This window comes from Gastrolobium bilobum, unplaced genomic scaffold (assembly GCF_033153095.1).
Source record: "Gastrolobium bilobum isolate Gb01-03AN ecotype WA unplaced genomic scaffold, APGP_CSIRO_Gbil_v1 utg2637, whole genome shotgun sequence".
Classification (NCBI taxonomy): Eukaryota; Viridiplantae; Streptophyta; class Magnoliopsida; order Fabales; family Fabaceae; genus Gastrolobium; species Gastrolobium bilobum.
The window spans coordinates 69940-139127 of record NW_026895153.1 but is presented as its reverse complement, the minus strand read 5'-3'; the positions used below and the strand labels follow the sequence as shown (position 1 = coordinate 139127).

General features: G+C 33.0%; 4 protein-coding genes and 1 non-coding gene across 6 annotated transcripts; 2 read left to right on the top strand and 3 right to left on the bottom strand.

Annotated features, from left to right (window-relative positions):
- The first annotated feature begins 3278 nt into the window (after positions 1-3278).
- Positions 3279-3384, top strand: LOC133296127 (small nucleolar RNA R71). Its single transcript, XR_009749458.1, has one exon. It is a non-coding gene; the product is annotated as a small nucleolar RNA R71 (small nucleolar RNA).
- A 7596-nt stretch (positions 3385-10980) lies between these two features.
- On the bottom strand, positions 10981-14068 carry LOC133296118 (B3 domain-containing transcription factor FUS3-like). The gene is made up of 7 exons (XM_061495070.1): positions 13808-14068; positions 13625-13747; positions 12245-12334; positions 12024-12124; positions 11812-11858; positions 11607-11683; positions 10981-11265 (listed from the first exon to the last, which is right to left on the bottom strand). Exons 1-7 carry the CDS (start codon positions 14066-14068, stop codon positions 10981-10983), a joined length of 984 nt encoding a protein of 327 aa, XP_061351054.1.
- A 13333-nt stretch (positions 14069-27401) lies between these two features.
- Positions 27402-34226, bottom strand: LOC133296034 (long chain base biosynthesis protein 2a-like). Its single transcript, XM_061494991.1, has 12 exons — positions 33953-34226; positions 33790-33855; positions 32765-32853; positions 32473-32618; positions 32262-32386; positions 32078-32171; positions 31464-31627; positions 30690-30851; positions 28669-28795; positions 28403-28569; positions 28215-28322; positions 27402-27936 (listed from the first exon to the last, which is right to left on the bottom strand). The coding sequence occupies exons 1-12, from the start codon at positions 34076-34078 to the stop codon at positions 27841-27843; spliced, it is 1470 nt and encodes a 489-aa protein (XP_061350975.1). The 5' UTR covers positions 34079-34226; the 3' UTR covers positions 27402-27840.
- Positions 34227-43047: 8821 nt separating this feature from the next.
- Positions 43048-43765, bottom strand: LOC133296062 (uncharacterized protein At2g29880-like). Its single transcript, XM_061495017.1, has 3 exons — positions 43608-43765; positions 43408-43468; positions 43048-43302 (listed from the first exon to the last, which is right to left on the bottom strand). Exons 1-3 carry the CDS (start codon positions 43763-43765, stop codon positions 43048-43050), a joined length of 474 nt encoding a protein of 157 aa, XP_061351001.1.
- A 1604-nt stretch (positions 43766-45369) lies between these two features.
- On the top strand, positions 45370-46935 carry LOC133296093 (uncharacterized). Of its 2 annotated transcripts, none has more exons than XM_061495052.1 (2): positions 45370-46091; positions 46576-46935. In XM_061495052.1, the coding sequence occupies exon 1, from the start codon at positions 45506-45508 to the stop codon at positions 46085-46087; it is 582 nt and encodes a 193-aa protein (XP_061351036.1). In that variant the 5' UTR covers positions 45370-45505; the 3' UTR covers positions 46088-46091; positions 46576-46935. The 2 variants fall into 2 exon arrangements, with proteins under 2 accessions (XP_061351036.1, XP_061351028.1); XM_061495044.1 differs by having other exon boundaries at positions 46644-46930.
- Positions 46936-69188: the final 22253 nt, after the last annotated feature.

Sequence of the window (69188 nt, the reverse complement as noted above, 5' to 3'; positions counted from 1 at the left end):
TTCAGATTAGATTCAGTCTTGAAATTTGTCTTTGACCCTTGTGATTTCTGGATTAAATCTTCATAAACTTTCTTTGCTTGCTGGTGTATGGTTCGAGAATAACTAACTTTTGAATTTCAAAAGTTCGGTTGTTCCTTTGTCCACGCTGTCATGCTGTAGCGCTTGCTATATCATTACTTCGTCAGCTTCTCTGCTACAGCATTCCTACGTCAATTTTTTCTGCAAAGACAAACATTCAACAAGTTATATTTTCTTACACAAAATCAAGGGATATTGTCTTATTTTCCATACTTAGTCATCTCAAAGCACTTAATCATAAATATACAATATTTAGCTCAATTATCATGCAAAGAGGTCAACTTATATGGATTTTATGCAACAAATTCATCATAAAAATACTAAATTAACTCTCATTTGGGAGAGTTATCACACTCCAAACTTGTAAAACGTTGCTCGTCCTCGACTAACAAAGAAGAAAATGATTAATTGGCCTGCATAAATTCAGTAGTATAATTGCAGCAATGACTATTATTGAGATGAGCAGTTCTGATGTAGCATTCCAACAACAATGTACACGTGAGAGTGTTGTGCCTTTTGTGAGGGGCTTTCTTTTCACTTGTGCTTTTGCACTTGCTTTAGCTCGGCTTCTTTCACCCTTATAGCCTTCAAGACTTACTCATATGGTAAGATTCAAATCCATCAAACCTTGAATCCTAAGTCCTCATCCGCAATAAACTCTTTCGGCTTGTCTTGCTTTCAAGTTCATTCTTTATGCTTCATGTTCAATCACTCCATTTGTTTTCTGCTTTGATCATATCAGCCTCCAATTCACGCCTCCATTGCTTTGCAAGTTCAAGTTGAAAAACATTTACTCTCACTCATCGTAACTATTGTTGTCCTGCTACAGCAAAAAAAATATAACAACATAGCTAAAGATGCACTTTGTTTCACCTTATTTATGCAACATTAATTTCTAACTTCTTGTTACTCTTTATTTTTCAACTCTTTTTCTTATTTTCATGCTGTAACATATACCTAACTTCTTTATTCACACAAACAGAAATTTAAATTTACCGACTTTAAAATCTACTGACTAGCAAACATGTTCTTCTTTTTCATTAACTTCTTAAGTGATGCAGCGATTACATATAGCAAAAAGAGAAGAAAAAGAAAAGAACAAGACAACATGGGTTTTTCTTCATTTTTAAATCAGAACCAAAGGAAGTTCTAATCATGGTCTTTGTCTTCTTCTTGCTCTAAGGGATTATCTTTCATATTTTCATCTTTTTGCTCAACCTCCTCTCTCATTTCTTCATCTTTGCCTTGATTTTTCCACTTTGGGTGCTTGGTGTCTCCATTGTTGCCACTCCAAACTCAGTTTGGTTGCCTCGGTTCAAAGTGATTAAGGTTTGGGGGACTCCAAACTCAAGCCTTTGTTGTGGCTTGAGTGTTTGGGGGACTTCAAACTCAAGCCTTTGTTGTGGCTTGAGTTCTTCTCTTTTGGGCATCAGTACCCTTTTCTCCCTGCAAAACATCTTAAATAAAAATAAAAAGAAACATGAATACTTACTTATCCTAATCCTAATAATTGAAAATACGAAAATTAAAAATTGCAAGAAATTAAAGTACTGAAATTAAATTTTAAAAACTTTCTAATTGAACTTTGGGCTGCCTCCCAAAAGCGCTTGTTTTATAGTCTTCAGCCTGACTTGGATTGATGATCAAGGTGGCTTGAAACAAAGAGCGAAGAACAACTTTGATTCTTCGATCCAACTCTTCTCGCATGTAGATTCCTTAAACTTGACCTTGGGCTTGCCTTCAACCTTTAATGATTGAGGATCATCGAGGTTTGTTATTCCATTTTTCGTATACTCAATGGTATGCACCTGATCTTCATCCATCTTTAAAACTAAATCACTTTTCCATATATCTACCATAACTTTTCGGGTATCAAAGAATGATTCCTCAAGAAATTGAGAAATAGTAGGGTCCTCCTCTAGGTCAAGCATCCCAAAATATACTTGGTGTGCAAATTTGCCTATCTTGACATTCATATTTTCAACAATGTCAATTGATGCTTTGTTGGAGCGATTAGGAAAATGTAGAGTCATCTTTACAGACCTTATGCTCCTTATTCCCATTTTCTCTAGCAGAGTCATAGGCATCAATTTCACATTAGCCTCAAGATCACTTAAGGTTTGCTCTTTTTGCATGTCATCTTGTTGCTTTTGTAGCCTTTGACGTAAAGGAGATGGTGGTATGATTGTCTTGCTGATGGTCTGACCCTGCTGTAGTTTTGCTATAGCAGTACTCTCAGTGCCAGCAATTTGAGGTTCTTCGGGTTGATCATAAATTTCCACCTCTTTTGCAACTTTATTTCTTTCATTCTGATTTAATGCCTTCTGCTTCTGCTCATAGTAGTTCTTTATAACTTTTGGTTCATCTACTGCTTTAGCACCTGCTATTGCTACAGCATTGACCTGTTCTTCTCCATTATTTATTCCGATGGCTTTGATATGCTCCTCTTCGTTTCTCGTAGGATACTTTGGGCTGCTAGGCAGTGTGTCATATTGTCTGATTTTGATTGCTTCTGCCAATTATCCCATCCGAGTTTCCAAGTTTTTGATAGATGCATTTTGGTTCTGGATAAGGGAATCACTTCTTGCCATAAAGCCTTTCAGCATGCTTTCCAGCGTATTTGATGTATCAACTTGTTGAATAGGCTGTTGCTGCTGCATAAATTCAGAAGGGTGTGAAATTATGTTTGAATATGTTGCTATAGCAGAGAATTCTTGTTGCTGCCCTTGTGAATATAAAAGAATTGAGTTATTCCCCCATTCTTGATTGTAGGCGTTTGAATATGGATTGTTCATGTTTTAGCTTCCTACAAAACAAACAGATTGAGGGTTTTTTGGACAGTTATCATAAACATGAGGACCATTACAAAAAACACATGATATAGCATTGGTTATGGTATGCACTTGCTGTGCTCTAGCATCAGCAGACAGGTTAATTAACTTGATTGTATCATTCAAAGATGAAATGTGTTCTGCCAATACTAATACATCATCATGCTCCAGCACTCCAGCAACCGTATTTGGTGTGTTCATTCTTTCTGTTGGCCACTGGTAGTTGCTAAATGCCATCCTCTCTATAATTTCATATGCTTCAATATATGTTTTTTTTCTAAAAGGGCTCCTCCAGATGATGCATCGACCATGCACTTTGTTGGTCCGTTAAGCCCATTATAGAATGTCTCCATTTGAATCCATTCAGGAATTCCATGATTTGGGCACTTCCTTAACAGATCTTTAAATTTCTCCCAAGCCTCATAAAATGACTCTTCTTGCAATTGCTTGAAGGTTGATATATCATTCCTGTATTGGGCTGCCTTCATGGGAGGAAAGAATTTCATCAATAATTTTTCAGCCATGTCCTCCCATCTTCGAATGGAATTAGGTTGTAGTGTGTTCAGCCATGCCTTAGCTCCATTGGTGAGAGAAAAGGGGAACAACTTCATCTTTAATGCGTTTGATGTAACTCCTTATATCTTGAAGCTATCTAATACCTCCATGAAATTTTTTATGTGAAGTGTTCACTAGGCATCCCACTAAATAGGCCAATTGTTTCCAGCATGTCAAACATGACTGGTTTCAATTCAAAATTTGCTGCTGCAATTTCTGGTTGAACAATTGGAGAACGAAGGTTTTTGAGTGCCAAGATTCTTTGTGCGCTGATTGATATCTCAGACTGAATTGGATCTTTATTGTTGGCTCTTGCTCCTACCATTCTTGCTACCATATCAGGTAATACTATAGCGTTGCTACGTCTTTGCTGTCTCCTTCGAGCTTGAAACGTCCTTTCAATTTCAAGGTTAAAGTTCACTTCTTGCTTTGTTGGAGAACTGCTCAAACGCTGCAATTAACACTTAAAAATAGAAAAGAAGAAAGGTGAAAGAAAAGAATTAGAAAAGAAAAGAAAATAAGAGATAGAAATAAGAGAGAATTTCTTCACTTAAATAAAAAGCTTTAAACAAATCATCCCCGGCAACGGCGCCAAAAACTTGTTGTGCAAATTGCAATCAATTAAATCAATCACACAAATACGCAAGTGCACGTGTCACAAGTAATAAAGGGATGTGCGAGTCCAAGTATCGTTCCCACGGAGATGATTTATAAAGCAATAATTATTTAAGTAAAGAAATTATAAAAAGATTGATTTTTATGGTGGGGTTTATAAAATAAAAGACAATTAAAAATAAGAAAACAGTAAACTAAATTAATAGGTATTAAGATGATGGATGAGATATAGGTCAGATTCAATTTTCTTGATACAGCAATACTGAAACGATGCTTTAACGATGCTATTTCAATGCTTAATTAGTAACCGAACACTAAAGTATGTTGGGGCTTATGACCAACCTAACATATATACCCAACAACTAATTCCCATATCTCTATGGCCAAAATAATCACTAAATTATTCAAGTTCAAGTTCTTGGCTATGTGGTGTGAATGATCTCTCTACCCACAACTTAATCAAGTTAAATTAACCTAATTAATCCACACAATTCAACAAGGGTCTGGATTTGGAAAACTCTCGGCCCCAACCTCCTCAATATCACATATGTATCTCTCGACATGCACACATGAATAAGATTAAGCAAACTCATTGAATAACTAATTAAACATTAACATAAACAAAGTTTAGGCATACATATCAATGTTACAGCATAGGTATTTTATCACCTAACCTATGGAACAATTTATCTCATAATGGAATTAAATAAAACAAAGAAAAGAAAGAAAGAACTCATTGGAAAACAGAAAAGAAGATGAAAACGAATGCTGTAGAAAAATGTCATCACTGCTTTGCTCCAGCACTGCTCCAACAGCTCTTCCTCCTCCAAGAACCTTACTTTCTCTCTCTAAAACGTGGGAGGGGTACTACATTCTTCCCCTCCATTCTTTCTTGCCTTTTTTACCTCTCCCTCGCTTGTTGAATCCGTGGGGGAACTCCACTTTAAATAGGAAAAGTGGTTGGATAATTGGGCTTTAGGGTTAGGAGTGAAAATCCATAAATCTTGCTGTTGCAGTCTTATCGTATCCCTAGATTCTTGGGCTGTTGGCACTTGTTGGATAAAATCTTGATCTTCTTGGAACCCTTGTGCCAATGTTGTTGTTGACCGAATATGAGCTGAGTTTGTTGTCCTTGTTCCTTGGGATTTTTGAATTTGTTGGCACTTATTTGGATAAGATCTTTATCTACTTGGATTTCTTGTGCCAATGTTGTTGACCGAACCAAGGTTGTTGTCCTTGTTCTTTGGGATTTTAAGATTAGATTCAATCTTTGAATTTGTCTTTGACCCTTGTGATTTCTGGATTAAATCTTCAGAAACTTCCTTTGCTTGCTGGTGTATGGTTGGAGAATAACTAACTTTTGAATTTCAAAAGTTCGGTTGTTCCTTTGTCCACGCTGTCATGCTGCAGCGCTTGCTATATCATTACTTCGTCAGCTTCTCTGCTATAGCATTCCTACGTAAATTTTTCCTGCAAAGACAAACACTCAACAAGTCATCTTTTCTTACACAAAATCAAGGGATATTGTCTTATTTTCCATACTTAGTCATCTCAAAGCACTTAATCATAAATATACAATATTTAGCTCAATTATCATGAAAAGAGGTCAACTTATATGAATTTTATGCAACAAATTCATCATAAAAATACTAAATTAACTCTCATTTGGGAGAGTTATCAACTGCACCGGTCTTGACGACACCAGATTGAAGTCTTCCATTTGAGCTCATGCATGATGCAAGTGCATATGCTATAGGAGCAGTTCTTGGTCAGCGTAAGGGTAAACTCTTACATGTTATTTACTATGCTAGCAAAGTTTTAAATGAGATACAAATTAATTATACCACAACTGAGAAAGAGATGCTAGTAGTAGTTAGTGCATTAGATAAGTTTAGGCCTTATTTGATAGGTTCTAAGGTTATTGTTTTTACTGATCATATCTCCTTGAAGTATTTGATGACTAAGCAGGGTGCGAAGCCACATTTGTTACATTGGATGCTTTTATTTAAGGAATTTGATCTGGAAATCCGAGATAAGAAAGGAGTAGAAAATCGTGTGGCTGATCATTTATATAGGATTCAAGACAAGGAACTACAAGATGGACCTGATATAGAAATCAAAGAGTCTTTCCCTGATTGAGAAGATCAAGGGGGATTCTGAGATGCCATAGCAGATAGCCTAGATGCATAGGTAGAAGAAAAAGAAGATTAGAGCTAGTTGTAGACCAATCGACCAGACTAACGCTTGCAAGTCTAATATCTACAACAATATCCGGCCAGATCAAATTAAGCCTCACATTCCCTCAGTCAATATCCTCCCAAACATCCCAGAGGAAACATTTATCATCATTTGATGATATGAAGTAGATTCAGGAAGAGGAGAATGCCCCACATTATCTCGTGAGGAAAACCCCCATACCTCGATGGATGTCTGAAGACATTTCTCCTCTTATCCCAATGTCTATAGCGCGTGGGAGGATAAAAGTGACTTCCAGAATGCCCATGATTCCTATATATTGTTGGGTTGTGGCGACGAAAGCTACCATAGTTAGGTGGTAGAGATGGATGCCTTGATGACCTACCCCTCTCACTCATACTCACAAATAACCCAACAAATAGTATGACTCCAGAAAGATAAAACCTTTTTGAAGCAACCATTCTCAAACCAAGATAGAGATAGCAAAAAAGGAATAAAACAAGAAAGTAAAGTAGAGAAGGCAATACCTAAGGAAGAAAGACAGAAGCTTTAACTCACAAACGCGACTTATGATCATGGAGTCACCTGTAGAAAGAAAGACGGAAGAATACTGGAAGGATAGATATTGAAAGTGCAAGGAACCTTCGGCGCTGAGGGAGCAAGAACTATAAAGAGAAAGTAGAATGAAATGTGGGAATCACAACATAAAAATGGAACCTTTGAAAACGGCAAATAAAAGTGTAACTTAAGGACTTCGAAGTTCAAGGGACGGGGGAAAGAAAAAGACTTAAAGAAAAAATCAAGACTAAAGGCAAACACATAAAGCGATGGGATAAATCAGTCAAAACATCTAAAGGCAAAAAAGACCTTTTATGGCTTACAATAAAGCTGCTATAACAGTCGAGCAAAACTCATCATTGCAGGCGTAACTCATGAACAAGTACAACCCAACCATCAAGCGCCACATGGCCATGAAACAAAAAATCACAACTATAAATAAGACATGAAAAGGCACTGCTAAATGCAGAAACACAAATGCAGGCCAGACTGTCATCCGACCGGATGAAGGACTTTAGCTAAAAGCAAGACATGACAAATTTTGTATCCATCATCAACATAAATATCACATCCCTCAACCAAAAAATTCTCCAGAAATCTTAGCACTCTGACTTCATAGACTACCAAGCTAGAGAGCTTCTATTTTGGTCCAGCTGGATGGACTTGCCCAGCCTGCAAATATAGTTGATTGGCAAGACCACCATCACTTTGCACGTGGAACACATGACTCCTTTGTACACGTGTCCCGTCACATTTCCCACAAATGCATGACCTTTTATACATCATGGGTCACACAACCTGACACCTAGTGGGGCTCATAGGGCTAGAAACGGTTATGACATCACAATTTACAAATTTGGAGCGAATCTCCAACTTCCTATATAATGGTACCTCAGCCCACTCACTATTCATCTTCTCCATTCGCTCTTTATTGTTGCTACTTTGTTGAGTTCTTAAAAAAAAAAACCCTTTGCACTCTCAGTTAGATTGAGGCCACTACGGCGACTCTTTAGAGATATGGTCTATACCACTACCTTTCTCGTTTTCGTCATATTAACATACTTCATCCTTCGAGGATACATATCTAGGTCTTCATACTCTGACTCAGAGTTCAGTTTGTATCCCGCAATAGGCAATGTATATTTGTGTATAGGTGCTCGAAGTAGTAGAGGTATGGACCAAAGCTCCACGAGAGACCGCATGTGCGATCTTAGGAGAGGTTGAGAAAGAGGGAATGTGTATACGCATGGTAGCTCTAGATTTTTGCATAGTAACATCTCATGGTGTTTTGCAAATGTCTCTTCAATGGGAGAAGATGGGTTTATATAGAAGAGAATCATATTCTAAAATGTTGTAAGAGAGAAAATGAGTCTGGCCTTTTTTGTCCACTTCACTACTGAGAGTGAAGAATGGATCCATTATCATGTACGACAAGTGTGTTGTGCAAGGAGTGAAAGATCTTCTAAGATGGAGTCTATGTGCTTACTATGAGAAGGTAAGAATGTGACCCCTTAATGGACCTTTGTAGGCTAGCCCATATATATTGAAATATGAAAAAGATAACCCGGAACATGTCCCTTTGCCTATGGAATATCTAAATCCTTGTCGCAATACTCTTGAACGACTATTGATCAAGGAAGTACTGTCCAACGTCATTCAAACTTTTCCTTGACGCAAACATATAGTACTAGCATTCCTTTTCCTAGACGCTTGCGTTATAGGAAACCAAGCAGCATTAATCATATAAAAATACGGTGTCTCTTTTCTCATATTGTAGGAGAATTCTTTCTCCTACTATAGACACAAGATGTGATGGGTCCCACCTCCCATTAAAAAATAAAAAATAAAAAGTTGTTGTACTTATTTCGATGTATCACTAGTAGGAGAAAGAGTTCTCCTATAACATGAGAATTCTTTTCCTCATAAAGGGTCCCTCTTTTCTCATGTTGTAGGAGAATTCTTTCTCTTACTATAGACATAAGATGTGATGGGTCCCACATCTCATTAAAAACAAATAAAAAAAATTGTTGCACACATTTCGATGTATCACTATTAGGAAAAAGAATTCTACTATGAGAATTCTTTTTTCCATATATATATATATATAGGAAAAACATTTCTCCGACAACTTGAGATAATTTTATCTCCGGCCACCCCAAAACTACGTCGTTTTATTTATTTATTTTCTTATATTAATTGATTCACCTTTGAATGGTTATGATTTTCTTTTTTTCTCTCTTCCTTCATTACCATTGATTCATCTTTGTACGGTTATGATTTAGTAGCCGGAGATAAAATTATCTTCGGCAGCTTAAGAAATGATAAGCCCTATATATATATAAGGGATAGTCTGAAATTATACAAAAAGAGACTTTGCATAAATAATTTATTTTAATTCGTGAATTTTTTTAAAAAATTATTACTAAAACTATTAATATTCAGTTTACTTCATTTATTTTATGTATTTAGAGTTGAGTGTTGTGACAACATTACATCAATTTAGAATCTGTTTAAGATTTTTACTATATTATAAAAATTATATCATTTTATATTTTGACAATTTATTAATATTTATAAGGGTTTATTGTCTCTCATATTTTAGGAGATAATTTTATCTCATACACATACATAAAAGTGTATACCTATGTTTTCTTTTTTTCACTATTATCTTCACATAGCCCCACATACTTTTATATGTATATAGGAGATAATTTTATCTTCTACAACATGAAAAACATCAAACCTATGTATATATAAGGAAAAACTATTTTTATGTTACAAGAGATTAATTTTTCTCCTACAGCCCTTCGATTACTGTGTGTGTGCGAAAAATATTTCTTCAGTCACCGGAGATAAAATTATCTCCAGTAAGCTCAAAACGATGTCGTTTTGAGATTAAAAAATTAAAAAATTATAATGATAAAGATTAATATAATCCTGCAAGATATTATAATTACAAAAACACCTTGATTTCTGCCCCCTAAACGATGTCGTTTTGGGCTCACCGAAGATTGCTTATCTCCATTAACTGGAGCAATCCTTTACCTTATATATATATATATATAGGGAAAAATATTTATCCTTTTAAATTACACAACTCATATCATTTTACTCTCACAAAGATGTGAGACCCACAACTTTACTTTTTTTGTCAACTCTCTGTCCTCCTTTATCTATCTCTTTCTCTCTCTTAAAATGACACAACTTTATATCCTTTAAAATGACACACATTTTTCTCATATATATATATGTGTGTGTGTGTGTGTGTGTGTGTGTGTGGTAAAATCATTTCTGCAGCCGCTTTACGTACAACAACGACAGGTGTATGGTTATGATTCTCCACATTTAATGCTTTCATCCTTTGTATGGTTATGATTCCTCGCATTTAATGTTTTCAAATATATATGGTAAGTATTTGATTGCTGCACATACAACAGCTGCAGAAATATAAACTCCTATATATATATATATATATATATATATATATTTCTCAAGTCATTTGAGATAACCTTATCGCTATCACAAAGTTATGTTATTTTGTTTATTTATTTCCTTATATAATTAATTGATTCATCTTTTAATTATTATGATTCTTTTTTCTCTCTCTACCCGTTAACACTATTGTAAATCTAACTGCACAAGTACTATGGCAATCAATAATTCATGCTAACAATTCCCTATTAACATGATTTACTTTCATATTATACTTTATGATTAATAATGAACATCCGAAATCATTTATGTAGATACATCATAGAATAATCCCACCTATTGGTGGATACTCTACTATTCTATTCAAATCCTCTCATGGTCATGAGAACAACTAGAACAATTCCCTCCTACATGATTTACTTGCATATTATGCTATATAATTTATAATGAGCATTCAAAATCATTGATTATATGTTGTCCAGCAAAAATTATAAGTAATACATCATAGAGCAGTCTCAGCCTGTTTCAAGAGAGAGGAACAAAAAACATGTCCGTTGGCTGTACTTTTATTCTACATATATCCTCTCATGGTCATGATAACAAAAAAAAAAAAAAAAACACACTTTATATATTTCTTTAGTTCTAAAATGAAGAAAACCACATTCAACAGCGCTCCTCTTGGTACCTATTGGTGTCCCCTTATGTAAGTGACAAATTAATAGAAGTCGTCAAGTGACAAATTCTCAACCGAGCCAAAGGTTTCAACTGGCCCAATCCTTGAAAAATTGGTCATTGATCCACCCAAAAAATCAAGTGGAGAGTCATTTGAGAAGTTTGTCTCATATATGAATGACATGCCCGTATCGTTCATTGCAGGATAGGTTACATTGAAGCAACCAGGTTTGTTCACCTCATAATCATTAAGGAAGATATCATTGATGGTATTACTAGTTTCTTCCATAAATTCATCCTGATCAGAAGCCTTCTTGGCCTGAATAACCTGCACGCACACAACGCATACAACAACAACAAAAAAAAAAAAAAACACGGTTAAAATGACTTGAACGGAAGAATTTAATGTTTTTGCTTTTGCGGTAGAAATATTTTTTCTATCACATTTACATAAAAATGAGTGAGTCCCACAATTTTTTTTTCCCCTTCTCTTTATAATGGGACCAACTCATTTTTATGTGAATGTGACAGAATATTTTATTCTGCAACAAAAGCATAAACATTTTCCCCGAAGCGGAATGTACCAAAACAAGAAAGGAGAGAGCTTAACCGAATTTCAAAATTAGAAAAGAAACTGTCCTACAAATTTAAGTTTTTGGCGACACATACATAATTATGGTTTTCACTATCCTGGTAAACCAAAATGGAATCTCCAAGGCGTAGGCCATGTGTGTTAACAAAGTCTCCTGAAAATATTCAGCAAAAGAATATGTTATTATATGCAAGATTTAACACTCCACATGAATTGGAGCAAAATTTTTTTTTTTTTTTTTTGTAAATAAGGAGCAAAATTTTTAGTAAATTAAGGAAATACCAGTATTTTCAAGTACATACATCCGACTGTTGTTATTAGGCCAAAACCTGCATTATTGAAATACAATATAATAACCTATAAACTTGAATTGTTAGTACCATTTAATCAAAATAACCTTAAATTGTATACCAATATCAACTTTTCTCATGTTAAAAGAATATAAGTCTTCAATTATATTTTGCAGCCAATGAAATAAATCATCCATAGCAGACCTGTACTTGAAACTCCATACATGAAGACCATCTAGATCATCCATGGTCATAAGAATTCCTTCCTTTGATTCAAGGGCAGGAAGGTAAGCTTCTGCTGCTTTCTGCAAGTTGTAATTAATTGCCTAATTATCACATCAAGTCGAGGAAATATTTTACACATGTGGTAATTAGCAAGTAATTAAGTCTTTAATAATGTAAAGAAGCATTGACAAAGAACAAACCTTTGGTAATATCATTCTCCTAAGGGAGCTAACGTCACTGTTTTTCAGCTCCTTTTGGAAAAGGAATCTCAACCTTTTAGGATCGATTTCCTATAAGCAAATAAATGAAATTGTAAGGACATTTATGTTATCAATCTCATTTAAAAATAACATTGAACTAAAACATTCACTTAAATGTCGCTAAAAGGTGGAGCAAATTATATAAAAAAAATATGTAAAATATACAAATTTTGGGTAACTAAGACAATACCACCACCATGTCCAGCATAAGGACATCTAAGTCAATAGTAATCGTGGTAAAGAGGGCAGAGTGCCCAAAGCATTGTCCAGCATGCCTTATGGCTGTCTTGAAATGCACAAATTCCCAAATGTGAAGCCCTCAATTTACCACTAATCATAAGTTTTGTTTTTAAATCTATTTGTTAAAGCTCACCGCCAAAGATATAGGGAACAAAAAGTAGGAATTTTCGACTTCCAAGGATGAGACATTAATTAATTAACATTAAAGGTAATACAATAAGAATAACCATGTAGTATATATTTGACAATTTTGCAATTAATCACCTAAATTTCACGCTTCTCTTGTAACTCATCCACACCCCATAAAAGTTGAACAAAACAGACAAGGTTATAAAGAATCTTAGAAATCAAAATATATTTCTCTGACTTGTGTTTAAGGACTTCGTTCAGTATGGAATTGATGACACTATGCCAAATCAGGAATATAGACGCAACATCGTGTTGGTTTGTTTAACCGCCCCTAAGTGTTTAACAACTTTATTTAGTATGCAATCAATTTTATTTTATTTTTCTCAAGAGATTTTCTTCTTATTTGTTCTTCATATTCTATGTTTCTTTTTAATTTTTTTTATTTTTGGTGGGGGGATTCAATAATAATAAAAAAAAATCTTCATAGCACTATTCCTATTCTATATGCATAAATCTTGTGCATTTCTGGACCTGTCTGCCACTCTTTTGCCCTTCATTCTCATTCTTCACATATCGTAGTTCCAAAAATTGGAGATCAAACAATTAAATTATACTATTTAAATATATCTCAACCATAAAGGTATATGTATTAAAAAAAGCCTTCCATTTAGCATCGGAAAAGATTTGCTTAAACCTGATTTAAATAAGTGTGAGAATCACGAGACAAAAAAAAAAAAAAAAAAACTCAAGCATCTAAAGAAAGTTTTCCAATGTGCAGTTTGCAAATCTTACTATAGGACAGATATATTGGAGAACTAAATAGATATATATTTATGAGATCGGAAATATTGTATATTAAAAAAAGGATATAGAATTCAGAATCAAGTTTATATATGAGATTTTCATTTGAAGGGGAAAAAAATTATTTAAAAAGAATTAAAGAGAACTCACACGTGCGGCTGGGAGAGATGGGGAAGGATTATAAGATGGAAGTGGGGAGAGTGGCACGTGCGTGGAGGTAGAAGGAGCAGGAGCTAGTGTAGTGTGCTTGGAAGGGAAATGGTTGACCTGCATCTGCATCTGCATCTCCTTCAAGGTGGGGTTGGTGGTTGTGGTTGCGGTGGCGGTGGTGGCTGCAGTGGTGGTGGTGGTGGTCCTTCTCTGCCTGGCCATCCTTTTCTTCCTGTGAACATTTCCAAAGGTGGCAACAGCAGCAGCAAGGCCAAGGTGGTTGTTATGATCATGGATCCGAGTCATCCGACCCGACCCATGAGTTATCTTGTTGTTGTCTCCTGTCACGGTGACAAAGCCAAGCTCAGCCCCAACACCTGCCATTAAACCACAGGCCTCGGTTTTCTGAAGCAGCTTCTCTCGCTGTCGCTGATCCATCATCATTAGCTTAGGGTTTTTTTCTTTCTTTTTTCTTTTTCTTTTCTTCTTTGAAACACACAGTGAGTGCTTTTGGTTTTCTGTGACTGTGGATGGTTCTCTTTCTCACAGTCTCAGTGTGTGTGCAGATATAGTATGGAACGACGCTCGGCAATCACGAAATGGGTGTGGGGTTTGGTGTTAAAGAGATCAATGGTGGACTCTCTTTCACTCTTCTTCTCACTCACAATCACACACCCCCTTTCTCTCTCTCTCTCTCTTTTTTTCCTTTGGATTTTTTCTATTTTTAGCAAGGGTTTTTTTTATGACATTTGTGCAAGCTGCATTCAGGCCTCTCCCTCCCTTTGATGGTAGCTTTTAATTACTTTTACCATAATATAAATTCTCTCTCTCTCTCTCTCTTTTTGCCAGATTTTTATCTGTAAATGGGTTATGGGTAATGGGTAACGGAGTTAGTCTCTCAATCAAGATGAGTTTGGTGGCAATGGGGTACCAAATGTGAGGACCGGATTCATGGTTGGTTTTGGATTTGGCTTTTTCCCCTGCTTGCTTATAATAATGTGTGTGTGTGGACACTGAGGAAAGAGAGAGAGAGAGAGAAAAGTGAGAGTTAGATAGCTAGCTGGGTGAGTTAGCAATGGTGAATGTGGCTGCGTATGAATAGGGAGTGCGTAAACCAGGGTTAAGGGACATGGGTTTGGCTCTTTGCGCATAGGGGTTGGTGCGGTGGTGGTGGTGGTTAGAGAGTGGCCAAGTATCAAGTGACGGATGGATGGTGAAACCAAATGAAACATGGAGCTTCAGAATGACCTCCAGGTGTTGCAAAAGTTCTGAAACACTTACAACACAAATCAATGGCGTTTTTCGCTTTGTATTGGACTCTCCTTCTTTCTTTCATCTTAACATAAAACGACACCAATCTTACTCTCTCTCACTCTCTCTCTTACTTACTTAACTTTAGGAAGAGGAGAGGAAGATGAGGAGGGTTCTTTGTATTTGAAAGTTTTTTTTCAAAACTTGAGTGCATGGGTTGGACAAAAAACAGCTAATGTTAATTTGAGTGTTGTTGCATGTTACACTCGTTCACAGAGACATGGCTATGTTTCATAAACTGTGACGTGGCGAGCTCTTGGTGATTTATAATCATTGGGATTTTTCTCATCAGGTGGACGGAATTTGAGTCACGTGGGTTTTCTTAATTTTTTTGCTGTGGGGTGCGGAGCAGAGCATCATTGCTGAATATATATAAATAGTTTGCTTCATCTCTGAGGTCATATGTGGATTCCCAAATTCAGCTTGCAACTCCACCTGGATACCATGCACAGGTGCTTTCAAAAGTCAATTAATGAGAGTATTAACTTCAACTAATTGCTTTATTAATACAGTTGTCCTTGACCAAAAAAAAAATATATATATATATATATATAATTACTCTTATGTAACATAAGAGTACTTTTATCTCTTATAAATTCTTTGAAAATCGTGACATTTTTTTTCTTCTTTTTTTTATAAATGACAGGTCTCATGTCTACAACATAAGATTAGATGAACATATATATATATTGTCCGTTACCAAACTACTAGTGCTACTGGAGCAAATTTCATTGATCGGTTTTACATGAAAACCAAAAATACAGATTCATTCAATTATTATTGAGAGAATTCTCCTTTGAATTACAAACACCATAAATTCAGCGAATTGGTGTGTAAGAAAATTTATTGTCAATAATCATGAAAGTGATGTGCACTGCATTATAAGTAAACATTGTAAAAGTACCGACACTCTCACAAATAAAAGATATCAAAGTGTTTAAATTGAGTACTCTTAACTGTAATATTTCATCTGTAATAGAGATTTATACAATTATTATTGAGAGAAATCTCCTTAAATTGAATTACGAACCCCTTAAATTCCACGAATTTGTGTGAAAAAAATTATTCTCAATAATCATTAAATGATACGTGCACAGGGTTATAAGTAAATATTGTAAAAATACTGACAGTCTCTCACAAATAAAAGATATCAAAGTGTTAAATTGAGTACTCTTGACTCTAATATGTACACCTGAGATTCATTCAATTATTATTGAAAGAAATCTCCTTTGAATTACAAAGACTTTAAGTTCCGCGAATTGTGTAAGAAACTTTATTCTCGATAATCATGAAATTGATATATGCATAGAGTATTGTAAAAGTATTGACACTCTCTCACAAATAAAAGATATCAAAGTGTTTGAATTGAGTACTTTTTGACTCTAATATTACACCTATAATAAAGGTTCATTCAATTATTATTGAGAGAAATCTCGTTTGAATTACGAACACCTTAAATTAAACGAATTTGTGTGTAAGAAAACTTATTCTCAATAATGATGAAAATGATATATGCACAGGGTTAAAATCAAATATTGTAAAAGTACTGACACACTCTCTCACAAATAAAATATATCAAAGTGTTTGAATTGAATCTCTTGACTCTATTATTACACCTGTAGTAGAGATTCATTCAATTATTATTGAGAGAAATCTCTTTTGAATTACGAACGAACCCCTTAAATTCCACGAATTTGTGTGTAAGAAAATTTATTCTCAATAATCATGAAAATGATATATACAATTGATGATAATCAAATATTGTAACAGTACCCTTGACTCTAATGTTACACCAGGTACTTGTAATTAAACCAGAAGTTTTAATTATTAATTAAGATGTCATTATTATTTTTAAAATTTATCATAAGTGCCATATTAATGACACTCTCACTTAAACCTCAGCAAGGTAAAATATTGCTTACAACTAAACTAATTATTTAACTTGCAATTTTCAAATAAGTTATTAGCTTTTAAGACAGACAAGTACTCTACTCATACAGTTACTGTTGACCACTGAATTTGATATATTTGTTATAGATGTATATTATTTATGCGTTTTTTAGAATCAAAACAATGTATTTACTTAGCTAATATATATTTCACCAGCAAGTAAAATTAATTAAAAAAATATTTTTTATAACTCTGAAAATACTTTTTAATTTGTCGAAAATTAATAAAAGATGGGCTGCGTTAAATATTTAGTCCTATATATTTTTCGGTATAAAATTCATTTTTAAAAAGTTTTATTATTTTAATCAGTTTCGTCATCTAAGTTAGAATTTATAAAATGTTAATCTATTACAATTTTAGAATCATATTACTGATACAATGTATGGGTTCTGTTAATAATTATTAGCTAATATTTGATCACATATTTAAAATATAAATATTTTTATATTTTTATTTTAAGTGAATAGGGCCAATAGGCTATGTGAGCTGCATAGGGGGTGTTAGGTCCGATTTCAGAAATGAAAAAAAAAAAAAAAAAGTTAATTAAGTTAGGTTCGAGTGAATAATGTGTGTGAAATTTTTTGAATTAATTTGGCCTAAACCAACTTAATTATATTCGAGTTGGATCCAGTCAAGTCATTAATTTTGGTCTATTGGTGAGAGATTTGGGTAGGTTGAATAATATTTTTTATTCAAAATAAAAACACTTTTTTAGTTTACAAATAATTGGCTCAACATTTAATAAAAAAAAAATTAAAAGTGAAAAAAAAGTGAAAATGATTTTTTTAAAAACCAAGATTTCTTATTTCAAAAAATATTTTTTTTACTTAAAGTGTTTTTTAATATATACAATGAATCTTATTTTTTTGAAAAAAAATCCTTCTAAAAAGTAATGTATAATTAAAAAAATCATCCAAACTTACCCTTGATATCCATAGTCCGTCCATACCGTTAAAAAAGAAAAATAAATCCATAAAAAGAGAGCACTAAAGTGAATCTCATATTTTAAGTAAAAATCAATAAATCCATAAAAAGAGAGCACTAAAGTGAATCTCATATTTTAAGTAAAAATCAATTATGGTATAAGTTATTGTGTCTATCTTTTTTTTATATTTATTTTGCATACTACTCTTCATACTATTACATCACAATCTCGCCCAATTCTTTTTCTCTCCCACCAAATTCATTGTGGTTAAGATTATGATTTAAAGAGAGAAGTATATAAAGTAGATTTTTTTTTTAAAAAGGTAGCATAATATCGTATTTCATTAATTATATATCAATTATTTTTGACTTAATGTACGCAACTTTAGTAGGATAAGTCTAAAAAAGCTCTCCACTCCGTAAAGGCTACCAACCTGTTTTATCTTATTACATTACATTTGTCAACACTTTAAAGTTTCACAAAGTATATTTTATTTTAGTAAGCATTTTTTCTTATGTTATTTTATAATTTAAAAAAAAATAAAAATTTGAATAAACCACAAATGTTCTCTATGGAGGCAATTATGTCGAGGCAGAAACATTTATATCATAGTGAAATTAGTTGTCCCAAAGAAAAATTTTCGTATTTAAAACGACTTAAATCAAAAATCTTGCTTAAGCTAGCGAAACTAAACATGTACCATTAAAAAAAAAAAACTCCTCTTATATTTCATAAAAGTACCTTCATTAAAATTTAAGTTGTACCTGAAATATTCATTCCTCCATGTTCTATTGAACCGGTTGCACAATCATCATGTGATATTTTGGATACGACATGATATGATCACAATTTTTTGAAAGCAGATGTTGGAGATTATATGTAACGTATATTGTTTGAATTCTTTGTAACCGTAGGTTTGAATTCTTTGTAACGTATATTGTTTGAATTCAATTCTTTGTAACCGTAGGTTTGAATTCTTTGTAACGTATATTGCTTGAATTCTTTGTAACCGTAGGACTGTTTAGATAGAGTATTTATTTGTTTTAGTCTGTTACGTTGTTACCATTTATTGTATGTTCGCCTATTTAAAGGCTACCAATGAATGAGATAAACACACAGTTGAAATATCAAGTTTATCTTGGTATCAGAGCAATCCTAATATACACGTTTCCGCATTCCCTTTCAGTGCGAAAGCTGGTTCATTTAACATGGCACCAGGTGGTGGCAGCAAGTCCAAAACAACTGATCCTAGTTCGCCATTTTACTTGGCTGGATCCGACAGTCCAGGTCTCTTGTTAACGACTGTCATGCTGCGTGGTGAGACCAACTATGACAACTGGGCCAAGCTCATGAAAAACGCATTGAAGGCGAAAAACAAATTGGGTTTTGTGACCGGTTCAGTCAAGAAACCAGGAGAGGATGATGCCGAAGAGTGGCGCGCCTGGGAGATGTGCAATTCGATGCTCAATGGTTGGATTCACAACACCATTGATGCAAAACTTCAACCATTCATCAAGTGCTTTGATGACGTCAAGGACTTATGGAATGACCTAGAGGAAAGGTATGCAGTGCAAAACTTTCCAAAACAGTATCAACTGAAATCCAGTTTAGCCAATATCAAGCAACATAGCCAATATCAGGCACTGTCCATGTTGCTGATGGTCATTCCAGCACAATTGTCTTTGCCGATGATAATTCTGGCACTGTTTAGAAGTTCCTCTTGAGGGGGAGCACTGTCCATATTGCTGATGGTCATTCCAGCACAATTGTCTTTGCCTGTGATAATTCCGGCACTGTTTAGAAGTTCCTCTTAAGGGGGAGCACCGTCCATGTTGCTGATGGTCATTCCAGCACAATTGGAGTAATGGTGTTTCGCTCTTCTGCAGAAGCAGAGTATAGATCAATGGCTGCAGCTACAGCAGAGATTGTGTGGCTCAAGTCGTTTCTGACCTCTCTTGGGGTCACTCACTCAAGTCCTATGGAATTGTTTTGTGATAACCAAGCTGCTTTACACATTGCAGCGAATCTGGTGTTTCACGAGCGTACCAAGCATATTGAGTTAGATTGCCACTTTGTACGTGAACATATTCTAGCCAAGCATATTACAACAGCTCATGTGCCTTCTCGTTCCCAACTTGCTGATTTGTTTACTAAAGCCTTGGGACAACGCGAGCTTCTTAGTTTTCATGTTGCTGATGGTCATTCCAGTCTTTCCTGTGATAATTCCGGCACTGTTTAGAAGTTCCTCTTGAGGGGAGCACTGTCCATGTTGTTGATGGTCATTCCAGCACAATTGTCTTTGCCTGTGATAATTCTGGCATTGTTTAGAAGTTCCTCCTAAGAGCGAAACATCGTTACTCCAATTGTGCTGGAATGACCATCAGCAACATGGACGGTGAACGCGAGCTTCTTAGTTTTCTTCCCAAGTTGGGCATCTCATCCTTACATACTCCAACTTGAGGGGGAGTGTTGGAGATTCTTTGTAACCGTAGGTTTGAATTCTTTGTAACCGTAGGTTTGAATTCTTTGTAACGTATATTGTTTGAATTCAATTCTTTGTAACCGTAGGTTTGAATTCTTTGTAACATATATTGTTTGACTTCTTTGTAACCGTAGGACTGTTTAGATAGAGTGTTTATTTGTTTTAGTCTGTTACGTTGTTACCATTTACTGTATGTTCGCCTATTTAAAGGCTACCAACGAATGAAATAAACACACAGTTGAAATATCAAGTTTATCTGCAGAGTCTCCAATACAATTGTATCTATTTGCCTAGTATTAGGTGGGTTGATAAAATGCGGGTCAAAATCAGGATCAACATGCCGCTTCACTTGTTCCCCCTCCACATTTTCATTTCTACTAACAATCATGAGATTATATTTGATCACTCTTCTGTCGAAAGCCCCAGAAATTTTTCAGTTGCACTATTAAAAGTCGAGCCAGATTTATTGGCATTAATTTTCCTAGAATTGCAAGCTCAAAACCTTCCAATTGTTTTCTTAGTTACGCCATTAAAAGCATAAATTGAACCACAATTTCACCTGATGTCATAGTTCTACAATTTTTTGGCTTTTGATTCACCCTATTTAGAAGCTCCAGATTTATTGGCATTTTTTTCATTTAATTGTGAATTCTTAATTACCCTTTGCAATAATTGCATAACTGCAGTTGCCACTATAATTTCTCAATGTTAGATAGTGATTAATGATCGACCAAGGCCCCTCATCCATATCGTGTTGGAGATACATGAAGATTTCACTAACAAAAATTCGTATCCTATATCAATGAGATCATAATGACCATTCGGGGTTACACATACCTTGGAGCTTCCATCAACATTTGTTGAGTAATATTCCTACCAACTAATTTGATGATGATACAATTTGACCATAACTTACAAAATGAATTTCATTCACTCGCTTCCAATGAAGCACTTATTATGGTTTTCACATCACTTTGTCTAATCAATCAAAACTCTATTCCAGTTAATTATAAGATCACACACATTTTCGGTTCCACATACATTTGAGCTTCTCTATCAACATTTGCTGAGAAATATTTATGTCAAGTAATTTTATGATGATATAATTTGACCATGACTTTCAGATTTGAAGCTAGGCCAATTGTCTTTCATGGAAACAATAATAAGTCCTTAATTAGAAGCAACTGAGCCAAATTCATCTCGCGCATCTATTTGGCATTTTCTACCCAACATGACATCTCGAGATGAGGGACATTATATGTAAAATTCAGTAACTAGGGGATCATGGATCATACTGGGACCACTACTGCGAAAAACAACATAATTTCTTTAATCAGACCTTATACTATCAGACTTTATCATATACTATGTACCAAACATGCCTTAAGCTCACTCATAGAAGCATGATGATGTTTGGGAATTCCAATCGCAAGTTCGAGGAAACTTGTTGAGAAAGAAATAATTTATTTATCTTAGGTGAAAAAATCATTTAATATATACAGTTTGCTTCATCTCTGAGGTCATAAGTGGATTCCTAAATTCAGCTTGCAACTCCACCTGGATACCATGCACAGGTGCTTCGAGAAGTCAATTAATGAGAGTATTAACTTCAACTAATTGCTTTATATATTATATATTTTCAGTTACCAAATTCTAGTCCAAACACTTCACTGATTGGTTTTACATGAAAAACAAAAGTAGAGATTCATTCAACTATAAGTATTAAGAGAAATCTCCTTTGAATCACGAATACCTTAAATTCCGCGAATTTGAGTGTAAGAAAGTTTATTTTCAATATTTATGAAAATAATATTTGTACCGATCTGAATCGTTTCATGTTAAAAAAACATAATATAATAAATTATAATCATATAAATGTGAATCAATGCAATGATATTAAAGGAAGAAAAAAAAATTGAAATAGATAGTTATAAAATCATAATCGTTGATTCATTTTTGTATGATTGTGATCTTTTTACACAATCATGTCATATTCTTTTTTTTTTTAACACAAGAGAATCTATTTCCTTAGTTTTTAATACAGTCAAGTAGAGAATACATTAATATACATGTTATTTATCCAAAAAATACAGTCAAGTACTATACTAATACAGTTACTGTTGACCACTGAATTATATATATATATATATATATATATATATATATATATATGGTAATTGAATTTGATATATTTATTATAAATGTATATTATTTATGCGGCTTTTAGAATCAAAATAATATATTTACTTGACGCCGTAAATATGTATTTCATCAGTAACAAATAATCCAATCAGCAAGTAAAATTTATTAATATTTGTATCTTGACGCCGATTTAAAAAGAAAAATAATTTTGTTTATCAAAAAAAAAAATAATTTTTTTTTTATAACTCTGAAGATACTTTTTAATTTTTCGAAAATTAATAAAAGACGGTCGACGTTAATATTTTTCTTTACATAAAATTCATTTTTAAAAAGTTTATTATTTTTTTCAGTTTCGTCCCAAAAATTACAATTTGTAAAATATTAATTTATTACAATTTTAGAATCATATCACTGATATACTGTTAATAATTATTAGCTAATATTTAGTCACATATTTGAAACAAAAATATTTTTATATTTTTATTTTAAGTGAATAGGCTATGTGAGCTGCATAGGCCTGGATGTTAGATCCAGCTTAAGAGAGAAAAAAAAGCAGTTAATGAAAATCTAAATATTTTTATTTTTCTTCTTTTTAGATTTCCTTTGACAAATTTGTAGTCTTCTGCTTCTTCCTAGCAATCATAATCTTTATCACATTCATATAGATCGCAATAACAGTGTTCATGTTCTTTGAAGACAAAAGCTACAAAATTATTTTATTATTATATGTACAAAATTATATTTGTCTAATAATAATAATTTATTAGTATTATTCTTCACTAAAAATATTTATAACAGTTATAGCATTTTATTATTCTTAATAACATTTACAATTTTAATATTTTATTTTCGTCCCCCATCACAAAAAAATCCTACGTCCGCCTGCTGCTTAGTCCAAAATACTCCAATTAATCACCGATTGTGTGCGACCAACCCGAATTTCGATCAGATATATGGACTCTTACTGTGAGTTGTGTGATATAAGATAATAGGGTTTATTATCTATCATTTAACATGATCACAAAAAGTTTCCTACACATACAATATTTTGTGGGGTCCACAACAAAAAAAAAAAACTTCGACACGCAAAACGAATCTCTATAACATAACACAATCACTTTTGTTACAACATAACTCTTATAAAACCCAAGAAAATATTGATGTAAAAGTCTAGACAAGTGGATGATAATTAATGTGGGGTACGACTTTGGTAGGTTCCTTAATACATGGCTGGCCAGTTTGCATGTATCACGGGGTTTCCAATTACTTGGTCCTATTTGGACTAATGCATTCCAATTTTTATTTTTATTTTTATTTTTAAATGAATTCCAATTTTATTGAAATGGCCTTTTTTTGCACATCTGAGCCTAGTAGGCATCACAAACCGTTCAATACGATAAATATATGGGATTTACTAATCTATATCAACATAAGAGAAGGTATCTACTACTCCCTCACAATTTTGTGATGGGACCCATATAATTATAAAATAAAAAAATAAAAGTAAAAAAGCTAAAAATTTATGTCTCGGTAAGAAAGTAAACTACTCTCCTATGGCTGGAGCCTAATTTTTCCCTAAATGTATATATCTTATTATATATAGTATTACATGAAATTAACGTAAATAAGATTTTGTTCAAATTTCACAGTGAAAGATACCTTCGTTACAAGCATAGCATAAGATTTCGGGTACAGCACAGAACATATATCTCTTTTTTTTTTTTTTTTTTTTTGATAACAACATATATCTCTTTTAACTGACCACGATATTCACAATTACATCGAGCTAGATACATATGACAACATACCATAGATATAAAAGTCTAGTTACAACTACATCTTGTTATTGGTGGTGGCGTAAACAGAATAGATAAACAGCGAGATATGTGTTATAGCGATAACAATAATAAATCACAAAAAAATAATGCAAACAAATAGAATACTATCACAGCAAAATAGACTAATAGAGTCCAATTGCAAGAAATAAACGCGAGTCCGGTATTATGTACTATGTCCTTATGGGCATTTAGTGGAGGAGAAAAAAAAAAATTATCCAAAAGAATCATGATTTCTGAAAATATGAAAAGTGAGTTTCTCGGAATGTTACTAAAAAATTGTTTGAAAAGTCAAAATATTCAGGAAAATATTAAATTAATTTTCTTGATAATATGTTTTGTTGATGATAAAATATTACTGGAAATGTGAATTGAAGTTAATTATGTCCAAAAAAAAACTATCATATATTCTCGTGAGATTCTTAAAATATCACCTATTTGATGGTGTTTTAAGATAGAATTTTTCTTCGTAGATATGAATATTGGGAATCCAACTTTTTCGAAAAAAAATTTACAATCCTCATATCAAAAGTGGCTAAATCGAATTCTCAATCTCACTTTTTCAGAATTTTAAAAAAATTTCTTCTACCAAACATCCCTTTATAGTAATTTTGCCCTCTCAACTGTGCCTAAAACAAATTACCTCATTTTGATCAATCACACATAAAGCAGAAATATGAAAATTACATAATCTGTTTTATTTTCCCCCAACTTTGTTAGCCTTATTTATTGGGAGCAGGCCTATTGACAATGGCATGATTGGCATCCACTACTTCAGCCTCCAAACAGCAATTTAGATAGTTAAGACTTAAGAGTCTCACTCACTTGTAGTTCCTAGCATAAAATCTGCAACTGTTTTTGCTTACTTCTTCTGGTGATAAACGTTGTCGAACATGGTTTTTCACAGTCACTTCCAGACCAAGCCAGTTATCCTTCCATAACATGGTTGAGTGTCCATCACCTATCTCCCACCTTAAACCTTCGAGCAACTTAGGCCAATACTTATAAAGGCTCTGCCACATTTGCTAACCAATATTTGAACCCAAAGTTCTTCTGGTTTGGTAAAAATGAGCCAACTTAATTTATTCAAATGAGCCTCATTGTGTTTTCTTTATCACCCCAAATAAAGCTTCTCTGCATTTTCTCAACTTCATCACAAATACAAACTAGTAATAAACTATTTTGCGTTTGAAATGCTGGGATGCTCGATATTATAAATTTTGAAAGTGTTATTATCCCTGCAAATAACAAAAACTATTTCTACCACCCCTCTAGTTTACTTCAGACCCTGTCTAAAATCTTATTACAATGAGATTTAGTTGTTCCTCCATGCCTTCATAAGTTATAAGGGTACCAAGGTACCTACCCAAGTTAGTTGTACGTTTGAACTGGGACGCAAGAATTTTTGGCTACTCACTTTTTGACCAGACATCTCTTCAAATCTATGGATGCAAAAAATCATTAGATCATCCGCAAACATAATATATAATATGAGACTCTCCAGGCCCAGTTATACTAACCTTCATAGGGTTCCACGGTTCAGCTTCCACACAATCAGCTATGAGATGGATAATTTCTCCATGCAAAGAACAAAATTGTAAGGGGACATAAACATAGGATCCCCTTGACCAATGCCCCTATGAGGAGAGATGGTCTTAGATTTAGCTCCATTAATCAAAATTGAGGCTATATTTGTAGTAATGGAGGACATAATAATGTTGACCATCTAGTAGGGAAGATCAATGTAAGTATCTTTTTAATAAAGTCTCGACTCAGCTTCTCATATGTTTTTTCCAAATCAATTTTAATTACCATGTACCCTCTCTTTCTTTTCATCCTCCTCATTGTATGAGTCAGCTCCTCCTGAGCAATAATAATAATATTGGCTTGAATATTTCTTATTGGCACAAAGCTCGGAGACACCAACTTGCCAAGCACAAGTTTCAACATCTCCACTATAACTTAGTTTATTCTTTTATATAAAACATTATACAAGGAAATTGATCTACACCGAGAAATCAATTCTGGCTTATTCACTTTTGGAATGAAAGAAATAAGTGTTTGGTTGATCTCTGCAATAGCATCAGGATTTGTTATATAATCCAAGACATATTTACAAACTTGTTCACCCACAATATGCCAACTTTTATGGAATAGCTACTTCTGCGCATCAATGAAATTGAATGCCACCATACTAAAGCAGCATAAACAGTACAATCCACCACTATATTAGAGATGCTTCAAGCTCAATTATGATTTTTTATTCTATCTTAACAAAAGCTCATAACTCATATATTGACTCAAGCGTTAGAGTATCTTACAGGTACCCCCAAGTCATCCCAACCAATCAAGAAATCTTGCCTCAAATCCTTCATCTCATAGAACATCTCACAACGTCACAGAGCATCCGGAGCAATCTTCTCGCAGTACCCATTCCAGCAAAGATTCAACCAAGCTATTGGATCACGCTCAACCGTGTGTAATCCAATCCAATTCCTACTATTGGATTGGCCAAGATTGAAAAAAAATTCCTTATATTTAATTTAAAATTTTGAACAAAGCCACTAACTTTTGGATCGCTCCAAGAGTACTCTACAACCGACAGCCAAAGACTAATCCCTTCGAGGTTGAGAGATCGCTGAAATAGGTATAGCCTTTACCAACAAAGTTTTTTCCATACACACGATTAGGAATCGAGTGACTAACTTTTAATATGTATATTCATAAGGTTATTGATATTCACCACTAAATAGTAAGTTTGATATTAAAAAAGGAAAATAAGAACTGACATAAATTTAATTATAACGTACCCATTCATTGAGCACTAATAAATACTATTTTTAGATTTAAAAAAAAAAAAAAAAACCTTATGTTTTATGTATCTCATGTGATTCATTATCTGATGTATCACTTAATCCTTGCAATTACAATTAGTATTATTTAACTTGAATACCAAAAATACTCTTATTCTATAAAATGTCAAAAATATACTTAACTAACAAAACGCTGAATTATAAATGAAATATCAAAAAAGCATAATGTGGTCGATAATAAAAAATTAGACAAGTACCTAAGAAAATAATTTTTAATATCAGAAGAAACCTAATTCCATAACAAAAATGGGGTAGATAGTCTATCTTTTGGGTAAAACTGGACAAGTAGCCAGTCAGCCTATGCACTTCCCAAGGAATGCTTACATTCAAAACTATGCCCCAATGGATATTCAACTTCAATTTTACAATTTGATTAAAATTCCAAGCAAGATCCGGTTTCAAATGAATTGCCAGAGGAAATAGAGACAAAATTACAGCTGTAACTATACAGATGATCTTATGATCAGACAAATAAAGTAGATTAGAGAGACTTCCCTCCAATAGAATACAAAAGATTCACTCGTTTCTGAACAAAAAAATTATATCTGCTGCTCCAAGTATAGTTGACACTTTTGAAGACAGCAACTAATTTACTAGACTAGCACATTCAAGTTAGTTTGAAGCCTACCAACCACAATGGAAACAAAAAATGCTCATCAATCATTGCTCCTCTTTCTGCTTTTTGACAAGAACTTCTCTCAGTCAAACTTCACAGTTTTTCCCTCTTGCTGCTGCTTCAGCGGTTCAGTAGGAAAGTATTTTATACCAACTAAATCACCAACATTGCTGATAACCTAGGAAAGGGGAAAAATCCTAACAAATTATAACATAAAATATATCGTGCAAGTAACAGATTTCAACAAATTCTTGCAATAAGACGAAGACACACATTGATCCTCGATATCTAATACATTGGAAAAACCTTTGGTAGAACACATGGCAAACACACAGCGATAGAAAAGGTGCAGAAAACTATACAGCTACCATTCTAAACTAAGGTGACACATTCAGAATCAATTAATTGATGCATTTTGTATGAAGTTAATCAGTGAATGGAAGTCAAAATATATACCTGCAAGGCTTTGATAAGGTCTTCCCTAGAATGAGAAGCAGATATGCATATGCGAGCTCTGGCCAGTAAGAGTGGCGTTGCTGGAAATGCCACTGTCACAACAGCAACCTAAAACAGGACCATTCAACAATATAAACATTAATCAATACATATATATATATATATTTGGATGATAATGATGTTCTCACATTCTGCTTGAGACACCCCCTTGAGAAGGCAGGGATTTTGGCGGGATTGTAAAGCATGATTGGCATTACAGGAGAATCATTATCCCCAAGAACCTCAAATCCCATCTTCTGCAGTTCTGATCTGAAAAAATTGCTATTTTCTCGAATTTGTGCAAGTTTCTGGGCACCTATAATGCAAAGTAAGCAAAGTAGATGCATGTATACATTAAGGATTGATGCAACTGGTGCGAGCAAAAAGACAAAAAAAGCAAAAGTGCTAGCCAAACCTCTATTGGAACCATCCTCTCCAAGAATAACTTTTATGGAAGATATTATTTGTTGTGCAGCTGGTGGTGAAATTGAAGTTGCATAAAGATGAGCAGGACAAGTGTACTTCAAGTATTTGATAAGCTCCTGACAATAGATCCAGAGTTCAACTTAAGAATCCAGCTTAAAATATAGTACTAGTAAGTTTCAATAATTCTATGATTCAAACTGACAAAGACCAATGTGAAACAATAAACTTTCACACGTGAAACAAAAAGTATTTTACAAGTAGCTCCATGATCTTACTAAGACAGCAAAATTAGATGACTTCAGTCCCATGAAACTAAAACTTCCAAGTTCCCCTTATCTTCTGACTTCTATAGGTCCTTTCATTTTTCTCTTCGCATACAATCATAGTTATTTCATGGCATGCAGCACACTGTTACAACAAGGGTTCATGTTTTGTCATTGAATGTGCATTGCAATGTGCAGAGCAACAATGAAGTGCAGTGCAAATGCATACACACACGCACAGGCAAAAAACTTCATTTATACCCAAAACATAACACAGTATTAATCCTTCATCAATTCCCAAAATCATCAAAAATCCACCTTCTCAGTCAAGACTGAAAATACTGCATTCTATTCTAGATATTGGTTATAGAGTTTCAGGTCTCTGGCCAGCTATGTCCCACCGGCCACAATAGCTACAAGCAGCACACTGTTACAACAAGGGTTCATGTTTTATCATTGAATGTGCATTGCAATGTGCAGAGCAACAATGAAGTGCAGTGCATATTACATTAGATATATTCAATATTTATTTAATTTAACTCAACATAACAATATTATTTTACAAATAAAATGGCAAATGCATACACACACGCACAGGCAAAAAACTTCATTTATACCCAAAACATAACACAGTATTAATCCTTCATCAATTCCCAAAATCATCAAAAATCCACCTTCTCAGTCAAGACTGAAAATACTGCATTCTATTCTAGATATTGGTTATAGAGTTTCAGGTCTCTGGCCAGCTATGTCCCACCGGCCACAATAGCTACAAGCAGCACACTGTTACAACAAGGGTTCATGTTTTATCATTGAATGTGCATTGCAATGTGCAGAGCAACAATGAAGTGCAGTGCATATTACATTAGATATATTCAATATTAATTTAATTTAACTCAACATAACAATATTATTTTACAAATAAAATGGCAAATGCATACACACACGCACAGGCAAAAAACTTCATTTATACCCAAAACATAACACAGTATTAATCCTTCATCAATTCCCAAAATCATCAAAAATCCACCTTCTCAGTCAAGACTGAAAATACTGCATTCTATTCTAGATATTGGTTATAGAGTTTCAGGTCTCTGGCCAGCTATGTCCCACCGGCCACAATAGCTACAAGCACAGCAGTCACTTGACTGGTGGTAGACAAGTCTGGAGAAACGAGATAACAGAGAAGAAAATAAGATGATAGATAGAAGATGAGAGACAGAAACAACATGGACTTGTTAGTGCTAGATGGAAATTTTACAGGGCCCAGGTCTCTGGGATTGTGCTCTTGAGGCACTCGGTTACCGATATAAAGGTTTTCTAAGGAGTCAGAAGTGATTTGAGTTTATTTACCCTTCGTTCTCACCAATTTCCTTGGTGTGTCATTTTTGTGTTGCCCATACCCCATATAGTTCACACAGCATGCCACATGCCTTGGTGCACATTGTGTGTACTAAAGGGAAACATGAAACTTCTTGCGACACGAAGGTTTCTTATGCCCAGCCCCTCACTGCCCTGCACCGCACACTATTGGTGTGTGCAACACTATGCCATTAAGAAATATGGATACAATGAGAGCAACTTGTAATCTCTAGCTGATTTTAAATTTAAAGGAGAAAACAGCATGGCTTATATTCAATAAGAGAGAGAAGATTTCAACATCTCTTCCCATAGATTTTAGTAACTTACAGTCTGCCCTTTAATCACTAAATTTGGAGTCTGATATTTAAATATGCATACAGCATACCTTAGATCCTGCAATGTAACCCCCACATGATCCAAATGATTTGGTGAATGTCCCCATCATGATGTCAATATCAGCAGTATCCACGCCTAAGAGCTCACAAACACCTCTTCCCGTTTTGCCCACTGCTCCAATGCTGTGTGCTTCATCCAAATATGTATATGCCTATACAGCAATGGAAGTTGCAGAAAGTAACCACTTTAACCACTCCCCATGCAGAAAGTAACAATAAACAAAATTAAAATGGTAAATAAAACTTGATGATAAAATTAAACCCCCTTAATGTCTATTTAGGAGAAGGGGGAGGGGGGAGGAATAGAAGGAAAACTTTCTGTTGCTTCCTCTCTCTTTCCCCTTCTCCCAAACAGACTCTAAAGATAAAAGTAGTAGCATGAAAGGTTGTCTTATGACTTGTATCCAAAACTAATTGGGGATGGGGTCATCCTTTTAAAGAGGAAAAATAGGGATTTTCTTATCTCTTTCTTGAGTTCATCGACATTAACATCACCTTTATCTTTGGGATCGGCAGTTGATGAAATATAAGTTTGAATGGAATCCACATTTTTCACAAACAATTTTCATGGACATAACAACAGTTCATTTAGAGAAGTTACAGGATGCCTTATCCCTATAGACTTATCAGTGTATGGGATTAAAACTGATATAAAATACTCCAACTTCCCCCTTCCCAAAAGAAAAAAGAAGGCAAGTGGAATATACATGGTGCAACAGACAGCACAATTTGTACATTAGATTTCAGCTACAACATTAACCAACCTTATATTTTTTGCATACAGCTATGATCTCTGGAAGTTTGCAAAGCTCCCCTTCCATACTGTATATCCCCTCCACGATAACAATTACCTTCTTCCATGGTCTACGGGTCCTTGGCTGTCCCTCTGCAATTTGTTCTCTTAAAACCTCTTCAAGATGTGATGGCGCTGCGGGTAAAATAGCCAAGGGCAAGTAAATAATAATGCTGTGACCATTGGTAGCACCAGAATAGTAATATAAGCACAGCAACGAGACAAAAGGAAAAACCGCAACCCAATGGCCAAGTAAAACATAGATTACAAGAGTTCAAAACCTACATAGACATAACTAAAATCAAAGGTCAGTTTAGTTATGCTTTAATCTTATTCTCCGTTAGTAGAAAAGAAATGTGAACACGTGGGATTTTATTAACCTATTATATTTAGTCAAATGGTAATGGTATGGTGCAGAACAGTAGCCACCATCATCTGCCCCAACCAATAATTGAGATTCAGACCTGTCTTATTCGAAAGGAGAGAGATTCCAATAGTATACAAATGTTATATTTAGAAATTGAAAACCAAACTACTCAATGACAATTCATATCTCTTATTTTGGCATGCAGCCAAGGTACTCACTATTGTGTTGAAAAACACGAATAATTGCTCCAGATCCACGTGCGCCATTAACAATTGAGTTGTGGTTCAATGAATCACTAATGATCAAACCTCCCTATAAAAATATAAATTTATCAATAAATAATATTGCAAATACAATTAGCATCTCTCACCAAAACGAAATCACTGAACATTCTTTACATACCTTCCCCATCAGGACTGGAAGAATAGCAGAGTTTGTCACATAGCCCATACCAAAAACAATAGCAGCCGGCTTTTGAACAAAGTTTGCAACACGTTCCTCCAACTCATTGTGAAGCGCAGTTGTGCCTATCAGAGAAGCCACATTTGAGGCACGTGCATAGATAACCAAACAAAACTTTCTTTTAATTGGTAACACAAACAATATACTTAACCCCCATCCACCCTGCTGCTGCACGTGCTCGGTGAATACTTCTTCAATGTCTCAACTACTCGAGGCGTGCAGTATTCATCAGCTGCAGCAAAACCAAGGTAGTTGTATGATCCCAAGTTGAGACATCTACTCACTTGTGCGGTCCGTCTGCATAAATGAGAGCCACATAAATTACCAATGCAACAACTCCAAAGAAAGAAGCTTGCAGAAAGAAAATCTGGATATTTCGACAATCCCAGAATCCCCTAAAAAAATATAACAACCAAGCCTGAAATTAAAGTAAAGAGTTATACTTTAGTGTCTTGTTATTATCATTCGAGTAGCGTTCAACTACATCAAACCAAGCATCAGGAGCACTTGATATTGGTCTCCCAAAGCAGTCCTGCCAAAAGAGAAACGCAGAAACAAATAACCACTTTACGAATTTAACATCCAACGCCATAACAATTATCCCCTTTTTTTTATCTATTCATCAAAATCCAACTATTACTGTTCGTGTAGTGTCGGATCCATATAGGAACTGTACACCATTTTCTCTATTCTCAATACTCAAACTCGAGATAGGGAATAAGTTGTGTTAGAGAGATATAAAATACATAATTTAGCCTCACCCAATACCTTAAGGTTTTGGGTTGAAGTGATTTTTTACATGATATCAGAGCTTCAGTGACAACAAGATCACAAAGCCCATTATTGGTCTGCCTTGTGTTGCACAAGCCCAGTTTTTTTATCTGCCTTGTGCTTTTCTTAATTCCACCTGAAAGTGGGAGGCGGTGAGAATCGAACTTGTGACCTCCCCGACCTCCCCAAAATCTTAAGGGATTGGGTGATGCTAAATTAATTATTTTATATCTCTCTAACACACCCGCTCAAGTAAGAGCCCTTTGGGCTTGAAGCGTGGATATGACACAAGCTCATTTTTGGTCTGCCTTGTGCTACACAAACCCTTTTTTGTTTTTCTGCCTTGTGTTTTTTTTAATTCCACCTGAAAGTGAGGTGGTGAGGATCGAAGACCTTGTGGTCACTGAAGCACCACTTCAACCTTAAGGTATTGGATGAGGCTAAATTAATTATTTTATATCTCTCTAACAAATTATTTATCACTTGAAAATGGTTACTAGGTAACATGTATACGCTTTAGCTTGACACATACAGAAATTGCTTTGGCACACCAAAAATCACGAAATGCACTCGAAATGAAAAATTGAGGGGGGGGGGGGGGGGGGGCGCAATTTTGGAGCTCTTACAATATTTTAATTTCTAATTTTCTTACAAATGAAATTGATAGAAATAAAAAAAAAAATAGAAAAGGAAATACCTGAATACGAAGGTATAATCGGCGGATATAAAAATCCTCGAGTCCTAAGCAGATCGGGGCGTAACCCTGAAAGAAGGCGTTGGTATAATAAAACGCAAGCGATGCGATGCGTGCAGAGAGAGAGAGAGAGAGAGAGAGAGAGAGAGAGAGAGAGAAGAGGAACCTGAAGATTGTTGGAGCTGCACCAGTCGAAGATTTTGCGAAAGAAATCTCTGAACTGGCCGAAGGCGAAGAGCAAGCCATAGCTGAAGTAGGTTGTTAACGCTGTCAGATACGGAATCGATATCATCTCTCGATCACAAACTTAAATCGCCGATCACAACCAGATCGATCTGCTAGAGAGAGAAAGCGAGAGAGAGAGAGAGTGAATTTTTTTATTTTTTATTTTTTATTTTTTTGTCTGAGAAAAATATATATAACAAAACAGTGCGGGAACAAGCTGAAAAGGCTTCGTTTTCGGAGGATAAAGGAGGAGGAAAAAAGGATTTTTTGTTTTGTTTTTTTTCTTCTAAAATTGTTGATAGGGACAGGTTAAGGAGGAAGATATTGGAACTTTCAAATCTCTTATCAGTATCACTCGTTTATGATGAGGTTGAGTTGCCGTTTTTGAAAATTAAAATGGCAGGTTTGAACAACGAATTATTTGGACCATACTTTTCAATATCTATCTTATAAAGCCATATTTTACAATTGCAATCGAACTAAAAAATATCATGAAAAAATGTGTGTCATTTTAAATGATGTAAAATTGTGTATAAAAAAAAATAGATAAAGAAAAAAAAGAATTGACAAAAAAAAATATCACGAAAATTCGTGTTCGGGTTGACCCGCAAAAAAATTCGTGTCGTGTTCGTGTTGGAAAAAATGACACGTAAAAAATTCGTATGGTGTTCGTGTTGATGTATTCGTATTCGTGTTGACCCGTATTTTTTTAAAATTATTTTATTTTTAATTTTTTATTATTATTATTTTCATTTTTTTTAATATCGATCCATTTTAAAAAAAAAAAATTGTCAATTACCATTTTGACCCCTATTTTGCGTGTTATTCGTGTCTTGTCAACCCGCAAAAAATTCGTGTCGTGTCAGTGTTGAAGATTTTGATACGAATAAAAATTCGTGTCGTGTTAGTGTTGATGTATTCGTGTCGTGTCGACCCGTTTTGACACCCTTATTTCCAGGACAAACTTTTGACTCCCTTCTACCAAACATGGCCATTTCACATTGGCAGGCTCACTTTTCCGGGAAATTAAAATATGTCATCCTACCAAACACCCCGTTAGTGTTTGCATTTATTAGATTAGGGAAAGGTTTAATGTTTCTATAGTGAATATAAATAAGTTATCTACATTCACTCCCAAAACGATATCGTTTTGGGTTGAAAAATTAAAAAAAAAGTATAATAAAAAAGATTATTACAAACTGAAATAAATTATAATTACAAATATTTTGAATAAGACTATTAAGAGGGATTAGGAGTGTGTAAAAAATTAAATCAACCGAAATAAAGTGTAATTGATTTGAACTGCATTTAAAGAATTATATTTTTTGGATGGACCATCATTTTTTTCTTTTTGAAATTGTAATCTAAAGATGATAGAAAAAAATATATAAAATAAGCATAAAAAATAGATGTAATATCTTTCTTTTTTTATGAATGTATTCAAGAATTGAATTTATTTTTTTAAAATGGGTTCATCGAACTATTGATGAACTAAATTAAATCATACCACATTTTTTTAAACTAATTTAAAAATTAAATATTTTTTTCGGAATCGATTTAAGATCTGAAGTGAACTATTCTTTAAAATTGGTTTGATTTTTCCAAACCAAATTATTTTATTTTTTCCAACCGAAACGTACAAACCCTTAAAAATACAACGACAATTTTGGCATAGCCATGAAAAAAAGATACAATGTTCATAAAGTTTTGAAAATGATAAACTAAAAATTTAATATCATTATTCATTATACTTTATATTTCAAAGAGACAAAAATAAAAGAAAGGATATTTATTATATCTACTATTTTTTTTATGTTTATCCTATCTATTTCTCTCCAATACCTGCTAGATCACAATATTAACTAAGATTCATAGTTTATCTCTCTTCTTTATAATTATAATCCAACAATATTAAAAGGAATTAGTAGAATAGACATGAAAAAATTACTCACAATATCTTATATTGAAGTAATATTATGGAGTGTATTGGATTAAGATTTTAAAAGATTATATAGAAATATAGTGACTTTAAAGACTCTTTTTACAATCAAGATTTTATAAGATATGATTTTAAAGGATTGTAATAGAATTTATAAGATTTGAAATGACAATATGGTTTTATAAGACTTCAAAAAATCATATGAATTTTTAACAAACATTCAAAATTACAAGAATCAATAAAAAAATAACAAATAAATGCATTGATATTAATTAAAAAAAGTAAAACCTAATATAATTTTCTCAATCGGTATTTTGATGTAACTTGATGTCCTACTGAGCATCAGTTCTCCACATATTTAAAATTATACTAGCCTTCCACTCATTAGCATCTTCTTGTTCTTACTCTTGAGTTTGACCAATGGGTTAAAAATTATCTTCTTCATTAACTGGTGATACTAAAGATGAAGATGCATCTATTGGTTCAATTGAAAATTCATTTGAACAACATTCTTTGTGAAGAAAGTTGTGTAGTGCTACACATGCTAACACAAGCTCTGCCTGTGTTTTAAATGAAAACGGAGGTATTGACTTAAAAATTGCGAACCATGATTTAAAAATGTCAAATAGCCTCTCAATTACATTTCTCAATGATGCATGACGAAGATTGAACAATTCATTTGCATTTTGAGGGTCATTACCATGACCTTTAAAATCTTCCAGATGATATTGCACACCTCGAAATGGAGCTAAAAATTAGTGTCGATTGGGAAATCCACAATCCACTAGGAAATATTTACCTAATTTGGAATCTCTTTTATAGCATCCTAAATATTAGTTTCTCTTTCTATATCTCTCTCTTTTCTCCATTAGGTTGGATATTTTTTCAAAATTGAAAACAACTATAACAACACGTTATGTACTGGTATTGTTAACATTAATTATGATATTAAGCGCAGTTACAATCACAGCAGATTATTTAAAAAATATGAGTAAACTTTTTCCTTTTTATTACGTATGCAATTTTAAACAATAATAATACGTAATGATAAAAAATGTGATCGCAACTGAAAACTAAACACGAAATTAATATAATACATGCTTAACTATCATACATTACTTATTTTAAGTTACTAAGAGGTTTCTGTAAATCCACTTAGCATAAATCTCACTTTTTCCACATTCCTAATTTTGAGTATGCTTCTTTCTTTTTATTACTGGGAGTGGCCCACAGATTATTAATTTTTCATCTTTTATTATTTTAAACTAGACTCAATTATATTTTCAACAAGGTATCACACGCCTCAATTGGAGTTCTCTAGCTCCGGTTATAACCGTTTGAAGTTAGACAAGCAAAGTTGTCAACCAACTCCAAACAGAGCACAAAACAACCTTCACCATTTCTGCAATTTCCAACGATTTACTCAACCAATTTCTTTCAAACTTTTATGCAGGATACTAGACACCTTGAGCTTTAATTTGATGTTTCATAAGCCTAATTTGAGTAAAAATTGAGGGAGAAACAATTTTTGAAAATAGGGGACTCGAATAGCCCCTGCACTCGAGCAGATTGGGTAATTTGTGTTCTCTTCATCCTATAGGATGCTATACAACTCTAAATAGTACCAAATTTTAGGACAAAAAAACTGACATCTCAACCTTTAAATTGGTTTATGACATGTCCCAATTGAACTTATATGGAGGGAGATATACACTCCCAAAATAGGCCTAAAAATTGATCATTTCTTAGAAAATTCGACGCCATCTCCTTTGTTTTATTAACTAATCTCACTTTACCAAAGTGCGTCCTATATCATCAAATGGTACCCAATTGACAAGGGTGGCACTAAAGGGTCAATGAATCTTGTGCTCTTACAACTTACAACATATTTACATCATTTACTTAATTAACTCACAATGTAATTCATTCTTAGTTATTAAACCTCATGAAACTCATTTCAAACACTTATTTCCATTTCATGTATTTACATCATTGGACAGCATCATCATAACCTAGAATATGCCTATGGCCCTTCCATCACATACATACATCATTACTTTACACAAGGTCCATCATACTTTAAATTACAATTCTCCAAATATCAAATATAACTACAACTAAAATGCTCCAAATATAACAATGTTTATAAAACACTAGACTTAGCCAAAATACAACATGAACAATAAAAGCATAGTACATATCACACATGCAATATAAAATGTTCATACTCTAAGTCTAACCTATCCAATACAACCCAAAATGCAAAATGACATAAACAATAATGCACTCCATATGCTCTCCATGTCCTCAACCTGTGGGCCTCTTGCCTAAGACTCCAACACCGCTACAATCACCTGAAACATAGCCCCATAACGCAAAGTGAGATATACAAATATATCTCAGTAATCCAAAGATTCTGGAGGATCATTCCAACCAATGGCTTACTCAGATGTAAAATCACAATAATGCACTATACACATATCATACACAATCATACGGCCCAATAGCCTACCGTAGACGGCATACGGGCTCTCATCCAAGAATATATCCCCGGGATATCATTCAAGGCACCCAACAACTATAACTTCCGAGACATTCCTAGAGTGCTTCTCAACAGATCATAACTCTATGGCCCTAGGCCAACTGGAACTCCCTACAGAGGCCTCTCCAATAGAAGTCCCCTACGACATACTACAACTATCTACTAACCAAAGATACGGTACAACACTATGTACCCAAACAACAACACATGCATGATCATGTTATACTTACATTGTTGCATCAAACAACTTCCAACCACTACCCTAATGGGAACGGTGGAGCACACACGGGGATTAACCTCAGTACCAAGAGATTACCTTTAAACTTGCTTCCTTTTCCAATTCGCTTAGACACCAATAGATTATCCAAGCTTACTTGACTCAACCAAGTCACATATTAAAAATGACATTTCCCACTTATTTCGTAACTTACAATATATACATATTACTACTAACAACCACTAAAAACATGTTTCTTTAACTTGAAGAAATCATATTATGCCTTGTGTACTTTAAAATCTTCAATTAAAGTAACTCCCTTATTAACTTTCATATTTTTTTTTGGTACATATTAACTTTCATATTAATTTGCCAATTCATGCCATCCAAAAAGTCATAACTATAATCTCATTAATTCTTACAAATCATACATAATAGGAAATTAACCTAATTTATTAGATTAACTTTAGTTTTAATACTTTCTGTAAAATTATTTATACTTAATTTGTTCTAAAATTCTGATATTTTACCAAAATCTAGATGTCAATAGCTTTTCAACGGTATATTATAAGCCTCATTTGGATTTATACATCCCAAATTATGCCCTTAGTAAATCAATATGTTCCAAAAATCTATTTTTAAAAATAGGGCAGAACATTAAAAATAAACTAGGATCGATTCACTTTTCTAAAAATTCTACCACTCTTCAAAATTAAACTTCTTTGTGTTAAATTTACACAGGTTCAAGCCTTACTCAATTTGGAGCTCTATAGCTCAAGTTATGCATATTTTACTATAACACGTTACTGTCTAAGGCCTATGACTGCACCATTGTCTTCATTTCACGGCTAATTTTCTCTACTCAAAAATTGAAATTTGATTTTTACTTCTTCACAAAAGTTTTAGATTAGGGTCTTATATTTTCAAAACACTTGAGAAAATCCTAATCCCATATCTGTAACTCCAGATACTTTCAAATTTCTGAAGCAGTGCCAGAATCCATGACAATACCGTTATAAAAAATTGGAGCTCTGATTAAGGTTTTTTAACTACCCAATCAGATTTTGACCTCTTCATGAAAGTTGTAGGTATATTTCTAAGTTTTTCAAAACACTAAAGAATGTTCAAATCTAAGGTCTATAGATCAAGATATGAGCAAAAATCAAAACTATGTTCAATCAAAAAACTAAGTATTACAATTGTAATTATCAATCATCAAGAACCCATTTCTAATTCAACACTATTATACCAAATATACATAACCCATCATCAAAATTAAGCATAAACCATCATCAAAACTATTCCACCATCTCAATATCAATTCACTATACAATTCACCACTTTTTTCATCATAAATTTCGATCCAAGTATCATCCACCACACCAAAGTTTTTATTTGATTTCTACTTTTATATGTCAATGTTATCATTATTTTTCAAAGGAGCATTGTCATAAGATCCACCAAAACATCCCCACCACATTCAAAGATTCAAGAACACATCACAAAATTAGATTTCCATGAAAACTCAACCAAATTAGGAAAACTCATCATCAATGTGTTGTATTTGCTCCAAGGTTGAAGTTTCAAGTCTTAGATGACTCAAGACCACCTTCAATCACCACTTTTAGCACCAAAATTGTCCTCCCTTCCAAGGAATGATCTCCTCACACACTCATTTTCATGAAAAATTCAAGACATGAAAGATACTCACAAGCTCAAGACTAACAAGTTTCATGTTCAATGTTTTGCCTAAAGATATCTAGAATTCAAAATGAAAACTCAACCTATGTAATAATGAGGAAGGGGTCACAGTTTCAGAATTTTGAGGGAGGGGGACGTTGCTGTGAATGTGAGGGAGGAGAGAGAATTTCATGTATTTTTAAGTCACTTAAGTGTTTGCCATGTGTACAAGTGGACCCCACAATCAAATGACTTGTATATTCTCACCATACTTGTAAATAGCGCCGCTTTAGCGCGCTATAGCGGAGTTGCATTACGGTGCGGCGGCCAGCCGCCACAGACCGCGCCGCGACAGTCAGGAAAAGTGTAGCAGCTGTAGCGTGCGCTATTGCGGCTGAAATTGTAGCGCTATTACGCCGCTACAAGTGTTCTCGTTGTTGAAGGAAGAGAGCGTGTTGAGCTAAGAAAAGAGATCAGGGGTGTCGATCCTCGATTCTAGAACCTTTTTCAGTTTCCGAGACAAACCTTAAGTTCTTTGGTTTTGGCATTTCACTTAAGTGGAAGTTTGAATTTTGACTAATTTTGCCACTTTATTTTGTTGTGTTACATTATTTGAGACTTTAATTCCTTTAATTTTCTTATGATTTGAATTTTAATGTTTGAAATCATTTATGTTTGAGTTTCAGATCCTTCAAAATTATTTTTTATGTTACATTTTCATTTTGTAAGTTTTATTTTTGTGGAGTACAATTTAGTGTATCACTTAGGTATACTTTGCACAATAGCGTTGTAGCGCTACCCACTATAGTGCTATAGCAGTTTTGAGGGTTAGCCACTACGCGCCGCTATCCGAGATTAATAAGTATGATTCTCACTTAAACTCCCACTAATCCATGAATTAATTATTTCTTAAAAAATTCAATATTCACTACAGTCCATTAAATTTACTTTAACAGATGAATCTGAAATTTCCCGATAATGGTGTAAAATTATGATTTTACCACTAGTGATGCACCATTGGCACATTTTCCCAAAAACCTTAAAATCCATCAAAATAATATCACTAGTCATATTTCTTGACCCTAAGTACTTTTTCCAACTTCTATTCAAACTTAGAACACAAATTTCACTCAGCACGTTTTTCGGTGCAACTATACCACAATATTTTCATCCGGTAAAAATATAATTCATCACATTTCTAAAATTTTGCCTAACCACTCAATTTTTCGTTCTGAATATATTTTCAGGGTTACTTCTCTCATTTGAGGCCTTATTATATCATTTCACAGTTTAGGGTTACGTATTTGTTAAATTACTATTTTACCCTTCTTACGTATTTTGACCCAGAACTTAGGATTTTCACTAATCTTACCCCTTAATCCTCATCTTCACTTCTTACGTAACGGGTTGTTACATTTTATTGTGATATTAAGCGCAGTTACAATCACTATAGTTTATTTAAAAATACGAGTAAACTTTTTCCTTTTCATTACGTATGCAATTTAAAACAATAATAATATGTAATGATACAAACTGTGATCGCAACTGAAAACTAAACGCAGAATTAATATAATACATGATTAACTATCATACAATACTTATTTTAAGTTAATAAGAGGTTCCCATAAACCCACTTAACATAAATCTCACTTTTGCACTTTTCTAATTTTGAGTATGCTTTTTTCTTTTTAATACTGGGCGTGACCCACATATTATTAATTTCCCATTTTTTAATATGTTAAACTAGACTCAATTACCTTTCCAACAAGTGGTATCAAAGCAAGCCTCTCTTCCAGTACGGTGTGGTTCGAGGATGAACTAGGCTGAAGCTAGTGGGCATGTAACTTCCTGGGCGCTGACAAGGGCGGGGAGTGATTGCCGGTGCGCAAGGGCACAGACAAGGAGTGACTCTTAGCAGGCTTCCAGCGGCGGGGTACATGAATGAATCAAATCAACACCCGAAAGAGAGGGATTCCAGAGACTGTGCTGGTATAGGATAGTACAGTTGAGGATAACTTATAAGAATTAATTGATACTAGTTATACTAACAAGATGAATCTACTTTTCGGTAGACCATAACAGAAGAACTCTACTGCTAAGCGTGCTTGACTGCAGTAATCCTGGGCACCATCTCATTCCCCTTTAGATTCGAAGGTTCACATTAAAAAAGCAAGTCGCAATAAGTGAAGTATATCCGAATATAAATGGATTTCTACCTCTGTTGGGACCAACAATCAAGCTAAAGTTCTAGATAATCTTTCAATTGGCATTGAGACTGTTGTTGTAACATCACGGGCGCTGACGAGGGCGGGAAGTGATTGCCGGTGCGCAAGGGCACGGACAAGGAGCGGCTCCTGGTAGGCTTCCAGCGGCGGGGGTACATGAATGAATCGAATTAACACCCGAAAGAGAGGGATTTCAGAGACTATGCTGATATAGGACAGTACAATTGAGGATAGCTTATAAGAATTAATTGGTACTACCTATATTAACAAGATGCATCTACTTTTCGATAGCCCATAACGGAAGAACTCCATAGTGAAGCGTGCTTGACTTGCAATAATTCTGGGATGGGTGACCTCCTGGGAAGTTTTTCCGAGAAGTGTGTAAGTGAGGACAAAGCATGTTGAAAACTCTCGTGTTAGTGTGTGAGGATAGTCATTGATGCTTGGGGCGGCCAAACGTTACAGATTCATATTTATTTGATGCTATGAAGGCATCATTGAGAGGATCATACACAAAGTTTTCCATCCTGAATTTCATATTTTCTTCTCCAAAAGTTATAGCATCGGTATCATTAGTGCCTAATGCAATGGAACCATTCCCAGTAGCAGTTGCACCACCAAAGACAATCTTCAATTTTTCATAACCAATGGCACTCTTTTCACAAAGCTTACTATGACTTGGATGAGACTGATAAATGAAAAAAAATTCATTATAAATATATTGCAAATAATGTAATTTACTAATCTAGTAAGCTATTAATATATTAAAATAATTATGAACTAATAAGTTCACCTTCAAGTAATCTTCCCATACTTCATCACTAGCAGTGAACGTCTTTGTAACTGTGTCCCACCTAAAGCCAGAGTTGTTAAGATAAGCGTCAACATTTTGTTATATTGGTTCTTCAACCACTTTAGCCGACTCAAGTAATGATTATGAGTTTTAGGAAACCTGGTCTTTGCATTAAGATGATGAAGTATCACTCTTTCTACATTTTGTTGCTAAGTGATCCATTAGCATCACACAATCCATTGTCGATAACATCCACCAAGAGGTGCAAAAACTCATTAGTATAATACATGGTCCAAGGTTCATATTTCTCTTTCTCTTTGCCCTTTCCTTTCTTATTTCCTTGTTGCGAATCCCCCATTTAATATAATAAAATTAAACTAGACAATAACTAAAATAATTTAAAATGAGATCAATATCAAGACAATTTAAAAACATGTTTATTCTAATAACAGTTTATATTAAAAAAGGAAGTGGTAATGATAAATAACAGGAATCTCATATGTTATACTGTGTGCTATGACTTCAGAAATATTTACCGGCAACATACCGTTTGTACAAATTCTACACAGTATAAATGTTAGGTTTATAGATGAATAAGTGATAGCACAAAACTAGTTATATAACTCATAGGTACTCACCAACCCAATCTCACGAATCCGAATGATTATATAATATTTACCAACTTCAAAAGAGTAAACCAAACCAACGTTAAATAGTTCAATCAACAAACAATAAAAAAGGATTGAATAAGCTAACGATAATGTAAGGAAAAAACACATAAGAAAAACATAACACATACATTATTGTCTCCGATTGAGATCAGATACATATATAAATTGCATAATAAATATGTTTATCGTCAACTTTACGATAAATATATCAAAATAAAATGGAACACATCATTAGAGACGACAAACACAACCATAAATCATGAAAGAGGAATTCCAAAATCAGAGAAAATATATGAGAGTAAAAATAGAACATACCTTGACTTTGAGCAAAGGCTAGAGTATGAGAGTTTACGGTCTGGATTGGATTGGTTTTGGAAGCAAAAATCATCTGATCTAATCCCTTCGATTTGATCATGTAATCATCCATTTGGTTTGAATTTTTTTTCAAATCTGATTCGATCCAATCCAATTTTTTTCGGTTTGGATCAGTTTTCAGTTTTTTTTGAAAATCCTAAAATTTGTTTCATGATTATTGTGCAAATAACATATTTTGTATATATTGGCTTTGTAAAAAAAATAAAATTGAAATACAAAAGCATCATTAAACGATAATATAATTTTTTTTAGGCAATGAGATACGAAACTCTACGGAGATAAAATTTTGTTGATGAGATGTGACTTTATTTTTTCTTGGGTTTAGAAATTTTTGGGCTATGATAGGGAAAGACCCAAGTAGGTATAGAGGAATTAATATATTGGATTGGTTTGGATTGAATCGGTTTTCATCAACCCATCCGAAAATCGATCCAATCCAATTAAAAGTTGCGATTCTTGATTTTTTGATTTTCGATTTTCGATTTATTCGGTTATCGATTTTTCAGTTTGGTCACCGCGGTTTGAATCGGTTGATAAACACTTTTAGGCTAGAGTAGGTTGTGAGATACTGCAGTAAAGAAATCTCAAAAAATTCTAGGGATTATGATGAGATTGTGAGAGAGACAAACTATTTATACTTCTCACTAAAAAGTCTTACAAAATCCATATTAATATTTGTCAGATTTTTTAATAATACCATAATATTATTTTTCCTTATCTTGATTAAATACCATCGGATTTGGACGAAATTTGAAATGATTTTTTAAAATTTTAATCGAATATCACGTGATTTTTTTTTTAATCTTTTAAATTCTTAATTGAATACTAATCAATTTTTTATCCAAAAATAATCCATTTAAATCTCAAACCAATACATATTCCTACTTTGAAAAATCGTAATTAGGGTCCGCAATTGGGACTAACCTAAGCGAAGCCAATTGATGACAGTGTCCTCTTGGGTTTGAGAGAGACTGGGTGGTGTGCTACTTGTACTGTGCCCAGTCCCCACTAAACCCTAACGTTCCCCAATCTACAAATTCTCACACAGATCCATGGCCGAACTCAAGAACCAGCAAGAACCCGCATTCCCCTCCAAGCGCAAACTCGATTCAAACACCGATGACCTCCCAAACAAAGTTCCCAATCTTGCAACTTTGGACAACAACGAAGCCCAAGAACCCAACCCCATTTCGGATAACAACAATTCCGAACTTCCCAGCACCACCAATTGTTCTTCCGAGAAGGAAGGTGGCAACGACGACGACGACAATGAGCTCGAAAACGACGATGAATTCGACGACGATGAAGAGGAAGATGAGGATGAAGAAGATGAAGAGGACGAGGTGGACCGAAAGGGAAAAGGGGTTTTGCGTGATGACAAGGGGAAAGGGAAATTGATAGAGGAAGAAGAAGAAGATGATGATGATGACGATGACGATGATTCCGGTGATGACGGGAACGTTTCCGGCGGCGACAGCGATTTTTCTGATGATCCACTTGCGGAGGTGGATTTGAATAACATTCTTCCGTCGAGGACTCGGCGGCGTACGGCTCATCCCGGAGTGCACATTGCTAGTGATATGGGGAATGTTGGTGGGGACGACGATGATGATAGTGATGATAGCGATGCTTAAAAAGGTTAGTGAGGTTCTAGAGAAATAGTTGCTACCATTGTATTGGATTAGTTCTGTTGTGGGCTATATGATGAGAACTGTTTTTTCTTTTTCTTTTCCTTTTTTGTTCTTGGGCACAACGCGGTTTTTGTTGTTTCGTTTGGGAATTAATGCTCAAATTGTGCAACTCTCCCACCGTTGTTCTCTGATCTTTTGTGCTTGAAAGTGCAAGGTAGTGTACGGTTAGCCACGTCCCAGTGATATGATGTTTTGAGGTAATTGAAAACCAAAGTGAGAGAAAATATTATTGAAATCTATGGCCATTGATTTTTCTGTTGAAGTTTTAGAGTATTAGGTGAAGTATACTAGACTATTTACCAAGTTCATAACATGGCATATCATATATATATGCTAAGGACCGAACAGCTGATTTCGCCTGATTCCAGGAATGAAAAAGTACTTAATGTTGACTTTTATAGTGCATGATATCTACTTATTATGGAATGCAGGCAATATGTAATGGTAATCCTTAATGGTTTATAAGTTGTGGTAACTCCTCCTTAATGGTTTCTATCAGATTCATCATTTTGTGGAGGGCAAGTGAGGAATATGGGCTAGACTTTTCTACCATTGGTTGCATTTACCCTGCTTCTCATGAGAATGTAACAATATACTAATTCCTGGCAAAAGGATTGTGAGATCTACATAGTCGCTTAAGCAGTTGTATGCTTGTCTGATTGTTCTAGTTGTTTCTGGTTGCAAGAAACCTTCATCTGTTAGTTAATGTCTGATTATATTTCTTCTTTTCTTTTAAAGTGATTGTATTTCTTGTTGGTATCTTACAACTTGTTAACAAAATTGAAATGCATGACAATTAGCTCAAGTTTATCTAAAGTGAATATGACTGTTACCTTTTTTTCATCCATCCTTGACTATCCCAGATATGCTTAGATGGTAGAGAAGTAGGGTTGGTAGTTGTTCAGTTGGGTTCCAAACTCAAAATCGAATTGTAATCAAACAGATTTTAAAGGTTCAGTTTTTCAGAATTGTGGTAAAAAAACTGGTTTTTGGGTTTGGTTAATCAGTTCATAACCGGGGGGGAAAAAGGTTAAAATCCGAACCAGAATACAGTTCCTGTAATCTTGTGTATTCCAATTCTGTCTATCAAGGGGAGGGTGGTTAGGTAGAGATTCTCTTCAAGGCTTGAGAATCATTAGATCAAGTGTTGGATTCTCCTTCGTTGTGCTGATTTTATTTCATGTTAATTTAGAATCTTTAGGTCGATCATAAAGGAGTATAAGAAGATCCACAGTTACATAATATTTGTTCATTGCTGGTTCACCATTATAGCGAGTAGGACAATGTCGAGGTACAACACCCGGCTAGTCCTTCTGCTAGGAAAATGAAAAAGAATGATTTTGACAAAAATCAGGGAAAACCAAACTTGCATATGGTAAATTAGTGAGATTTGGTTTTTTGGTTTCTATGTAAATATACATCAGGATCTTCAAATAAAAAAACGGAGCTCAAATTCGAGTTTTTTCCTTCTTCTATTTTTGTTGTTTTTGTTTCTTTTTCTTCTAGTTGTTGTTGTTCGATGCTCAACTTAATGGCATAAGCAAAGATTTTGAGTATGTTTGATTGTGTTTTGGCTTTTTTATTCTTAAATTTTTTTTGTATAATAGTTAATAAAATATGTGTTTTCTATTTTTTATTTTTTTTGAAAATTAAAAGTAAAAACATAAAATAAATAGGGTGAGGTTATATTTACTACTTATTTTTCTTACTTTCTGTTACTATCAAATTTTAACCGTTGATTTCTGTCAATCTAACGGTTGTAATTTATCGGGTTCATATTTATTAATTAATTATTAATTTACAATAAATTATAATTGTTAGATTGGGGAAAATCAACAGTTAAGATTTGGTAGTAACAGGTAATAAGTAGTAAGTATAATCTTTTCTAAATAAAATAACTTAGATATGTTTTCTAAATTTGATTCTAAAAAAAAAAAAAAAATGCAATTTTTTTAAAAAAATTTATTTACGAAATAGGTCTTATCGAAAACATGTTTTTTAATTATTGTTCTGAAAATTAAAAAATTATTTTTTGAAACTGAATTCAAACAGCCCATTACACTACTTATTTACAACAAAGTAATGAAAAAGTCAAACCATTTTGATTAAGTTAATAGTGGTCCACTAAACCTAATGTTACGAAAAACTAATTGCGCCTATTTGAGATTAAGAGAACTGAATTGAATAAAATTGATTCTAATGGTTTGAGTACTTTTGGTTCAGTTTACTGTGATTCGTATGTTTAGTTCGGTTTGTTATTTATTTTGCCCTATAGATAAATTCAGTTACACGTAATATATGCCCATTTTAATTTATGGTTTTTATGATATAAACTATCAGCATTATGGGTTGAATTTCCCAAACCTCCTATGGAATATTCTAACGTTCTTGAATAAATTGGACCGTCCTCTGGTTGAGCTTCCTTTTTATGAAATTTAGAATGTATTATTTCGCCAAGTTTGGTTTACAATCACTCAGTCACATCTGAATACGAAGTGGGGTGAAGTTATAAACTATTATTACCCATTCCCTATCATATTTAGATTCCGGTATGCACAGAGCTCATTTGTTGGGCTTTTTAAAAAAAACAGCTTTTATATCTTACTTATTTTAAAAAAAATTTACAAAAGATAAAGCTATTTAGATTTTTAAAAGAATATTTGGTTTTTGAACAAAAAATATTTGACTTTTGACTTCTGCTTTTTTTAGAAGTTAAAATGTTTAGCTTCTGAAAAAATAAATTTTTGACTTTTTTTGTGACTTTTTTGTTTTTTTTTTAAAGCAAATATCTAAACGAATTTATAGTGAAAAGTGATTTTTTTTCTTTAAAAAAAGCAATTGTCGAAAGGCTGTGCTACAAATGGCTAGTAGCTTTAACTGCATGTTTGTTATACCTGTGGAATTTGAAGTGGGCCTACCCATGTTACATAAAAAGAAATTTGCTAAAATTCAACTTCAAGCCCAGTTTGATTTATTATGGTAATAGAATTATAGGCCGGCCTTGTGTGTGGAGTGTGGACCAATTTATATGTAATATGAACATCGTACGGTCCAAACAAATTGGAACATCTTAAGCTCCTCTAAGTTACAAAGCACTGAACATGTAGGCTAGGTTTTTAAACGGGAGGCTTAAATAGATGGAGCTTTTTTCGCATGTTAACCCAATATGTTTGGTCTAGTGGTAAGGGATTTGAATATTTTTATTAGATTATGGGTTCAATTTTCACTTATATCAAAAAAGAAAAGTTAATTTAAAGATTAAATTATATGAGAATGGTTATATTGACAAACAAAAAATTTACAAACTATACTATGTACTATGGGTAGTACATGCCAACACACAATGTACTACTCATAGTACATAATGTAATTTGTAGGTTTATAAAAAAAAAAAACTTTGTCAATATACTTTTCCCCAAATTATATTATCACATAGCTACTTTAAGCAGTTATTGAGTTTCCTATTATAAAAATGTCAAAAAACTGTCAACACTTTCATATCAGTTTGGTATATATCTCCTTAAAAAAGTCCAAAGATAATATCTATGTGAAAACTTTATCATTAAATTCATTATTCTCATTTTTAAAAACAATGAAATACTGACTTTAAGCTTTTTTTGTTTTTCCCCTTTTTTAACTCATGCATGTTAATATTTTCCCAATTCTAAACTTGGACCTGCAGAAATGTGCAGCATAGATATGCAATGGTGGGTTTGGCTTTTGACAAACTTTTCTTTTCATTTATCATACAAGGGCAAAGTGGGTGACATCACCACACCATTATTTATGTGGTCCTGTGTTCTCCCTCATTCTATCCATTCATTTCCCTCATCTTTTTTTTCTTTCTTTTTTTTGTTACTTTTCAATGTTTACCATTACTTGCAAGATTGAATGCTGGGGTGGTATAGTTTGGTGCAACAGAAGTGGGGACTTCTTGTGTTTCATTTTCCTTCAGAAAAAGAGTGAGATCTATCCAATTCAACAGTTTAATCATCCACCCTCATAAAAGCAGGACCATCATGCATTCGTCATGCGTTATGATACCGCATGCTGCCCCATTCTAGTGTTGAGCACCCATTTTTGTGGGTCTCTTCTAACATCTAGTTAACTCCTCCCATAGAGGCATTTATTAACAAGATTATACTTTTTTTGCAATTTAATTTGTTTGTTTTATTTATTTTTGAGTTTTTCTAATACTGGATTGAGCTTTTATCATTTGGCTTAAAAAAATATAAATTAGGGCTATATTTTTTCTATTTAAGTTTATCATTGAGTGCTACGATTTGATCTCACGTCAAACCTATAGGGGCTTTCTAGTTTCTACTGTCAAATATGAATTAACTTAAAAATTCTAAAGCAAACTTTACCGTAGTTTTCCCCTTTTTTTGGAGGGATCCTCTAATATATTGAGGTATAGGGAATCAAATGCTATAAAGAGACATGTAGATAAAAGATCATTTTCAAGTCAATCAATTAGTACGGGATTATTTCAACTTAATCAATGATTTCGAGTTCGAGTTATTAATATACAACTGTGATGGTTCTATTTGACTTGACCGAATTAATCAATAAATCAATAGAGAATTTAAAATAAAATAAAAAAAATCCTCTTCCCCTTTCATCCTTACTATTTTCTTTATAAAATATCTAGCAAACCAGAAAGTGCGATTTAAACACCTAAACTGTCTCCATCTAAATGGTTTTTTTTTTAAGTGATTGAATCTCAATTCCTATTATTGTGAATGGTGTTTTAGACTGTAAATACTTTTAATGTTATCGTTTTGATTTGCATATTACTTTGTTATGTGTTATCCCAAAATGTCCAGTTAATTTAGTACAATAAGCAATTTTGGATATGTGATGTGATTTTATTGTAATTATTTTTGTGACTTCAATCAACAATTACGGCCGAAAGAGGAGTTGTACCCAAATAATGTTTGGGAAAAGTGTGTATAATTTTAAAGGATGTAAAGTTGTGTCATTTTAAGAGAGAGAAAGAGATAGATAAAGGAGGAGAGAGAGTTGACCAAAATAAATAAATGTGTGGGTCCCACCTCTTTGTGAGAGTGAAAGGATGTAAGTTGTGTAATTTAAAAGTATATACACTTTTCCCATAATGTTTACCGCACCAAATATTCAATCGGTGTTGTATCTTCATTAGGGGTGGCAATATAGATTTTGACCCGCGAGTTCACGCGTGACACGGCACGTCAAAACACGTGTTGTGTCAACCTACGGGTCGTGTAAATGTGACCCTTTTTTTTCGTGTCGGGTCACGTGTCAACCCGCAGGTTCGCGTGTCAACCCGTACAGTGTCATTTTTTTAATTTTCAATTAAATATTTTATTATATTATTATTTTTATTCATTTATATATTGATATATATAGTCATTGTTTAGTATAGAAAAGAATAGAAGTAACTAAAAATTCCAAAAAATAGAAGCTAATCTATTTTTATTTTTTTATTGTTTTTAATTTATTTATTTTTCAAAAAAATTCACTTTTTTTTTTAAAATTTAAATTTTGTGGGTCGTGTCAGAGTTCATGTTTTGTGACCCGTTTATAAAACGGGTCGTGTCAAATAGTGTATAGGTCGAAAACGTGTCGTGTCGTGTCGGATTGATCCATATTGTCATCCCTAATCTTCACTTCATTAACCCTAATTATCTTTTTTTTTTTTTTTTTTTTGTAAATACCCTAAATTATCTTTTAGCGGTGGTGTTAGCCTAGGTAAGTTCACGTTCGCTGCGACATCAAGTCCCACATTACATAAGGGAGATTTATTAATGGAATAAACATAGTTATGAACGAAGAAAATGTTGCCTTTTTAAAAGATAAGAGACTATTTTGGATCGAATAAAACATAAATGGTGAAAGTGGAATTCAACATAAATAAAAGGAGAAAAACAATGTCATTTTTAATACGGCGGCAATAGCAAAATTTAATTGTTTGTTCACATCACGTGCCACGTATTAAACAATATTTTGTTACACCGACACCGATAAAGAGATAGACTATTTTGGCTGTTTGACCATTCAAGATGCCTGTATAGTGTTTTTGTTTATTTTTTTCTTTTGACATGCTCCTAAAGTTATTTTTCATTTGAGGGTGTTTAATTCTGCGAAGTGGTTTTTGTAAAATTATTTTTATATTTTTTTAATAAATTTCATAAATCTTTTAAGGGTTAAGAGCTTTTGATGATTAAGAATGCACCACATTGCACGATATATGAATTCTCCCGTGCTCCCTACAAAACTTAGAGAGTAAATAAACAGAAGGTATATATTATTTTACGTACTATTTTTTTTTGTTTATCTTTGCCTACTATTAGAATTTTAACTAATATTTATCTTTATTTCTCTTTTTGAGATTCTGATGTAACGATGTTAGAGGGCGGTAGGCAAAGATAGGCCGAAAAAATGGTATGTAGAATAACCTATCCCAAAAAAGAATTAATGAGTTTTCATAGAAATGTTAGGTGATTTTCTTAACTAATATTTATCTTTATCTCTCTTCTTAAAAGATTCTGATCTAATGGTGTTGCAGTAAGCAAAGGCAGACAGAAAAAATGATAGATAGAATAACCTATCTCAAGAAGAATTAATGAGTTTTCATAGAAGGATCTACAAAATTAATTAAAAAAGCAAAGTAATTTTGAGAGGAGCCATTCTATGGAACTAAATGCCTCCCATTGAAAAAATAACTTTGGAGGCATACCAAATTTGTAAAATAGACGTGATAACGCCCCCAAGTCAAATAGTCGTACTATTTTAGATTAAAAAAAAAAACAAAGAGTAAATTTTATTTTATTTTATTTTTGCCACTTTCTCATAAAAATGAAATCCCCCCCTTATGCGTTGATCATTGGATATCATTTTCCAAGTTTTGAATAGAGTTATATAAACATAGAGATAGTGGTTGGATATTCTTGCAATGCTTGCATTCCTCATGTACTTCACATGGCTACAATTCTAGTCAATCATTGAAGGCGCAATATGAAAATGGAAACGATCATGACCAATGTTTTTTCTTTTTATTTTTTTATTGTCCCTTCCCTACATTTCTTTTTTCAATTATGTGCTTCTTCTCCCAACGATATGTAAGTGGAACTACAACTATACTTAGATTATCAAACCTTTTGGCCTAACCATTCTTTTTATATGCAAAATTACAATTCTCTAATTGGACAATTAATGTGCTAGTATATAAACGTCACATCCCTACGTATTCGTTGTTGAATTGTGCAAGTTAAAGACAAATTTTGCCAGCTTATAAACACTTTCTACATCCTTTTTCCATTAGAAAAATACGAAAGTAATGTTGATAACTTGTTACACTTGAGCTCTCATTTTAAAGTGGAAAGGAACTTTCTATGTCAGATTTTAGACACTTTTTAGTCTCTAATATTAAGTAATAGAGTCAACAAGATGACCTTAACTAAGAATGGGTAGGGTTGCTAAAACTGGACGTTTTGCTGGAAGATTAAACGCCCAGTAGTCCAAACAAGGGCCAGAAAGAAAGCAAATAGTTGACAATTGGTATTACCAGGTCATCCTTGAATTGATACAACTACAAGGATAAGTTATATTTATAATTTTTTTGTTTACAAACTCTTACATATTAAATACTAGAAAGAAACTTGTAATTGCTATGGAAATCTTGTCTTTAATTTCATCCTCGCTACTATTTTTCGTCGCAAATTCTCTCGCAAATGATTTTGTGAGAAAATTTGTAACGGAAAGTAGTAGCGACAATGAAATTAGCGACGAAATTTTCATAACGATTCTGTCGCTATACAAGCTTTTTCTAGTAGTATATTACGGATAATACATATTCAAATAGTATTTACTACACATAGTACATGATGTAGTTTGTAAGAACTTGTAAATAATAAAAAGTTTGTAGTTCAAATAATTATTCATACTAAAATACAATAATTTTATTAAAATGATAAATATTTTTCCAACTTAAAATAATTAAAAGTGAAGTAAGTGGTAACTGATAATCAATATGTTATTATATAACTATATAATTTAAACGACTGTATTAAGTGCTGATATAAATATAAATACAAAACAATTTTTTTACTAATTTTTAGTTGACACAAACACTAATATGAATTCACACGAATATAAATATTTTGTGTTGTTGAAATTGTATTAGTATATAAGTTAAAAATTGGCACAATATTTAAATACAAAAAGTTTTATCCAAGATTTATTTATTGGTTTAATGACGACCAATTAGATTTTAGGATTTTGACGAGATAGTCGGATTTATTAAAATTTCGGACACCGTGGCTATTAAAAAAACAAAAGAGCTTCGATGAGTTGCGAACTTGTCAATATCTAATGGATAGCATTGAGTGGTATATATAATTGGGAGTAAAAACAAGTGCCAGTGTGTAGTGAGGGTGACCCACCATCACATGGCAAGGATAAGATCCTGAATGGAATGGTCCACAGCAAGCTCTTTAGTTGCAGGTTGAGAATTTAACAAACGGAGAGCAAAACGAGGAAGCAAAGAGTACACAGAAGGGAAACAAAACAATTGAGAAAAGGATGTTAGTTACAAATATCTTCTGCGCACTGAGGAGAGTAAATCTCCCCCACCAAGGAGAAATAAACATAGATAACACCTGCAATCCCAAATGTTAGATGTCGCTAGGAAAAATTCTAAGGTAGCTTGATCTCCTTTTTTATTGTGTTAAAATTAAGAGTAAATACTATTTTCGGTCCTCAGTAAATTTTACGATATCCGCTTTAGACCTGACAAATAAAAAAGTTATCCGTGGTCCGTAAAAAATTCAAAGTGAATTCATTTTAGTCTTTTCGAGGGACTGATAACTCATATTTTATTATACTTATTTGTTACTCTTGATTAATATTTTTAGGATTTATTTGAATAAAATAATGATGTTTTGAGTTAATTTACATTTTTAGTTTTTGATTGGGTTTAATTTATTTTCGTCAGAATTTTTCAGCTTTACGTTACTTCTGTATTTTGGCCATATCTCGGTCCACAGTTGTCGGATTGACTGCGTTCTTGTTGGATTTTAAAGATAACACAGAGGGCTACAATTCTTATGAAGAGTTCGAAGCCCAATTCTAACTGGAAGCTGGTCGATTTCTTACGCCAAGTCGGACGCATTTTGCTGAAGTTTTATTTTATTATTGGACTTGTAATTTAAATTAAAACCCAGTTACTTAAGTGGCCCAAAGCCAAGTTTTAGTTTTAGTTTTATTTTATTTATTTTATTTCGTATTTTAGACAGATGGGCCGATCAGAACTGAACCCTAACCCGCTTTGGGTAGGGGTATATGACGGCAAAGTAGGAAACATTTTATTCATTCTGAATTTTCGTATTTTAGGATCAAAGCACTTTCTCTGGAGCATTCTTCGCGTTCTTCATCTTTTTCTTCTTCTTCTTTTTATTTTATTTTAATCATGTTTACCTTAGCCATGCGAGGCTAAGAACCTTTTAATCAATCTAAGGGTAACGGATTCCATAGATTAGTCTTGAGGGTCTGCGCTTTATTTTAAATCAGTTTTGTTTCCCTTCCCAACTCAGATTGATATCGTGCGATCATGGATATTCAATCTGAGGTTCGCGATTGCGATTATGGAGTAGAAGCACCGTATTTGATCAAATGTTAAGCGATCGCTTAGAGAGGGTTGTCAATTGGAAATAAGGATTCTGATTCGATTGACGATCAATCATGATTCTGATATCTTTTTATCCGAGGAAAGACGTCCATGGAACCCTAACCTTAGGTTGGTTAATTTTTAATTACGAATTTTTATTCCAAATTTATATTCTGCATTTTTAATTATTCAATCAAAATCCAAAACCCCCTTTTAATTTTCTGTCATCATAAGCGATTTTTACCAAAACAATTTCTTTGAGAGACGACTTAGAGTTTCCACTTTACTACAAATTTTCTGAACCCTAATAAAAAATAATTTTTAATTTGCGTGAGTTCGACAGCTCGTGTCAGGGACTAATATAGGTATTTTTGAATTTGTGAGGGACCACAATTTCAACTAAATGGATTCATTTTGAATTTCTTAGGACCACAGATAGCCTTTTTATTTGCTAGGGACTAAAGCGGGCATCATAAAATTTGCTAAGTACCAAAAAAGGTATTTACTCTAAAATTAAAATGGAATTGAAAGAATGAAGTTAGTAATAAGTCTAGTTTTTAATTGTTTATTGTTTGATAAAAGGAAACTTGTTTCTTTTGCAAAATTTAAAGTCAATTATTGTTCAAATTTCAATTAAAAGAGAGTTGAATTCAAACTAGTTCTAAGTATTTATTATTTGATTGGTTCATATAATTCAATTATACACGGTTCGACTCATAATTTTTAAGCGATATATATATATATATATATATATATATATATATATATATATATATATATATATATATATATATATGATGAGGCAGGATCCTTTGACACCGGTGTCAAATTTGAAGTTTGACACCTCATCATCGAGAGCCATTAGATCAAAAAAGATCAACGACTCTGATTTGTAAGCATGTGACATCATTGATCTTTTTTGATCTAATGGCTCTCGGATGAGGTGTCAAACTTCAAATTTGACACTGGTGTCAAAGGAGTAGGATCCTTTGACACCGGTGTCAAATTATAAGACATGATCCTTTAACACTGGTGTTAAATTTAAAGTTTGATACCTCATTTGAGAGCCGTTAGATAAAAAAGATCAATGGTGTCACATGCTTACAAATCAGAGTCGTTGATCTTTTTTTGATATAATGGCTCTCATATAAGGTGTCAGTCAAATTTTAAATTTGACACTGATGTCAAAGAATCCTACTCCTATACATACATAGAACTCTTCCTTTAGGTTTTCTCTTTACCCTTATTTTTCTTTAGGTTTTCTCTTTACCCTTATTACCTTTTTTATTTTATTATTTTAAATTCTTACTCCTCGTTGAGGAGCTCATCTTTGGTACAGCAGTAGTATGTACTATTGCCATTGAAAATTAAACACTTATTTTTTATATATATTTTTTTCTTTTCCATGTCATCAATCAACATAGGTGTTTAATTTGTATTAGAGGGATGTATAGAAAAGTGGGTAAGACAGTAGAATTGTAAAAATTTCCCTCGTTAAGACACAATTCATAGTTATTGGGGATTTAGAATTTGGGAATAAGTTGCTGGGAACCCTTATATGAGCTTGTTTGTTTTAGATATTAAAGTTTCCAGAATCAACTTTGGCCAAGACTCAATGCTAAGTATCATATTAAGTGCTTGCATGGAAGAAGAAAAAAATCAGGGTAGCAAAAATTTATTTTTGTTGTAGAATTATGCTTAAAAAAATTAAAAATATTTAACTTTTTCATTAAAAAAAGTTGATTTTTCGTGTAGGACTTACCTAATTTTAAAATTTTACTTATACATACGTTTCAAAAGTAATTCTACTTTATTATTCAGATAAAATTAATTCTTTTAAATTAACTCTTAAAATTTATTCTCAAACATAAATATATTATTTTAACATTACTTATTTTAAATTTAATATTTTTAATGTTTATTCTTTTAAAAGTAATTATACTAAAATATACACCAAACTTGTATTTACTTATTGGCAAAAGAGTTCAACTCGTTTTTAATCCGCCAAAAATAGAGTATAAGTTCACCGGCTATTGGTGTATGAATTATTTATTTAGAGGTGGGTTGATTGCCTTAAAAATTAATATGATTGAAAAAAATAAAGCAACCTGAGTCTATTTATTCATTGAAAGCCAAACCTATATTGTCCTTGGAGGAAGTTGCATGTCTCAGAAATATAATATCAGAATTAGAAGCAGAATACATAACTGCATAAGCAGTAGCGGACCCAGAAAATTTTATTTATGTGTGCATATTTAGTTCGAATATTTAATAGAGGAGATTTGGAGGCAGTGCTTCCAGAAAAAAAATTTAAACAAAGTTTTAAGTACATTAAAAAATAAAAGAATATAATTTTTTTTATATCCCTTATGTTACATGAACCAAATTTTTTATCATGTTAAGAAAAAGACAAGACCAATTCATTGAATAATGTGTCATCTCACTTTCTTTAATATTATATAACTTGACAAAAAATTTCATTCATATAATATGAGGGATATAATCCTCAAACAACAAAAGAAAAAAAAACTTGAACTTAACATACAAAAATAGTAATCAACTTAATGATATAAAACCACTAAAACATGAGCAGTAAATAAGAGATGTGTTTCTTTCTTAATATCTGTGCTTTATTCCTGGTAGGTAATACAGCCACTAAAATTGTTCCTTGAGTGACACTCATAATTAATTAAAAATGAAAAAAGTTCATCAATATCCCTGTGATTTACTCTAGAATCATCTATGTCCCTGTGATTTTTTTTTATCACATATGCCCCTCTGGTTTGCAAAAGGGTATTTTTTTATCACATATGCCCCTGTGATTTTTTACTTTTTACATACCACAGGGGCATATGTGATAAAAAAAGGCACAGGGGCATAAGTGATTCTGAAACAAACCACAAGAGTATTAGTAAATTTTTCTCTTAAAAAATATATCTCTTCTTTATTAAAAAAAATGTATAACCAAATTTATGTGTACACTTGCACACATAGAAAATCAAATAGGTCTGCCACTATGCATAAGTGTTCCAAACTAAACACATGGGAACAAAAAAACCCTATGAGGCGAATTGCAAATCCCTGTACGCAATCAAGAAGGAGAAAACACGCCCAAGAATTAACTTGATCAATATATCACACCATCAATAGTCACACTTGCTACATACAAAGCAGATTTCATAGTTCTGTTCTAAAAAAAACCCTACTGATATTCGATACACATCAAATTTGAATGAGCTATCAATTTTGTTCCGGGTTCGAAATATGGACATAGTTAGGTATGTTCAAGGTCTCTGACCAGATAAGGTTGGCGGGCTTAGCATGAGTAGGCGTACCTGGCAACCCTATTGGGAGCCTGGAAGAAGACTTTAGCCCATATCTTAGTGATGCATGTGGACCCTACCACGATCTTAAGAATGGTACTACTAGTAACTATCCACCATGATTATAATCGTTAGTCATAGTATGTATAAGGAGGTAAAATCCATTAATAGGGACAAATCATATAACAGAGTGAGAGATTAACCCATTAATGTTCATCCATAACAAATTTGTTAAGTGCTATTTATGCTATGCTAACAATGTCAGGTCTATTAACACTTAGGGCTTGTTTGGTGCATAGGATATGGATCAAGACGGATAAGTGGATAAGTGGGTTGGATAATGGTAGGATATGATATGAGTCTGATAAGCTTATATCTTATCATGTGTTTGATGTGCACAAGATAAAAAGCCTGATAAGACAATAGTATCATGTCATGTGTTTGGTGTGAATCAGATTGCATTAGGATATGTTTTAAATAGACAAAAATACCCTTGATAATAGATTTTTATATTATTTTTTTATTTGATTTTAAAACTTGTTTTTTAATTTATTTATACATTAATTCCTATTTTAATTTATTTAAGAAAAAGAAATAAGCACGCTTGTTACTTTGCTAGCTACTTGATCGAACAGGTCGTGGGCCTCATCAACAAACTGACACGACGCATACAACCCGAGAAGCTTGGAGGTGATGCCAACATTTCATGTGCAAAAAGGGTTCTTGGGATGAGACGGTGAACTCAGATACCGTAATGAAAGGCTTGCAAATGGTAGCACGTTTCTAACAAAGACCCTCGTTTCTAACTCCACATTGACCCAAAACCCTTGTTTTCTGTCATCACCTATAAGCTGTCTCTCTTGCCCTTGGTCGCCGGAGTGACATCGCCGGTGTGGACTCCGGTCATGGTCAAGGTGGGGTTGGCCAGACTAGCAATGGCAAGGTTATCAGTGATACATTAGTAAAATGAGAATATGGGCTCTTGGATTGTAACCCGAGGGTTCCCTTAGGATAAGTTATCAGGCTCCCTCAATAGGATAAAATGAGCCAATCTGATAACTTTATCCTATCCTATGGGCTCACCAAACAGTTGATTAAGAGAGAATAAGATAAACTATCCTATCATATCTTCCTTATTATGTGCTCCAAACAGACCCTTAATATTAACAGGTTGCAAGTCACAAACTTTTTCAAAACATCCAACCACACATATGCAAGGAAAAACTAAAAATATCCAATCACAAAGCACTATAATCTTCCATATCAAGATTTAACAACATTAGATGCTGCTTTGGAACAATAAGCTCCCACACTTGAAATACCTTATCATCATCACCATCTTAATCTACAAAATGCAATTAAAAAAGGAAAACAATCAAATTGAAAAGCAATTATGATTTAAAATGAAATTATAGTCTCATTTAAATTAAATAAATTACCCACTTATTGTACCGGTGGGTCACAGGTTGAACTGCTTAATTTAAATTTAGATTTAATATATTTAATAAATATAATAATGGTAATAAAATAATACAAATGGACCAATGGCATAATGGTAATTATCACTTAATTCACCCATTATATTCCGCTCGATTCCGGTTCAAGTGCACATACGATCCATTAGCTATAGGGGTGTGCATGGAGTGGTTAAAAACCGGTTTTGCCAAAAACCAAACCGAACCGGTTTTTAATGGTTTGGCTTTCAAACCGAACCAGTTTTCTTTTTTAAAATCAGTTTTTAATTTGTCCAAACTGGTTTGAAACTGGTTCTGAAATCGGTTTATGGTTTTGAACCGGTTTTAATTCAAAACAATTTTAAATCAAAACCGGTTATAAATCATAAACCAGTTATCAAGTTCATAAACTGGTTTTATAACAAATTCAAAATCGATTTTTGACGAGCTGTGTTATTTTTTTTTGAAATAAAATAAAAAATACCTTTCTTGTTTCTAGTTTAGGAATTTCTAGGTTTTAGTTCTTGTTTTGCACTTGGATTGGATCTATATATCGACTTAGTTAACAATAGATGTTGTTACCAAGGGACATTAAGCCTCCGAACTAGGAAAAATCTCTTGTCCAACTATTTCTTGTTGCTTTTTTCCAAGCTACTGTGAAGCTGAATCGGACTTGGATATTCTTAGTTCATTTAACAAGGTATCTATGATACCTAGTATATCCATAATGGGTCATTTGATTTTTGATCAACGGTACAGGACAAGATAGGAAAAAGAGCCAAATAAAAACAGTTTTCATCGAGAAGGATTGTCATATTATTTTTCAGCACGTCCGAAGAGAAGGGAACTCATGTGCTGACTGGATGGCTAAAGCTGCTTTCCAGCACCAGACTCATTTTGTGTTTCTATCTAGTGCTCCCAATGGTTTGGGACCGTTTTTGCTAAAAGATGCTTCGGGCAGGTAGCCCATGTTTTTGCTTCTTAGGCTTAGGCCCCTTCTTATTACTAAAAAAAAAAGTTTTGAAACAGGAACATTGCCAAATTGATTATACGAAATAACCGCATAAAACAAAAACTGAACCGCATTTATATTGAAAAGTAAAAATAAAAAACGATTAAAGAAAAAAAAAAGGATATGGTTTGGTTACCTGGCATATCCAAACCATTTGATAAATGGATATCCAAAATAAAAAAGTGGATAAGTTTTTTGAACTGTTTTAAAAAAAAAATCGGTTTTTTTAATTGGTTTGGTTCAGTTTTTAGAATCGTTTGGACATTATGCACATCCCTAATTAGCTACATTGGACCAATTGAAAGTTTGATTTCCGTATGAACCGGTCATGCTAACCGATCTAACTCCAGTTTTTATAACGTTGGGATATAATCTTTTTTTCAAGCAGTTTCTTAAATAAACTTAGGGTTCGCTTTTTCTGCGGTCACTGCAGATAAGTTATCTGCAGTAACCCTAATACGATGTCGTTTTGAGACGGAAATCATGGTATTTTTGTAATTTTAATTTATTTTAGGATTATTATAATCTTAATAATTATAATTTTTTAATCTTTCAATCCCAAAATAATATTGTTTTGGGAATAAATGCAGATAACTTATCTGCAGTAACTGCAGAAATATTTTTCTGATAAACTTATTGCCTTAGATATATGTTATATTTTGAATAGATATAAATAGTTTTATTTTGATTTTACTTAACATGTTTCACGTTATACTGAATCTAAGATTTTTAATTTCGGCTTTCTTGTAAGTCTAATGCTTTAGTGTAATGAAACATGAAAACCTTCGTATCTAGATAAAGGATGTGATATCATTTTTATCCAGCAATATGTTATATGTCATTTTTCCATCTAAAAATATGGGAGTTGTCGTTGATAGGATTGTTGTTAAAATCTTGATTTATCACTATGATTTTACGTTTTTACGATTTTTTTAATCAAAACGATTTTACTAATATTTCAAACGCTTTCATGTTTTTACGATTTTTTTACATTATGATTTTACAGTTTATAATTTTTTAATCCCTTTCCGATCTTATTTAAAATCTCGATTTTAACACCATTTATTGATAGTTTACAAACTAAGAAATATGTCACACATTACGGATTAATTGCAAGTAAAAACTGTATTTATTTTTTTAAATAAATTTACGATGTATTAAATTTGTATGAGCCTAAATTTTTATTTGAATGAATTAGTTTATTGTATAAAAAATGATTTTAGTGTTTCTTCTATCATAAAAGATAAAATTACATTTTACAACTCAAAATAACATTATTTTCGGATTTTAAAAAAGCGCAAAATGTTTTAAAAAATTCATTTTACAAAATATAAACTAAACTCTTAAAACATCTTTTTTTTCTCAAATCCTAAAATAAAGTTATTTTGAAATTGCATGAGATAATTTTATCATCGTAATAGGAACACTATTCTAAAAAAAAAATTCCATAAAACACTAATTTTTGTTTTTCAGTGAAAAAATGAGAAAAATTACTCTTATGCTATATGTGATAACTTTCTCTCCTACACACCATTCGATAACTGTGCCACATTTTTCTTTTCTTTTCTTTTATTTTTCAGATAGTGGAGCCCACAAATTTATCTATATGACGAGATAATTTATCTCCTTTAACATGAGATTAATAAAATCCTCAAAAAATTAGGGTACACAATTAGAAATAATTTATATATTTTCACAAACTTTAACCACTTCCAAAAAAAAAAAAAAATTGTAGAAGCTTAATCCCTCACGTGTGTTAGTGCACACCCAGAGTCTCTTCAAATCTTCAAGGTTAATTATGGCCTAGTCATTTTAGAAGCAGAATCACAAAGCTTAAGGGATATTTGATAGGGGGAATTTTTTGAGATTCTTGGAATAGTGATAGTGGTAATTTTATTTATTCATGCTTGGTATAAGGTTTCTGAAATTTTTTTTCAAAAATTTGATTTTTTTGAAATTTTGTTTTGTGTACAATTTTTTTTTTTCAAAATGTCATCCAACAATATCATCACTTTGGTGGCATTCTTGGAATCCCAAGTGTTAAAAAAAATTTATATTTTTTTTGGGGACAAAACTCTAGTAATATTTTAACCTACAAAATAATTTTTTGATAATTTGGAAAGATGGTTTTTTTATCATATTCCTAAAAATCATAGTTATGGAAAAAAAACTTACCCTTTATCAAACGCCGTTTAGAAAAATGTCTGGGTTTGTTGATTGCAGGGTGGCAATCATCTTCTTCCAAAGGGGTGAAAAAATCTGGAGCAGAACTTTGACTTGCCAGGAAAATAATGATAATAACAAGGGGATATTAATCTTATGTTACATGAGAGTATTATCTCATCTCATGCTATAGAGAGAGTTTAAGTGGGGTCCACCATTAAAAAGTAAAAAAGAAAAAGAAAAAAGAAGGGGTGCGATTTTCGATGTAAGAGAAAATGAGATAACTAACTCATGTAAAATGAGAGTAGTATTTCCCTAATAATAATCCATAAACAAAGACTCAGCCTTAAATTCAAATTGACAAGTCGACATTACCGGAGAGAGTGGTAATCTTTGACAACACTACACACTGGCTCGCTGTATCTGTTGGACCTTCTCACTGCTTTTGGATTCCAGAGTCAATAACTTCCCAAATCAGAAAGGAAAATATTTAAGTAACTTTCATTTTTATTTTTTGCTTTATTAGATTTTTCACACTCATTTAAATGAGAATAATTTTTTTTATAACATATAGGATAAGTATTTTTGCCACTAGTCCTGTTAAAGAAATATAATATAAAATTATTGAAATATTATCATTTATTAGCTTCAGCTTTTGACTTGAAATAGTTTTTTTTTACATAATATCAAAGTTTCTATAATTATGGAAATCATTGAAGACTCATCACTTATTAATTTAAATTTTTGGGTTGAAATAATTCTTTAAATACAAATTCTTATACCTAAGAATAGAATCAAACAATGTTATTAGAACCGGACCGGTCATTGACCCGGTCGATGTATCGGGTCACTTAGTCAATGGTTCAACCGGTAGGTCACTGATTAAATCGTATGAACTGGATATATATATAAATTTATATTTTATACTTAATTATATAATGAATATTTTAAATGGTGCCATTTAAACAATAACCTGATGTAGTTTAGTGGTATTTACTATGTTGTATAACTTCAATGGAACAGGTTCAAATCCCATTAAATACAATTTTTGAAATAATTCTCTTAATTTAATAGTTATATAATCGAACCCACCTGCAAAAAAATATTTTGTAAATAATTTTAAAATTTCGGTTTAAAGAGAAAATCAGTACCAGTTGAACCGCGATTCCGCGGTTTATCAGTTGGTCTAGGAGTGTTCGCGGTCTAGATTGGATCGGTTTTGGAAGCAAAAATCATCTGATCCAATCCCTCCGGTTTGATCATGTGACCAACTATTCGGTTTGGATTTTTTTTCAAATCCAATCCAATCCAATTTTTTTCGATTTGGATTGGATCAGTTTTCGGTTTTTTGAAAATCTTAAAATTTGTTTCATGATTATTGTGCAAATAACATCTTTTCTATATATTAGCTTTGTAATTTTTTTTTTTGAAATACGAAAGCATCATTAAACGATAATATAGTTTTGTTTTTTGTTTTTTGGGCAATGAGATATGAAGCTTTACACATATGAAATTTTGTTGAAGAGATGAGACTAGGTTTTTCCTTAGGTTTAATTGATGGGTTAATGGGTCTTGGGTTTAGAAATTTTTGGACTATGAGTGGAGAAAACCGGTACCGGTTGAACCGCGATTTATCACTGGGTCTAGGGGTGTTCGCTGTCTGGATTGGATCGATTTTGAAAGAAAAAATCATTTGATCCCATCCCTTCAGTTTGATCATGTAACCAACCATTCGGTTTGGATTTTTTTTCAAATCCTATCCGATCCATTCCAATTTTTTTCGGTTTGGATTGGATCAGTTTTTGATTTTTTGGAAATCCTAAAATTTGTTTCATGATTATTGTGCAAATAACATCTTTTGTATATTTTGGCTTTGTAAAAAAAAAAAATTAAAATACAAAAGCATCATTAAATGATAATATAGTTTTTTTTTTTTTTGACAATGAGATATGAAGTTTTACATATATGAAATTTTGTAGATGAGATGTGACTAGGTTTTTTCTTGGGTTTAGTTGATGGGTTAGAAATTTTTCGACTATGATATGGGAAAAATCCAAGTAGGTAGAGGAGAATTAATATATTGGATCGGTTTGGATTGGATCGATTTTCATCAATCAATCCAAAATTCGATCCAATCCAATTAAAATTTGCAAATTTTTTTCGATTTTCGATTTTTCGTTTTTTGATTTATTCGGTTATCGATTTTTCGGTTCGGTTACCGCGGTTTGAATCGGTTAATGAACACCCCTAACTGGGTCACTAGTCAATACCGGATCAAATAGTTAAACGGTCAATGCTGTAATCGGATCGGTTGATGGGCTGATTTCTGAGCCAACCGATCAGACCGGTCGTGCTTACAAGTTGTGTCACATCTCACGATTAAGTAACTTATGTATTTATTTTAAAATGTAACTTGTTTATTGATTTGGACCTTATATATGTGAGATGAAGGCGCAATGGTATCTCTGCATTCACAGATGGCATCCACTTGCCAAGCCAAATGGGACCTAGCGAGATCAGCTGCTTAGAGACATTTGACCACACATGAAACCAATGACTGAATAACAATACCAACTTGCGGCAACATCTAATGAGGTTAGCCCATCTATAAGCATCTCACCCACAATATAGCCCGTGAAAGACCACCATTCTCTATCAAAGGAATAAACACCACCATACAAAGGTGACATAAGTAAAGCATCCCTCCACTATAAATCCCAGCCCAGGTAAAATTATTTATCATTGAATACTTAAACTACTTGAATACTGAACTGACTTGAGTGTGTGCCTTACCTGTACACCCCCATTCTCCTCAAACTACCCGGACTCAAACGGTTCAACCATCTCGGCATTACTCTGCATCCACATACTTCTCTGCTTCAACATCCGTGTGTAGTCTAGCCCAGCATAATAATTGTTGAACTGATAATTTATATTAATAAAAAAGAGATTAATTAGTAAAAGAAATCATGCTATAGTAAAGGAAGCTGAGACATTTGGCTCGCTTTAGTAAAGTATTTGAGCAACGCATGTAATTTGACGTGGCATTGAAATTGAATTCAAAAGGGAGAGCAGCAATTATACATATAAGCAATATTGTTTTTGGTCCATCATTATACACATACGATAAATATAAATAGTAACGGAAGAATTCTCACAAGTACAGATTTGCTTAATCGAGGAATGATTAAGTTAATTATATTTTGTCTTGAAGTTAAAATAAGCTTTAGCTAATGATACATTATATTAGTGGCGCACCCAAAGGAATATTTCGAAAATTAATGTGAACGGAGAGTGAATAAAAGGTATGAGGTGTGGACCACATAGAGTTAAAAGAAACTAATGACATTGTGTTTGGGATATTAGTAGGAGGAAAAAGTTGAAGAAATGAGTTTGTGGCATTTTAGTCAAAGTAATAAATGATTAGGATGACACAAAGAGCAAGTAACTAAAGTATCATTGCGTGGATCATGATATATGGCTTTAGTTTAGGTGAGTCTTTTGCAAGCTCTCATAGGATTATGAAGGTTGTTGAACAGAAAGCTCATTTTTCAACCATAAAATCCCAAAAAATTTGGGTGCAATGTGCAGGTCAAAGCGGCAAAAGTTGTGGACTCAGTTAACCCGCGCCTGGCGCAGGAGGATAAAGCAAGCTCGAGAATCAACTGTAGTTGCTTTTCTTTGGAACAGTAATTACTAATTTTTTTACTTAAATATCACGCGAATAGTGTTATTTTTTAATCTGTTACGGGACAAATTCACTATCCGGTGTAACGAACTCGGTTTGCTGACGTGTCACATTTCTAGTGGATAACAAATACCAAGTTAAAAAAAAAGGTGTGAAGTTCGCTACCCGTGTAGCGAACTTAGTGTCCACTAAAAACGTGACACGTCAGCAAACCGAGTTCGTTAAATCGGGTAACGAACTTGCCCCGTGGCAGATTAAGAAATAACACTGTTCGCGTGGCATTTAGGTAAAAAAGTTGGTGAACAGTGATATTTTGGTCACTATTCCCTTTTGTTTTTTCTTTTTTCCATTTTTTAATTTAATATTTCTTATATTATAGAAAATAATTTTATCTTTTACATACACATAAAATATATAGAGTATATATTTTTTTTTTTATCTTCTCCTCACATGATTCTATGTAAGCACACGTACTTTTATGTGTGTGTAAAAAATAAAATATAGGAAAAACATTAAATTAATTTTTTTTCTCTAAAGATTGACTTGCAGAAGAGAATAATGTTAAAACTGAATTAAATTTTACATGATTTTAAGTATTGTTTGCTTAATAACTTAAATGTGTCTATCGCATTAATTAACAATGTGATTTTCATTCATTGATTTTTTTCTTTTTTAGATTTTTACGCTGGTTTATCAATTATTCAATTAATTTTATTTGAATCAAACATAACCACAATAAGGAGCAAAATTTTCCTGACCAAATTTTTAACCGAACTACGTATTGTTGTACTGTCGAATTATTTGTTCTGTACTTTCTTACCGCTTGTCTTTTTTTTTTCTTTTTTTTTTAATGTATTGGCTTTAATGATCTCTTTTTGAAAAAAGTTGGTCACTCTTTGAGATTGTCATCCAAAAAATTTAAAGTATTGGGTCAGATTATATTATCCATTGGACTCAAAGGATACATAATATATCAGACTTAATTTATTTGTGTTAAAAAATTCAATAATATTTAATTATTTATTAATTATTTATTTAAGCTATTAGGTAAGATCACATTAATAATTTTATATTTCTTTAACACTCACTTAACAACGCTATACCCTTCGGGTTCTTACCGCTTGTCTTTAATGGGGTAGGTTAGTAAAATTATATTTAAAAGTTTAATTAATTTACTAGTATATTTTTTCTTAGTGCATATGTATGATAAAAGGCTACAAATTGCTAATAAAAAGGTGAATTTAAATATGTATAGTGAATTGATTAATTTTTATAAATGCGTAGCTTGATATGAGGAATGCGCCCTCGAAATTTAATATGAAGAAATTTAACTTACATATTAACGAGGTTTGCATTTGTCATTTAACATGACACAACAAACTTTTTTACACACAAATTTGTGAGACCCACACTTTTTGAAGAAAAAAGAAAAAGAAAAAATTATGACACGCAAAACGAATCTCTATAACATTACATAATCACTTTTTCTATAACATAACTCTTATAAAACTCCATATTAATATATGAAAACTTAAATTTTAGAAAGATCTTTTTAATGACTAAAGTACTTGATCCTTGCTTTCATAGAAATTGTTTCCTTAATTTAAGTGACTCCTCTTGTACACATACCCATTGTACATATTAATCCAGTCATTACTATATTATATGTAAATCAACTTTATGTATTTGTATAATTATTAACACAATAAAAATGCGACTAATTTTAACACCCATCCATAATTAGAGTGAAGATATTCT

Bases quoted from the DNA above. Each gene is read 5' to 3' on its own strand.
- LOC133296118 (XM_061495070.1), bottom strand. From the start codon at position 14,068: ATGATGATGGATCAGCGACAGCGAGAGAAGCTGCTTCAGAAAACCGAG. The intron at 11,859-12,023 runs GTCTGCTATGGA...TCAATAATGCAG, and splicing joins GTATGGAGTTTCAAGTACAG to GTTTTGGCCTAATAACAACA. The intron at 11,684-11,811 runs GTATTTCCTTAA...GAATATTTTCAG, and splicing joins GTATGTACTTGAAAATACTG to GAGACTTTGTTAACACACAT.
- LOC133296034 (XM_061494991.1), bottom strand. From the start codon at position 34,078: ATGATATCGATTCCGTATCTGACAGCGTTAACAACCTACTTCAGCTAT. The intron at 32,387-32,472 runs GTTAAGTATATT...CTTCTCTGATAG, and splicing joins CAGCAGCAGGGTGGATGGGG to GCACAACTGCGCTTCACAAT. The intron at 28,323-28,402 runs GTGAGAACATCA...GTCCTGTTTTAG, and splicing joins GGGGGTGTCTCAAGCAGAAT to GTTGCTGTTGTGACAGTGGC.
- LOC133296062 (XM_061495017.1), bottom strand. From the start codon at position 43,765: ATGGGGGATTCGCAACAAGGAAATAAGAAAGGAAAGGGCAAAGAGAAA. The intron at 43,469-43,607 runs GTAGAAAGAGTG...CTCTGGCTTTAG, and splicing joins GGATCACTTAGCAACAAAAT to GTGGGACACAGTTACAAAGA. The intron at 43,303-43,407 runs GTGAACTTATTA...TTCATTTATCAG, and splicing joins TATGGGAAGATTACTTGAAG to TCTCATCCAAGTCATAGTAA.
- LOC133296093 (XM_061495052.1), top strand. From the start codon at position 45,506: ATGGCCGAACTCAAGAACCAGCAAGAACCCGCATTCCCCTCCAAGCGC.